At 36.3% G+C, this 72089-nt stretch overlaps 5 protein-coding genes and 1 long non-coding RNA gene across 7 annotated transcripts; 3 read left to right on the top strand and 3 right to left on the bottom strand.

The window, feature by feature from the left end:
- Window positions 1-9165: 9165 nt before the first annotated feature.
- LOC145556136 (uncharacterized) lies at window positions 9166-10223 on the top strand. Its single transcript, XM_081617792.1, has 2 exons — window positions 9166-9465; window positions 9739-10223. The coding sequence occupies exons 1-2, from the start codon at window positions 9446-9448 to the stop codon at window positions 10103-10105; spliced, it is 387 nt and encodes a 128-aa protein (XP_081473918.1). The 5' UTR covers window positions 9166-9445; the 3' UTR covers window positions 10106-10223.
- A 14841-nt stretch (window positions 10224-25064) lies between these two features.
- On the bottom strand, window positions 25065-27890 carry LOC145556135 (aquaporin TIP1-3-like). Its single transcript, XM_081617791.1, has 3 exons — window positions 27758-27890; window positions 26462-26712; window positions 25065-25592 (listed from the first exon to the last, which is right to left on the bottom strand). The coding sequence occupies exons 1-3, from the start codon at window positions 27888-27890 to the stop codon at window positions 25215-25217; spliced, it is 762 nt and encodes a 253-aa protein (XP_081473917.1). The 3' UTR covers window positions 25065-25214.
- Window positions 27891-40301: 12411 nt separating this feature from the next.
- On the top strand, window positions 40302-42690 carry LOC145641871 (photosynthetic NDH subunit of lumenal location 1, chloroplastic-like). Its single transcript, XM_081692884.1, has 8 exons — window positions 40302-40476; window positions 40634-40724; window positions 41328-41411; window positions 41517-41590; window positions 41699-41821; window positions 41918-41989; window positions 42068-42164; window positions 42393-42690. The coding sequence occupies exons 1-8, from the start codon at window positions 40423-40425 to the stop codon at window positions 42494-42496; spliced, it is 699 nt and encodes a 232-aa protein (XP_081549010.1). The 5' UTR covers window positions 40302-40422; the 3' UTR covers window positions 42497-42690.
- A 123-nt stretch (window positions 42691-42813) lies between these two features.
- LOC145641870 (ABC transporter B family member 20-like) lies at window positions 42814-58581 on the bottom strand. 2 transcript variants are annotated; one of them, XM_081692883.1, is made up of 12 exons: window positions 57782-57871; window positions 53142-53242; window positions 52951-53005; window positions 52676-52851; window positions 52385-52585; window positions 48504-48763; window positions 48105-48415; window positions 47768-47988; window positions 47279-47619; window positions 46279-47078; window positions 45923-46164; window positions 42814-44640 (listed from the first exon to the last, which is right to left on the bottom strand). In XM_081692883.1, the coding sequence occupies exons 2-12, from the start codon at window positions 53172-53174 to the stop codon at window positions 43411-43413; spliced, it is 3870 nt and encodes a 1289-aa protein (XP_081549009.1). In that variant the 5' UTR covers window positions 53175-53242; window positions 57782-57871; the 3' UTR covers window positions 42814-43410. The 2 variants fall into 2 exon arrangements, with proteins under 2 accessions (XP_081549009.1, XP_081549008.1); XM_081692882.1 differs by lacking the exon at window positions 53142-53242 and having other exon boundaries at window positions 57782-58581.
- A 5454-nt stretch (window positions 58582-64035) lies between these two features.
- On the bottom strand, window positions 64036-64863 carry LOC145643059 (uncharacterized). Its single transcript, XM_081694219.1, has one exon. It carries the CDS (start codon window positions 64861-64863, stop codon window positions 64036-64038), a length of 828 nt encoding a protein of 275 aa, XP_081550345.1.
- A 3553-nt stretch (window positions 64864-68416) lies between these two features.
- Window positions 68417-69648, top strand: LOC145556134 (uncharacterized). Its single transcript, XR_014091767.1, has 4 exons — window positions 68417-68492; window positions 68746-68817; window positions 69216-69369; window positions 69561-69648. It is a non-coding gene; the product is annotated as an uncharacterized LOC145556134 (long non-coding RNA).
- Window positions 69649-72089: the final 2441 nt, after the last annotated feature.

The following is a 72089-nucleotide window of genomic DNA, read 5'->3' as shown; positions in this document are numbered from 1 at the left end:
TGTTCAGAGACGCGTGGGCATCCTATTATCAAGCTCTTCGTTCAGAGACGCGTGGACACATCATTCAGAAGAACATATCAAAAAGAAGCTCTTTGTTCAGAGACGAGTGAACATCGAAACAGCAAGGTGGCGTTCCCTAGATTGTGGAGAGTTGTCACAAACAACTGAGGATTGTTTCAACAGAAGCAATCTTCGATGATATTCCCTTGGACGTGGAATATTATCATTGCGGAGGAGGATCGTTTCAGGCGAAGCAATCTTCTAATTTGGAAGCAGTTACAAGGCGTAGCGGTTTTCAAGCGGGATGTCGTTCTCTAGCTTGCAGGAGGTCATCAAAACAACAGTACGGCAGCAAATCGGTTACTTTCAGAGACGTGTGCTCGACGGTGCAAGATACGCGTTTCTTAACTCTCTTATCTGTTTAACTAACATTGGTTTGCAGGTATCGGCGTTACAAGAGTGATTTAGGATTGCAGAACGTTCTGAATCATTCTCCATCCCTATCGTTACTTTGACTTTCGTTTTCGAAACTTGCATTTCTCCAAACTCAGTCAAAATGGGGGCTTCTGTAGACACCCATTTGTGTCTCCCCAAAACCAAACCCGGTGATGAGTGCCTTTCACGTCAAATAATAATCGAATGAAACGAAGTGTGGAAAGGTCTAGTGTTGCGGAAAGTTTTATTTCTTTTCTCTTCTTCCTGTTTTTTAAAACTTTATTTTAAGAAAACAGCCAATCCAGTTTGGTTGGTCCATGATATGGGTCCAATAGTGGTGTAGTTGGATGGGGCTTCCAAAGACCTTTCCAACGATATATTATAAGCCCAATTCCGATGAATATTGAGGAAGTTATGGCCAATTTACTAAACTGGGCCCGGTTTGAGCTTTAAGTACGGCCTAATGATCTAGGGGAGGGCCTAATATAATTTATCATTCCTAATGTAATTAGGAATGATTTTAGTCTTCTAGGACATTCTAGAAGGTCTTTATCATTCCTGATTCAGTTAGGATTCTTCAGAGTTTTAATCAAGATCAAATAGCATTTTCGATTGGAATTATATTATTTTATCTTCCAGTACAGGAAATTTATCAGATTTTCAAAAACGCGTAGAAAATCAGTTTGGCGTCCAACCCCAAGCCTTGGCGCCAGGCGCTAGCCATTGGCGCCTGGCGCTAGCCACTGGTCCTGGCGCCAACTAGCCAGGGCTGGCGCCAAGGTGTTTTTTGGATCTTCAGACTCTGTTTTGTTAAATTATCTTTTTTGGATGATTTTCTCTATAAATATCGTATCTAAAACTCCGTTTTCATTCACCAAGAATCATCAATTCTCTTCTTCATTCATCAAATTCAATTCATTCATCTCATTCATCAATTTTCATTAACAGTCATTCTTTAGAATAAATATTCTTTCTTTGCTTTTTAATACAAAATTCCGCATTCACAAGATCTAGAAACACCTAGCCATATTCGAAGTTGCCTTTGCCCTAGACGTGAAAGGTTTTAATTTCTGAGGGTTTGGTCCCAAATCTCTCTTTCAATTATTTAATTTAATTGTTTGATTATTATTTTCCTTGAAGTTACTAACGTGTGTATTGTGTTATTAGAAAGAGGTACGAGGCATCCAAGTAAGTACTTTAATTGATTAATTGATATTATGATGTAGATATCATGTTTATATTGTTATTATGATATTCCTAGTATCATGTCTAGGATATTTTTTTAATATTAAATATGATTGCTATGATGCCTTTTATTCTCTTCCTAATATTTATTCATGTTAGTATCATGTTAGGGCTAAAGATTTGATTTTTATTCCTTAGTGACATGCTAGGGTTTGTTATTAATCTTGTTAGTATCATGCCTAGGATCTTGCTATTTTTATTATGCTTTAATATGAACATGATTATGATTATAATTGTTATTATTATTATTATTTTGATAATGATTATTTTATTTATGATTATTATTGTTTTGATTATGATTATAATTTTATGATGATTATTATTATTATCATGATTATTATTATGTTGCTTGATGCTTATTATTGTTATTGCTTGATCACACCTTTCATGCATGTTTAAAGGGAATTTGGTACTTGTAATCACGCTTAATAAGATAATTAATAATCTTGTTAGGTTAATTATGATTATAATTCAAGTGATCGCCAATAATAGATTTGTTTGTGCATTAATATTCAACCAACATAGATTAAACAGGTTTAGGGTTAATCCTATTGATTGTATGTTAATTAAAAAGCGCACATGAATACGAGCAGAATAAAGTAGAGGCCTATTATTAGGGCAGGTTCAATCTCTTTTAGGTTGGATTTGTACCATCATCCCCGAACCCTTATTTGGTTCATGACCTTATGGAGTTGACGGTCTCTTGGATCGTTAAGGGGTGTAACCTTCACCTCGTGAATGGTTTACAAGTTCCTTAAAAACTTGTTGGCGACTCTTTTGCTCTATCTTCTCCCCTTTTGGACGCCACCGTACTTTAGTGTATGATCACAGTGGGGTTCAAGCTAGTGGGATTTTAAAGGCTTGAAATTATTCCCTATAGTAGCCGATAGGGACGAAGAGTGATTTAAGACGTTCTACGATCCTAAATCACTCTGTATACGCCGATACCTGCAGAAAAATGAGTAAAAGGATAGAATACGTATCTGGCACAAGTGTATCGGTGACAAATGAGTTTGGCAGCTTCCTATGCTTGAAGGAATCCACCGGATAATGTTCGTTGAAACACTTTCCATACCTAAGGAAAGCCGACTAAGGAATTTGGTAGCTTTCTAAGCCTGAAGAAACCTACCGGATGATACTTTCCATGCTTGAGGAAAGTCGACGTATGAATTTGGTGTCATTCTATGCTTGAAGAAATCTACCGATAATGCTTTCCATGTTTGAGGAAAGCCAACTTGGCGGTTTTCTATACTTGAAGAAAAATCCACCGATAAAGCTTTCCATGCTTGAGGAAAGCCGACTTGGCGGTTTTCTATACTTGAAGAAAAATCCATCAATAACGCTTTCCATGCTTGAGGAAAGCCGACTGGCAGTTTTCTATACTTGAAGAAAAATCCACCGGTAACGCTTTCCATGCTTGAGGAAAGCCGACTTGGCGGTTTTCTATACTTGAAGAAAAATCCACTGATAACGCTTTCCATGCTTGAGGAAATCCGACTTGGCAGTTTTCTATACTTGAACAAAAATCCACCGATAACGCTTTCCATGCTTGAGGAAAGTCGACTTGGCAGTTTTCTATACTTGAAGAAAAATCCACCGATAACGCTTAATTTCCATGCTTGAGGAAAGCCGACAACTACTATAATCGCTGAAATTTGCAAGTGTATGATGGTTCGATTATCCCTGAACGTGGGCCGCAGATGATTCACACATTCAAGTCGACTATCCGACCATATTAGGTGTTTAAAATATCGACAAAATTAATTTTGACGCTTCCTAGGGGCAAAATAGTAATTTTGATACCCTTCAAACGTCAGTTAGAATTTTCCGCATTATTCTACTGAAAAATTAACTGTACAATTTGCGCGGAAAATCGTGCAATTTTGGTCAAAATACCAGGAATATTCGCTGCCAGCTTCGAAAAGTGTGCAGGACAGAAACCTGAACTCCGTGCCACGTGGATCAATCCCGCGACACGGTGCTCAATTGCCGTCACACGGGAGGAATTCTCGTGTCGCGGGATTCCTTTTGGCATAAAAATCCCATGCGCCCCGTACCACGCGCCTGAACACCGTTACTAAGTAACGGGAAACGTGGAACGGTAACAGGGTCGTGTAACAGTCATTTTTTGGCTTTAAATATCAGACATTGCTCCCATTTTTTTTCATTCACCATTTCTCTTTCTTCTTCTGCTCTCACTTCTCCTCTCGATTTTTTGCTCAGATTCCCGTGCCACGGCAAGGCTGCACCGGCGTACTGTCGTTTACACCGCGTCACGATTCCTCTCACCATGACACGGCGGCGCTGCTGGGTTTCTCTTTTTTTTTCGCTATTGCTCGTTGCTGCTGCTGCCGTTCAGAGTTCGTTGCTGCTGATCAGAGCTCCGTCAACTCCTAGAATCACCGTGACATGGAATCCGATCACCGTGACACGGGACCTGATCACCGTGTCGCGGTTTTTGTTGACCGTGTCGCGGCGGCCTGCTCTACTGTCTTCACGGATTTTTCGAGTTTTAGAGCTCAAATTTTCATCAATTTTGCTCTAAATTTTTGCTACTTTCTTCATTTTTGGTTCTCCCAAGGATCTATGTAAGTTTCCTTTGATTTTATCTTGAATTTGTTTTAAATGAGTAATTTCATGAAAAAACCCTTAAAAATCAATTTGGGGATTTTTTGATTTTGAGGTTTATGTTGAAATTCTTGCCATGAATTTACTTGTATATGTATGCATGTGTGTTTGTGAGCGATTTGAGACAAAAATTGCATGATTTGGTGAAAAATTGAGCAAATCACCATTCTTGGTACTACTTGTGGAAATGGTGTTCTTGTTGTTCATGTTGTTCTTTTGCACTTGAAATGATGACATATTGGTTGTATATCTTGTAAAATATGTCATGATGCGCCGATGTAGACACCCATTTGTGTCTCCCCAAAACCAAACCCGGCGATGAGTACCTTTCATGTCGAATCGTAATTGAATGAAGTGAAAGTATGGAAAGTCTAGTGTTGCGGATAGTTTTAATTTCTTTTCTTTTCTCTCTGTTTTTGAAAACCTATTTTAAGAAAACAGCCAATCCAGTTTGTTTGGTCCATGATATGGGTCTAATAGTAGTGTAGTTGGATAGGACTTGAAAAGAGCTTTCCAACATATATTATAAGCCCAATTCTTATGAATATTGAGGAAGTTATGGCGAAATTACTAAACTGGGCCCGGTTTGAGCCTTATATGCGGCCCAATGATCTAGGGGAGGGCCTAATATGGATTTATCATTCCTAATGCAATTAGGAATGGTTTTAGTCTTCTAGAAGATTCTTTTCATTCCTAATTCAATTAGCATTGATGAATTGACTTTTGTTGACTTTTTAGAGTTTTAATCAGAATAAAAGAATGTTTTTGAGGAAAATACGATTTTATCCTCCTGTACGGTTAATTTCTATCTGATTTCAGAAAACACGTCAGAAATTTAATCAGCGCCAAACGCCAGTCATTAGCGTCTGGCGCTAAGCCTGGTGCCTGGCGCTAATGTCAGCGTCTGGCGCTAACCTTGTTTTTGCGCGTCAGAACTCTGTTTCGATTTTCTATCTTTTTGGCTGATTTTCTCTATAAATAGCCTTCTAAAAACTCCGTTTTCATACACGAATTCTCACCAATTCTCATCAAGAATCTCTTTATTACACTCTCTCTCTCTCTCTCTCTTTTCTAAACTACTTTTTTCTTACAAAATTCCGCATTCACAAGGCCTAGAAACACCTAGCCAAATTCGAAGTTGCCTTCGTCCTAGACGTGAAAGGTTTTAATTTCTGAGGGTTTGGTCCCAAATCTTTATTTCAATTATTTAATTTAATTGTTGTTTTTATTTCTCTTGAAGTTACTAACGTGTGTATTTTGTTATTAGAAAGAGGTACGAGGCATCCAAGTAAGTGCTTTAATGGTTTTTATTGATGTTATTATGTAGAAATCATGCTTAGGTTGTCATTATGATTCCTAGTATCATGTTAGGATGTTTTCCTTAATTTGATGTTTAGGGTGACAACAATAAATTCCTAGTATCATGTCTAGGGTAACTTTAATATCAAGTATGATTAAAAGTATGATGCCTTCACTAGTGGAAAAATTGTCATTTGTAACACCCTATTGGTAACGGACATGATAAAATTCGTTACAAATAAAGTAATTGTAACGGGCAAAATATATGACTGTTACGGAAATAACTCATTTGTAACGGACAAGTAAATGCCCGTTACGAATAGTTAATAATTGTAACGGGCAAATAAATGTCCGTTACGAATAGTCAATATTTGTATTGGGCAAAAAGCGCTAGGGTTTAAATCTTTATTAACCTAATTTTTTCTCACAGACGCTATTCTCCTCTAGCGGTCTCTCTCTCTTCCTCTTATCTTCTTCCTCAAGCTGTCTCTCTCTCTTCTCTCTTCTCTCTTACTCTTATCTCCTCTCTCGTTTTCCTCTATCAAGTCGGTCGGTGCTAGCAACGACGACAGTGGCGCAAGGAGTTGATACAAACCCACCTCTCGTCTTCCTCTTTTCGAAATGATTTTCCCTAAAGGTTCGTGCATTTTTCATCTTTTCTCTTTAAATTATTTCATTATTTCATGTTTTTTGAGTTTTTGTTTTGCTCAAATTTACAATTTCATGTTTTCTAAACTAAGGGTTTTCTGATTTTCGATTTTAATTCAATTTTCTCCATAGAAATTGTGCCTTTCTCAACTACATACAGCACCACAAATTACTGAACTTTTACAACATTTAATTGTCGGTATTTCTTAAAATTTTATGGATCTGTGTTTCTGAGCTCTCAAATTACTAATGTTCGTTTGAAAAAGGTTTTTTTTTTCAAAAAAAAAAAATATTTTATTGTTTTCGTTGATGTTTGTCTTCGATTTTTCACAAGTTAGGTTATTGATTAATTGTATAGATAAATGAGATGATTTGTGAGTAATTTGGGTAAAAGTAATTAATTATTGATGTAAGGGTTTCAAATTTGTCCCTGAATTTCTTTAAATTTCGGTCTTCCCTTGCTGAAAAATCATAAACCTAGCTTAATAGTTGACACTAACCATTTTATTTTGGATTTTGCAGACCTTACTCCTCCTTCAATGGTGGACAGAGAATTTCGATGATGGGATGGATTTCCCTTACTTAGACACGCCATTGATATGCTGCTTTGGAGCAGTTCAAAAGGAATTTCTACCAAGTGTGAGAGTTTCAGAGCATCAAATGGACCCTTATATATACTCAGGGTGATAAATGATGTAGTGGAATCCGCCTGAATTCGGGCGGGCTCCCGGTGGATTGGTGTCCAATGTGGTGATTTTGCACATTAGGTTGGGCAGCAGGGCAGCGGTTATTGGTAAGGTTGGGGATGATGATTTCGGGCTAGAGTTGGTTTACATGATGAATAAAAAAAATATGCAAACAAGAGCTGTAAAATTTGATTCAAATGTGAAAACTGCTTGTTCTTTTATGAAAATTAAGTTTAGTGGTGATGGGAAAATGATGGTGGAGACAGTGAAAGAGGCTGCTGAGGATTTTTTGGCCTCCTCGGAATTGAATTTAGCTTATCTGAAATAGGTAATTCTATTATAATTAGAGCTAAGTTTGCTTCGTACTTTTATGCAATGTTTATTTTGCTTAGTGGGTAAATTATAATCATTTTGAATACATGGAAATGAAGTAGTACAAACTGAAATGAGCTTATTCTAACTGTTTATTATGGATCAATAGCATTAGTCCTAGGCTCCTAGCTATTGTGTGGGCATTGTCAATTCCTGAATCCTGAACCTAATGTAACCTTTATCAAATGAGCATTATTATTTATATACCATTCTTGGTTGGAGTAGTTACATATGTGAGAATCAGTTCGGATAATACTACTTATTATTTATAAATTTTCCGTGATTTCTTTATACAAACATAATAATCATCCTTATGAAAGTAATTTTTATGATGCAAGATGTGTTCTTATTTTGATTAAAGGTATGATACATCATGTAAACTTTTGACAGGAAAGTGAAGAGGTTATAATTTAAACGAAGGATTGCTGGAAGAACTAATCACAAAACTTATGTAATCAATTGCCATGGTTCATGTTCTGTGTAACAGTCAATGATGTGAAGGAAATACTATATTTTCTGCTTATAAATATTTTGTTAGTCTTGTCCCTTTTGTGAACTTAACATGAATGAAGGTATGACTCAAAGGAGGAGTATTAGATGTTGATAGTCGATGTCACTATATCAATTGGGATTATGCTGATTCTTGCTATATGATCTATGAACAGGCTAGAATCTTCCACTTCAATTCAGAAGTCTTAACATCACCTTCTATGCACTCCACCCTCTTTAGTGCTATTAACGAGGAGTTCCCCGCCTCTCTTCGGCTACTTCAATGGCGTCTTCATCGACTTTTTCTTTACAAAAATCAAGCTCTATTGTCTCATTCAATGTGAAGACATTGAGGCCAGCATGGATAGATAAGGTTGAGAATATCAATTTTGAGTGCTAATACCTTGTTAGTGTTGAACACTATCCTTTAATTATCTTGTTAGTTTTCAAATCCTCAGGAAGATTTGTTATACTTGTGCCGAAATGCAGCAAAAATGATTATGAATTGCTATAGAAATATATCATCCACATTGTATAAGAGTAAGAAGGAGAACTTGTTTTTTAGTTCGGTAGAATTGCAGGAAGAATACTTATTGCAGCAAATTCTTATTTTGTGTTCTACTATTATTTCGTCTTAAAATTAATCATTTGATTTTCCTTTGTAGTATGCCCTTTGTTCTTGGTTTTAATTTATTGTTGGTGTAGTTTATAAGTTCTTTTTTTTCCTAATATAGCTTATGTCACCTCCTTAATCTTCTTTGTCTTTGTTGATAAATCGAAATATTTAGGCAATATAGTACGAGATTTATTAAATATTACGTTTTAGCTAAGATCTTGAATCATAAATTTCATGAAAGTTTGAAGTTCAAAATGAAAATATGAGCTCAATAATCGGATCTTAGCATGAATTTTGGGTTTTCTGTTAGTTGAGTTTCAGATGCGGTTTTTGTGGATCTATTATAAAATTCATCCATGATTTTAGCAAGAAATGTTGATTAATTAATTGAATTATTGATTTAATTTGTTATATAGGACCATGCTGCTGCTGCTATTGCTAGGGACAGTGCTGCAGTATTCGCCTGGAAGGTGGTGAATTGCTCAAGAAGATTAGGGACAATTCTGCGATCCTAATTCTTCCATAGATTATTAGATTATCGCAAGACTGAAGTTGAAGCTCTTGCTGAGCTTTTTGGAGCTTTTGTAGAGGACAGCAATGGCAAAATCCACTCACTTGAGTGGAAACTACCAGATAACTTCCACCCTGATAACCCCTTCCATTTCTTCAATATCCCTTCTGAGGATATTGCTCACAACATCACCGAACAAAGTAAGCAGGAATTTTATTTTTATTTTTTTGGCGGGTTTTAGCTATTGATAATTTTCTGGTTTTGATTTCATTTATTGGGTACTTTAGCTTTTCAAGAATTAAATTTTGTTCATGGGTTTGTTTTGTAGAGATTGTTATGATTTGAATGCTATTCAGTGTTTTTTGGAATATTGGTGTCATTTTGTTCATTGGATAAAACTGGTTGTTAGATTATTGGCAATTGGGGAAAAACCCAAATGAATGTCTAGTTACATAACAACTTTCTTTTGTCCTTAGGATTTTGAACCTGATCAAGAAGAGCTCTACATATAGCATAATGTTGATAGATTTGATAAGGTATTGAACTTTATCTTTTAATGTATTCAAATTGCGGTAATTGGTTTGATTAGTATGTGATTGGGATGAAGATTATAGTATATACAACCAGTCACTCAGTCATTTTTTGTTTTCCCTGTAAAAGTAGATACACTCAAGTTACCATTATAAGAGGGATTGTGTGTTGATGGTCTGGTAGTACTGGTATGCATTGAGGATTTGTACAGAAATTTTAAAATTTCACATTAGGGTTCTTAATTTGCTAATCTATGTTTTTTTTTTTTGATGTTTTAGGAGGCAGGAAAGTTCTATTGATGCTGCTGTAAACAGAGATACTGGTGACGAAGAAATCAAGAATGGCAGTGTTAATCCTTTTAATGTTGAGAATAGAGATAGAGAAATGTCCGAGACATCATGTACCAGAAGATTTACTATGGCTCAAGAAACAGGATGTACAGAGGAAGCAGAAGATTTGAGCATATGTGGATTCCGAGAATTGCTATTCACGAAAAGCTTGATGAAGCTCTTGAACAAAAATTTTGCCAACAAAGTAATTGGCAGCATACTTTTTCTTGAACTTTTGACGTTTTTGTCTTCTTTTAAGAAGGCTCTAACTTATTTTCTGAAATTTTCCTTTAATCTATGTAGCTATGTCTCTTAGTTCAATCAAGAAGAATTTTATCAGAAATCCAATTTAGTGTATATGTTATGTTTGATAATATGTTTGTGGCATGAAATATTTGGATTTGTTATAAATTATTATAGTAATTTGGGTGGTATATAGAAAGAAGAATAGGGGTATTTGTAACTAGCACCTGAAATGGTAGTTACAAATGCCCCTAATTTTTTGTCTTATTCGAAGATTATTCGTAACGGGCATTTACAATGTCCATTACGAATAACTACTTATTCGTAACGGCCACTTACAATGTCCATTACGAATACATTACGAATAAGTAGCTATTCGTAACGGGCGTTTCAGGTGCCCGTTACGAATAATAGGTTATTTGTAACAGGCACTTATAATATCCGTTACGAATAACCCATTATTCGTAACGTGCACTTGTGACGCCCGTTACAAATAACTACTTATTCGTAACGGACACTTACAATGTCCGTTATGAATACGTACTTATTCGTAACGGACGATGCCCGTTACGAATAATAATGGCCATCCGTAACGGCCGCATACGTAACGGACGTTGCCCGTTACGGATGGACCCTTTTTGCTCGTTACGGATGACCTTTTTTCCACTAGTGCTTTTATGTTCTTCCTAATATTTATGATTGTTAGTATCATGTTAGGGCTAAAGCTTTGATTTTTATTATTAGTGACATGCTAGGGTTTGTTATTAATCTTGTTAGTATCATGCCTAGGATCTTACTATTCTTATGCTTTAACATGATTATTATAATTATTGTAATCATTATTATGATTGTTATTATGTTGCTTGATATATATTTTTATTGTTATTGCTTGATCACGCCTTTTATGCATGTTTAAAGGGAATTTTGTACTTGTAATCACGCTTAATAAGATAATTAATAATCTTGTTAGGGCTAATTTGATTATAATTCAAGTGATCGCCAATAATAGACTTATTTGTGTATTAATATTCAACCAGCATAGATAAACAGGTTTAGGGTTAATCCTATTGATTGCATGTTAGTCAGAAAACGCACATGAATACTATCAGAATAAAGTAGAGGCCTATTATTAGGGCAGGCTCAATCTCTTTTAGGTTGGATTTGTACCTTCATCCCCGAACTACCAGTCATGGTTCAAGACCTATTGGAGTTGACGATCTCCTGGATCGTTAAGGGGTGTAACCTTCACCTCGTGAACGATTTACAAGTTCCTAAAACTTGTTGGCGACTCTTTTGCTCTATCTTCTTTCCCTTTGGACGCCATCGTACTTTAGTGTATGATCATAGTGGGGTTCAAGCTAGGGGTAATGCTTGAAATATTCCCTACAGTCGATCTATTGTTTTCGTGCAATTTTGAAACATATTTTGTGTTGTGTATGTACTACATTGTCATGGAGAACATAGTATCATACAAATTAGGAGAGCATAGTATTAGTTCGTCATGGAGAAACTAAATACTATAAATGATTCCATTATTTTGCTAATTTTTAACCTTGAGGTAAAAATTTAGCGTATAATAGAAAATGCAATAAATAACTAAATAACTTAGAAAATGATGCTAAGCATTTAGGTTTTTTATTAAAACGCAACTCGATATAAATAACTAAATATCTTATGAAATGATGCTAAGCATTTAGATTTTTATTTTTATAATAGCATGCCTAGACGACGAGATCGCGATCTTTCCACTCATGGCCAGCGTCAGGCTTTTAAGGAGGACACTCCCACGATTCCCGAGGTTATGGATGATGACGTCTTAGAGTCTGAGCCTCAACCCTCTACGGGTAGAGGTAGGTGGGCTCCACCTCCGTGGACACCAGACCAGTTGGTTTTCTATCGTGAGAACCACGTTTCTCATCGTCCACTTGTCGGCATAGTTGACGGCACGCTTCGCCATCACGGTTCTAGAGCCGGAGATTTGATTCCTCGACTTCATCAGATTATCACGAGGGATCCTGCTACGAACGCCTTATGGGAATCAGCTGGTCTAGTAGACTTTTATTTGACGATCATAGGATTTCGCAGCCCCCGGGGTTGCAGTGCGACAGTCGTTCGCGCATTGTTGGAGTATTTTTGGGATACTACCAACACCTATCACTTTGCTTAGGGGGAAATGACAGTGACCCCTCTGGACTTTAGCATGATCAGTGGTCTTTGCTTCACTGACCGGGCCGTAGCACAGATGTCTGATCTTTCTTGGGGAGCGGCTGAGGCAGCCGATTTGTTAGGTCCGATCGTTCAGCATATCAGGACTCGTCCGGCGTCTCGAGGTGGTCCTAGGAGCGGACGATTAGAGTTGGCTTCGATTCTGGCCTGTGGTTTTTACATGGAGAAGACATCACCTGATCAGCGAGTGCGAATCTTCATTTTGATTCTCATTTCCATGACTCTTTCTCCTGATAGGAGTTCGCGTGCGCTCGTTTGCTATCTTCCTTCTTTAGTCAGGATCAGTGAGATAGGATTCTTTAGATGGGCCAGCCTCGGATATGCCGACCTTCTCTTGTCGTTACGTCATAGTTGTAGGCAGCTGAACGACGAGTCCCCTTTCACTATCTACGGTTTATGGAAAGTCGTAGAGGTGACAATCCTTTCCTCTTCTTGTTTTATTTTAATTTGTTCGACTCATGCATGTGCTCAAAGATTACTTTTCATTGCAACTATGGTTCTACGAGTACTTTCCAGGATTGGCCCCTCGACGGCGTCGTGGAGCGGTTCATGACTTCCCTGTCGGGGCCAGCTGGCGTGACCGAGGAGAGTCACGGGTGGAGTCTGTCTCTGCGCTGTGCGGGCTGCTACGCCGAGGCACCTCTTATGTTGGTGTAAGAATTACTTTTGTAGCCTGTTATTTTCTATTTTGATGTTATTTCCGGTGCTTCATTGCAACTTTTTATGGTTTTCAGGTTGCTATTGACGTCCAGTATCGTCCTTGGGCTGGGATGACTAATCTTCCCGAGGCCTTGCAGCTTTCAGCGTACCGCACTGTTTTTATTGGTACCGGGCGCTTTGTCTGGTATCTGGGGGAGCGTGTCGTTCGTCAGCACAGTGGTGATCGCTTTGTGGTGCCCTTGTCTCCACCGGAGTCGATGCTGGACTTGCGCTTGCTTAGGGAGTTGATAAACAGGGGAGAGCGCTACACTTTTCCTTGGCAGGAGCTTGTGCGCATGGAGGGTGATTATGCGCAGGACTTGCTTCCCTCTCTGGCTCCTCCACCCCGCCTTCCTGAGGTACGATTTCTTTTGAGGAGTTTGTCGCTAGTCTCTGTTTAAATAGTCGAATAACTTGATTATTCAATCGTATTTTCTGACGATTTTTCGCCATGTGGGGAGGATTGAGATTCCGCCTCAATCTGTCCGCTACCCAGGGCCGATTGGTATTACCGAGGATCATATTGCTGACGCGCCAGAGGGTTTTAGACAGGCACAGGAGTCTCTGCCTGATGTTTTTGAGCCGATAAGCTTTTGATGCATTATTCATCCCTTTTAGCACCGCTTGTTACTGATTTTTCTTTGTTTTGTTCTCAGCTACCCGCCCGGAGATGATGGGATTCATGTAGCTGGTTGACGCTCTGAAGTACTGCATCATCAAGCTTCGGCGTGGTGCGAGTTGTCAGAGCAGTTCTGGCGATGTTCTTGAGGTATGTTCACTTTTTCCCATTTCTACCATTTGTTTTATTTTGCATTGTTGACGTCTTTTGATTTTGTAGCCTTCAGGAGCAATAGAGGTCCCGCTCGCGCTCGAGGCATAAAGGCTCGGACGAGGGAGAGCCTACTCGTGGTAGACGATCTCCTGAGGTTCATCGGCATTCTCAGTCTCAGCGGGAGCCTCAGATTTCTCAGCCGTTTCAGGAGGCTCAGTGGCAACAGCCTCAGTCTTCCCAGCGCCTTCAGGGTCAGGGTCAGTGGCAGCGACAGTCGTTTTCACAGCCTTCACAGCCTGAGTTCAGGCCAGTTATCACTCTCGTGGATCCTGGCTTATATTCAGCTTCATTGTTTAGGGTTCCTCCACCGGTGTCGGGCTTGTTTTCAGTTCTAGTGTATGGGACAATGCCTCCACCGACGAATCCTGTTTCTTTGAGTCGGTCTACACCGTTTGCTAGTTGGACGGGTCCTTCTTTGAGTTTGACTGCTACTGGAGTTACAGGGACTAGTAGGGATACTACTCCTCGTACTCAGATGATGGCGGGACTCTTTAGCTCACCATTCCCATATTCACAGGCTGGAGATGACACTGATCCTAACTCTTCTAGTTCTGCAGATTTTTAACCGAGGGTCTTTATTTGTACATATTGTGATGACACTTGACGCTGCTTATTTATTATGACTCATTTTGTACATTATTCACAATTTATGTATTTATTAGTGTGTGTTAGTGTGTGCTTGAGACTCATTGTGTGTGATTGTGTATTTATTAATGACGCGACAAAAAAAAGTAAGTGGAGTAAGTGGAGGGTACCGACTTTCTCCCGAAAAAGAAATATGTGAAAACTGAACTTTTATTTTTGTACTTCCCTCGATGAGAAAATTTTGAAAAAGTTTTTTTTTAAATTTCCCCAAAAGAAAAGACGCGAAAAAAGGAAAGAAGTTTTGAACTTCCTCGTTGAGCAAGACAAAATGAATCGCATGGATTGAATTGCTTTTCTTGAAAGTAATGTATGCATGATGCATGTCCTTAGGCCAGGAGGCTAAGGACGATTACATCATGTGACACGATGAATGAACTTAGGTCATGGAGCTAAGCATCATATATGGTGTAAAGAAACGATCTTGAACGTCACTTAGGTCTGGAAGCTAAGCACGTATACAGATGAAGTGATTATTGCATAATGAACGTTACTTAGGTCAAGGATCTAAGCACGATATGCTTTGATGATTAAAAATCATTGATATATAAATGTTTCTCAGCACATTTTGCGATGCATGAAACAATGAATATTGCTCGGGTCAGGAAGCTCAGCAAGTATACAATGTTTCTTCTAATGAATGTTGTCTTGAAACATGCACAGTGTTGAAACAAGATTTCATGATAAAGGGAAAGGGAAGGATGATTGATATGGATATGGATGTGTGAGTGAAGTGTGTAAATGTGATACTAAGGCTGGCTGCAAAGGTTATGGTGATGGAAATATATGTAAGAAGAATCAAAGATGATGACTCTTTAGGCTGGGTAGGCTAAATGATGTGGGTTCAAACCCCCAAGTCTAGCTCTAAATGGGTAGGGGTAAGCATTGGATATTCTTTGACTCGATCATGCATGGATGTGAATATGAATGTGGCTGCACCTCGATGTGAGGTTACCTACGTATCCGTTAGGAATCAGGCCGAACGTAGCTCTAACCGAACTTTGCACAAGTGTATGTACACCTCAAAGAGGTCTTTCAAGGGTTGTAAAGTGGTTAAGCTGATGGTTTAAGGAAGAAAGGGGTAAAAGGCTCAAGACCTGAGAGAAGCCCCCAAGATGTGTAATTGTGTATTTGAAAATTTAGACTTTGCAAGTTTATTTTCAACTTTTTTTTCCGCTTTGATTATTGTTATTTTCATTCTTTTGAATCAATGTGGACAATCTCAGATCATGCGGTCCATCACTCGCTTAGCATTCATGTTTCTCAGGCACGGTACCAAGCACTCGATGAGAGACGCAATTTGAGACGTGTTCATATCAAAGACATTGGAACACTTGCCCTTAGATATTGTTTTATTGTTGCTTTACTGCTTTTTTTTTTACTTGCTTTTTGAATGTTACACAAATTACACATCTCCCAATCCCAGGGTTGAGTGAATGTGGGTTGAAAAAATGAATTCCAAACGTTAGACGAGGCTCAAAGTGGTTGATAAAGAAATGGATATGTGATTAAGTGGTTAATGGGGAATGACAGGGTTGCAAAGGTGCCTTAAGTCATTGGTGTACCTTGTGTTTAGTTCAGTAATTGATATTTTTTTTTTTTTTTGGCAAATGACATGATCGAATGCAAAGAAAAGAAATTCTCATTGATGGAACATGGCATATAGACATAAGGATAAGGAGAACCTATGCTAGACTTATTAGAGGAAAAGGGTTGAAACGAAAGAAAAAAAAATCATGAAATCTTATATGGGAACTTGTCTTGTGCTTCGTCTTCATGGTTTCTTATGAATTACTTCTTGCCGCCTGGTACTCGGATTGGAAAGGAAGAGTGTATGAAAGAATTTTGAAAACTGATGGGAAAAACTCCACTCATCCCTATTACGACGGAAAACGAAGCATGCATGGTCATAATATACGATCATAAACAATATAGTGCATTACTCGAAGACAACGTGTGTGCAATGACTCAACATGTGTGATTAGGTGATTTTATTAAGACTCGTGGTATGTTCGCATGGCTAGACATGAGGACGTTGTGAAAAACAAAGGACCCAATGACTAAATAGCACGGAAGACTAAAAGACAAACTAACCTGATTAATTTTGTCCAATTTTAATGTTTATGATATTTACTAGGTGAAAACGGTCCATTGGCAATCGTTAGTCATAAATAAGATCAACAACAATCAAATCAAAAAACACATGTTAAGGTTAGCACAAAAAATCACAAGAAACTAGGAAGAGGACTAGAATTCTAGAAGAGTTATGACTCATGGGTATAAAAAAATCTATAATCCTATGTTATACAAGTTGACATGGATTAAAGGACTTGGCTAAGAGTAGCTTGACAGAAAAAAAAAAAAAAAAAAAATTAAAAAAAAAGTTGACGCTAAAAAGACACCTAAACTGGACAGGTTGTAGTAAATCAGTTATAACTTTTTATCTGTGACTCTGATTGGGACAAAACCAACGCCAAATGAAAGATAAAACTCGAGGATACAGATCCCATAGGTGACACGACAAGTAACTCTTTCTAGAACTCCGGCTATGAACAAAACAAGTTGACTCTTATGCAGGATACGAGAATAAAAATCCTGGTTGACTCAAATTTTTTTAAAAAAATCTATGAATCGACTCTAAAAAAAATAAAAAGGGTTTGATAAGAGAAGAAAAAAAATTAATTAAAAAAAGTTAATAAAAAAATGCACATATAAGCACATCGTCAAGCATGATGCAATGAAGTTCACAACCTAAAGTCAAGTTCTATGTTCGACTATGGTCAAGCTTATTTGGGTGTCAAAGGGTACCATGGTTAAGAGTTTGGACGCGTTAGCAAGGCAGCCTCCCTTGAGGGTGTATGCCAACGGGCGGCTCCGCAAGTTCGTGATGAAATCGAACTCGACTCCATGGTTTGGGTGGATTTAAAAAAACTCGGATGAACCCTTATTGTCATGAACATTTTCGGGTTGATAGAGCATAAATCCCCCGGGCTAGCCACATACGTAGAACACGTACTATTGTGGCAAAATAGGTAACCTAAAAAGTATATGCATATGCAACAATGCCAATTAAATCGCAGGAATACAATTCAAGAATCTTTCAAGGCTCATCCACTCATCTAAATTAAATACCGATCACTCAAATCGATAAGTAACCAAGAATCCTCCCCAGTGGAGTCGCCACATTGTAGGCGTCGTTTAAAGTGCACCTACGTAAAGCATGCGATGAATATGCTTGGCACTCATAGGAAGTGGGAATTGACATATACGATTAGGAACAAGGAAAGTAGGGGGTCGCCAACAAGTTTTTTGAGGAACTTGTAAACCGTTCACGGATCATAAAAAGGCAACCACGATAAAGGGACAACGAAGGCAACAACGATTGACCCGTGAAGGTTACACCCCATTCATAATCCATGAGATTACTAACTCCATATGATTCGGAACCACGAAAGGAGGATCGGGGATGATGGTACGAAGTGAGTCATGGAGTCACATTCGCCCGTATTGGCCTCTACTTGATTCTTATAGTGAAAAATGATTCCTGCGATCTCAAAGGCATACAAACGAAATATTCAATTCGCTCCAAACTATTATTATGATAAATTGGTTTAATATTAATGCAACACATAATTCTAAAATATTTGTGATCACTTGATTTAACAACAAGATTAAAAATGAACCTAAACCAGTCGTCCAAATTATCTTATTCGGCGTGATTTTCAATTACATATTCCCTTTAAACATGCAATGTGGTGATCATAAAAATAATAGAATAACATCAATATTGGAAGAAATTTAACAATAATTCCAACAATATAAAATCGTTAGAAAAATAATAGAAATAAAAGGAACATAATTCTTACTTTGATTCTGTTTGCTTGAAACTACAAAATAATAAACAAGTTAGTAACTTCAAGGAAATAATAATTAAATTAAATTAAGTAAAGTAGAGTTGATTTGGGGCCAAACCCTCAAACAGTTCTACCTTTCACGCCTTGGCTTAAGGACAGAACCACGAGTAAAGTATGGACTCCTGGGAGTGCTTGAAGAAGGAATTTTGAAAGAATAAGGGTAGGCTAGTGTTTAGGCTAGAGCATAGAAGAGAGAAAAAACTAGAGAATTAATTGATACCCCTTACATCAGAAATGAGGGGGTATTTATAGAAAAATGTGCAGAGGGAACACACGGAACCCTAAAATGACAAAAACCCTAAAAAGTTTACCGCGACACAGCAAAGTGTGCCGTGACACGAGAAATACCACCGTCAGACGGGAAACATTCCCGTGTCACAGTGTAATTTTGTGTGACGCGGGAAATATATGATGAACGGAAGAGAAAACGCGTTAAGGGTTTATGCGGAAAGGACACGAAAACCCCCGTGTCACAGCAAGTGTCCCGTGTCACGGGGAACCCCACCGTTAGACGGGAAATTTTCCCGTGACACGGTGGACTGTTGCCGTGACGCGGGAATTTTCAGTCCGCTTTTCTTTCTAAATTCATTTTTAACCCTAATTTCGTTCAGCATTTTAAGTGCGATTGATAATTTAGGGCCATTTTATGATTTTATTATTATTTGGGCTAAAATAAATAAAATAAATAAAAAAGTTTGGGCCAAAATAAATAATAAAACAATAAAATAAAAAAGGTTGGGTCTAAAATTAAATAATAAGTTTGGGCTGAAATTAAAACTATGCTTTGACCAAACATTAAGACTGATCCATGGACTATTCAAAAATTGAATTTAATTAAATACGATATTTTAAGCACTCTCGGGATTAAATACTGAACCCGACCAATAGTGGCGGTGAAAGATCGTTCATCATCGGGTTTGGTTTTGGGGAGACATTTTTAGGTGTCTACACTCTTCGTAGTGAAATTCAGAGTGAAATGGAAGTTGAGATGCAAACCCGAATTCAAGCTGACGTGGCCGAAATGGAGAGGAGAACCGAGGAGGGGTGGAATGAGTTCATGAGTCGATTCGCCAACAACGACATATGTTCCATCTTTCAGCCTCAGCGTCGAGACCCCAAGGATGACCCGGGTAGTGGAGGAGCAAGCCAGGGTACCCCGACAATTGTATAGCATAGCTTTGGTTTATGTAGTATTGACATGTACTTAATTTGAATTTATGTAGCATTTGATTATGTTCCCTCTTTTGTAGAACTTACTTTATATTATGTAGCTTTTGGATATGTTCTACTTAAGCATAACTTTTGTGAAAATATATATATTAATATTTCCGTAATTCTATTATGATTTTAATTTTCACAATTATTAGGTGCAGGAATATAGGTTATTAATGATGCTTTTTTAAAAAAAAAATACCAGAATTTGTTGAAATGGATAGTTTTTCGCGACGGAAAAAATAAAGATAAAATCCGTCGGAACAAATTAAACTTTTGCGACAGAAAAAAGGGAGAATAATCTGTCGCAAAGCCATTAGGTTGCGACGGAATTAAATTCCATCGGTAGTTAGCGACAAAAATTTCCGTCGTAAACTAGCGACGGAATTAAATTCCGTCGCAACATATCAGCTTTGCGACGGAATAATTTCGGTCAGAAAATGATTTTACGACGCATTTTTCCGTCGTTGACGTCCCTTCAGCGACGGATTTTTCCGTCATAATGTTGCGACGAATAATACTAGAAAGTCAAAATAATTTACGACGGAACGGGATCGGTCGGAAAATTCGTCGTAATACATCTTTCCGACGGAATTTTCCTCGTAAAATCAACTTTTTCCTACGAAAGGTTTTCCGACGGAACGTTACGACGGAAATCCGTCGTAAAGGTGATTTGCGACGGAAATTCGACCTTCAGCGACAGAACTTTTCGGTCGAAAACGTTTGACCCAAAACATATATTTTACTTTTATTAAACCTTATAATTAAAATACTTTTACTCTTTAATATATTTAATTTAAATACTTGAGCCCTTAAAATATAATTTATAAATACCTAAATACTTTATAAAAATACATAAAAATACGGAGTATTACACCTCCCCTCCTTGCGGTCCCCACCTAACTCTTCTCCTAAATGTGCTACTTGTTGATTTATTAGTATCTTGATAATTAATTTTATTTTTGATTTAAAAATAAAAGAAATAATCAATTCTCCCACATTGATGGAAGAGCAAATCTCACTCATGCTTTTCCCTATAAATACCCAAGTTTGGGTATTGGGAAAATCACTTGAGTAAGGTGTTGAGAAAGGCATCTCCATTGAGAAAACCTTTGAACACATATAATTACTCAGGTTTAGGTCGGGCTTAGCTAACCTCTAAGCATTGGACCATTGTCGGGGTCGAGTTGCGGGTGAACTTCAGTTGGAGGTATTTGTGCGAGCGAGACTTAGAGCTTTCGAAGTAAGATCTCTTTTAGTGAGCGAAGCACGCGTCAAAGGTATTAATCTTTTTCTTAATTAATTTTGTTTAAGTTAATTATGCTTTGTGGTTATATGAATTGCGAGTGTGGTCTTGGCTCAGGTTTTCTTCCGCGGTGAGTCGGACTCATCGAAACCCAACATAATTTGATCTGAAAACCTTCATTTTAATTGTGCCGTTGATGACATGCTGATGTCTATGTTGTTATTCATACGGTTTTATGTTGGTGTTGTCGTATATGATGGTGGGTGTTGGCGGTGGTAGATAGAAAGAGGGGGAAAGAAGAAGAGAGAAAAAAATAGGCCAGAAAGAGAAGAGGAAAAGGAAAGAGAACGAGAAGAAGATGAGGAAAGAGAAGGAGAACATCGAGGAGTGACAAGGAGAACGAAGAGCCGAATGAAGAGGAGAGAGAAGAAGGGGAAAGAAAAGGAGAAGAGGGAAAGAGAAAAAAAGAGGCGGACAATATAGAGAGGTAACTTAGCATCTTAGGGTTTTTCTAAAAGTTTTTTTTTTACAAAAAAATAAAATATTCCATCGGAAAGTTCCGACGGATTCTTATTTCGTCAAAAATGTACTTTCCGAGGGAAAAATCCATTAGAAAGTACATAATTTCCGACGGATTTTTATTCCGTAGGAAATTTTCGACGGATTTTTATTCCGTCAGAAATTTTCGACGGAATTAATGATTCTGTCGGAAATATTCGATAGAATAAAACACAGTTGGAATTTTCGATTTTTTTTTGGAGGATTTACGTGTCCGTCGGAACCATTCCGCCTGTAATGGACTGTTGTCTAGTAGTGGCATATCCCACGAGAGTAGGATTTCTATTTCTTGGATAGAATATCCCTAAATCGATTGTTCTGCGTATGTATATAGCGGAGTAGTTGTTTCACTCCATTCTAGTGTCTGCTTGTAGGTTCAATTCAAAGTTGTACCTTGTAACAAGTTCATCGAGAATGCAATGCCTACTTAGTGTTAATGGCCAAGTACATCAAAGAACCTATTGCACTTAGGTATGACATCGGTTACCAAGTACATCTTCACCTTCTTCTTAGCGTCAAAATGAATCAGCTTTGATGTTTAGAGAATGAACAATCATTGGATGAATGTGCTTTGTCCATGAAGAACCTTTTTAATACTTTTTTATATAGCGTAATTAGATTGATGAATTTAAAAACTATAACACCCCCCATATCCCCTTCTACGGAAATATACGTATAAAATACCATATAAATAGAGTTGGACGTATTACCGCCACGTGAAAACGTAAGTCTTACTTAACTACTAAAAATGGTAACGAAAAATAACTGAGTTTTATTTATAGCTATAATAACCATATATAAGATATTGTTTGAAAATACTCCAAATAAAAACTTGTCTGACTCATGAATAAATAAAATTCTAGCTAGGTGATCCCAATCCCAACTTAAGTATGTGCACGATCAACCTCCACACCTGAAATCAAAACTGCTTACCAATAATGGAAAATAAGGAGAACAAAAACAAAAAGAAAACGGATTAGAAAAAACGGTAAGCACATATAAGTGCAAGGCATGTAAATACTTTATTAGAAAAGCATGCTTTCGAAATAACTACTTCAATTTAGTCCTGCCAAATATCACTTTCCAAAATTAGACTTTCCGAATTTAGAATTACCAAAATTAAACCTTCCAAACACAGTAATGTCCATCAATCGAAACTTTCTACGTTAATATGTTTCCAAATTTATTAACTTTCCAATTTTAGACAAATTTCCAAAATCAATTTTCCTCACCTAACCGTGCACACCCCCCCCCCCTCTCAAAGCAAGTCAAACTATACTCGAGAAAAGACCCGATCATACAAAGTTCATGGTCCTACTTAACCAGTCCTGGGTAGAAGAAGGATGATAAAATTAAATACTAAGGCCCACAAAGAGCTACAAATTTTAAATTAATTCCTCTAATTAATAACTTGTAATCAAGTGATTTATAAACAACTTTTATAAAATTAATTAACATTTTTAAAGATCAAGCCTTTAAATCGTAAAATTATATTCTAACTTTTCATCAAAATCATTATTTCAAATTTCTCACACGCAACATTTATTCAAACAATCATTAAAATGAAACATTCACCAAAACATGCATTCAAAACTTGATTCAAAGACCTATAGCCACCTATACATACCATGATCACGGAAAACAAAGGTACGACTACACTTGATCACGACAGAGAGAATCCTCTTTGCTGACAGCAAGTCATGACAACAATGAGGTGGCGAAAGACAACGGTGAGGTGGCTGACGTTAGGGCAGTAGTAGGGTGGCAATTAGCGGCAAAAATGGTGGTGCGGTCTTTTACTGGAAATTAATGACGGCGGAAAAACGAAAAGTTATTATAAAAAAGACAAAGGGTTATGATGAAACCAAATGGTGGAGAGGTCTATGGAGCAAGTTACCAAAGTAATAAAGAATGCAAGAGAGAAGAAGACTCGGAAGTTACCAAAAAATGTTAGTTGATTTATTTACTTTTTTTAAAAAAAAAAAATTATGGTAAATAATTTCTATTTTGAATCAAATAGTTGTAATATATTTTGGAATAATTATAATATTCACTCTTATTATTAGTTATGTGCTACGAAGTATATTATAAGAGGAAATCCAAGTTACTCAAAGGACACAATCATCATTTCACCTGCCTAAGTAAAGGGCAAAATAGAGGTCATGATTTAATTACTATCTTCATCTTCCCCATCCCAGATTTCCTCCATTTTTGCCTCCTTCATCCTCTATACATAGTCTGTCAACCTCTATCAATGCCTCCTCTATTTCCACCACCTAAGGTGGTTAAAATTGCTGCTCCAAACAAGACACTTCCCCTAAAGGATTTATATGACCTAATTGACACTTTTTATTACTAGGGTTTTGTTTTGTTCCGCCGCAAAGTGTCATTGTGGGCTTGAGAAAGGACGAAGAAGAAAAGGTCAACGGGGGAAGAAGAAGATCGGAGGTCGACGAACTTGAGAAAGGACGAAGGTCGATGGACTTAAGAAAGGACAAAGAAAAGGAGGTGGACAGGCTTGAGAAAGATCAAAGGTCGATGGACTTGACAAAGATCGGAGAAGAGGAGGTCGATGGTGGTTGTTGTAATGTGTTTAGCGAGAGAGATTGTGGATGTGATGATGGTGGTGGTTGTGGTGGTGGTGAATGCCGACAGAGATAGATGAAGAAGAAATGACTGTTAGCTATGGAGTAACCTGGGTGGAGAGAGATGAAGAAGAAATGATTGGCAACTATTTCAAGACCAATATTTACAAGATAGCCATTTGAGTAATAATATTTGTTATTTAAATTGGGTAACCTAGGTACCCTCCTATATTATATTGATCTAGTTGGGCTTTTTTTTTTAAATACCTTTCATTATATTATAAGGTAGGAAATAATAAAAGAAGAAAAAAAATGGTGGCACCAGTAATGACATCTAGTTGTCATCATTATATCACAATAGCATGGGGTCAAATCGTTTGACTGAAAATATAGGGATTTTAAAATAAAAAAAAAAAAAAAAAAAAAAAAAAAAAAAAAACAACGAGGTAATCATGTTTCTTTGAGTATAGAGTTTGTCATAATTTCTATGCTAGTTAGTTAATACTCGAGCTATGCTTAGGTTTTTCAATTAATACATGGTTGGATTATATTTATGCATAACATGAAATGATTTACTTTTAGCCGTCAGAATCTGAAATTATCAATACGTAACAGACCTTTTTTTTTTATTCAATCAAATTGAAAACAGGATTATGTATGTTATATCTTCTATCTTATCTTTAATCTTGATAAAATTATTATTTATTTTCTTATGAAAAAAATTACCAAAAAAAAAAAGTTTTTGGAGGGAAAATTTTTAATATGGTGTTGACACGTGTAATCAAATAATTATTTTGATAATTACTTTAGTATAGATATTGAAGGGGAAAATTCATTTCTTTCATATAAATGTTATCCTTTTAAACTAGTGCAACATGATTAAATTGCAACAACTTGATCCATATAGCTTGAACTAACAATAATTCTATTGAAATCACCATAATCCATAGTTATGGAATTACTTTGAATAATTAAGTACAAACATTAAAAGACTGTAGACACCAATGAAATTCACCAACTTCTGACTTGTTGATACCAATCATTACAAATTAAATCAATATAATTTCACACCTGACACACAAATCCAAAAAAAAAAAAAAAAAAAAAAAAAAAAAAAAAAAAAAAACAAATTTGTGCCTTCCCAGGGCCATTAGCTCGAGTTCATAATGACTTTTGGAACTTCAACGCTAAATTTATTCCCATTTAGAAACTAAGGGCATGCATGTTCGAGAACCTTACTGTGATTCCGAACGAGCCCTAAATTTCACTTAATAATCAGTTGGGAGTGGCTGGTGAGAGTACTCATCATCACCAATGAAAATGTGGTCATAGATAATAGCAGCAAGGGCTGCCCCAATAAATGGGCCGATCCAGTAAACCCAATGGTGAGTCCAAGTCCAGCTAACAACGGCGGGTCCGAATGTGACTGCTGGGTTCATTGATGCCCCATCAAAAGGTCCACCAGCCAAGATATTGGCCCCAACAATGAGCCCAATTGCAATTGGGGCGATTATGCCCAAATTGCCTTTCTTTGGGTCAACAGCTGTGGCATAGACTGTGTAGACCAGCCCAAATGTCATTACAATCTCGAACACTAATGCATTCCATGAAGAAACCCCTGATGATAGTGCAAATGCTGATACTGCCTGTAACACAAAAAATTACATGCTTTGATTATTAAAGAGGTCAAGTGTAATAATTAATAAATAATAAGATGCTAGTCATACTACCTAGACAGCCCAGGTATAGGAGGTTTGAACCGTTGATTAGCTTTCCAACTATCAAACGTAAAGTTAGTGGTCGAATCTCTCCAAACTCATTTTACGAATGATTTATTTAATATCCCGCTCTTATAAATTATAATTATATAATAATTGGTTATGTCCTTACAAAATTTGGATTGATTTATTTAAATTTTCCCCTCTGCCCCTCGGATCATGTCCTCATCCAAAAAAGTATACAGTACATTGTTTTTATGCCGATGGCATTTTATTCCGATCACATATTATATAAACTGCGGAGTATAAACTTTTATAAAAGACTTAAGAATCTAATTAATGAGATGTTTTCGCAATAACTTATCGTGATTTAATATGTTAAGACATTAAAAACTCTTTTAAACTATCTAACTCTTTAATGCTATGTTTGGATCACAAATTAGAAGGGAAATGGAAGGGAGGGAAATAGGAGGAAGAGGAAGGAAGGGAAAGTGGAGGAAATGATGAGCTTCATTATCCCTCCAAATCTCTCCAATTTTGAAGGGATGGTCTTTATTAAAGGAGGAGGGAAAATAGATCCCTCCCTCCCCCTTCCCTTCCCTTCCCTCCCCCAACATATTATCCAAACAAAGAAGGTTTGTCTCCCTCCCTTGCCCTTTCCTTTCTTTCCTTTCATTTTTTGTTATCCAAACATAGCCTAAAAGGACTACTTTAGTCTCTTAATATGTTATTATAAGATCATTTCACAAGTAAATTCATGGTATAAACACAAATCAAATGGTGATGGTAGGAATTACCATGCCGCCGGTGGCGTATTGGATAAGGAAGCAAGCAACAACGGAGCCAAGCAATTGACCAATCCAATACAAAATGGCGCGTAACAAAGTAATGTGACCAGCAATAAAGGCACCAAAGGTAACAGCAGGATTAACATGTCCTCCTGATATGTTTGCACCAACTGCGACTGCTACTATCAGTCCGAATGCATGCGCTAATGATGCTGCTATTACCCCTGTCGACGGCGTCGTCCCGTTGTCGTTCAGTTTGCCTGAAATCCCAATTCATTATTGTTGTTACAAACCGTAGAGAATATATGATTTTTTAATTTATTTATTTATTTATTTTTCAATCAATAAGAAAAGGAAAGGTTGATTATATTGGCCAAAGAGTAAATAGAAAGTCACATGAATGTAACGTTTATAAGCTTTAGTGATCAAAATTACTTCCTTCGTTTTCTGCCCTTTTTTTTTTTTTTTTTTTTTTTTTTTTTTTTTTTTTTTTTTTTTTTTTTTTTTGGGAAAACATATGACACGGCTAATATTAATAAATAGTCCATTAATACATATGGGAAACATCACAAAAACTATGAGTCCTTCATTTCCTTAATTACAATAGTTTGATTAATGATTGTGTACACCAACCTCTTAACTTTGATGATTAGTATTGTTGATTTTTAATGTGTAATAATTATATATTTTTATGTGTAATAATTATACTTAATATAATGCTCATATGTTTTACACTATTATTCTTTAAAAAAAAAAAAGGTACTCTAATGGATTTAAATGAGATAAGAGTGAGTTGCTTAGGTGGATAGAGTTTCCCTTCTGATTTCAGAGGATCCTGATATTGATTTTCATCACTTGCATTAATTTTGACTAAACGAGTGTAATATGGTGCATGTACAACCCATTTGTCACCGGTCACAAATGAAATGCGTGTTTCATCAATAAAGACTAGCTGAAGACCATCTACAGGTACAAATCATTAATGCTATGTTTGGATAACAAATTAGAAGGGAAATGGAAGGGAGGGAAATAGGAGGAAGGGGAAGGAAGGGAAAGTGGAGGAAATGATGAGCTCTATTTTCCCTCCAAATCTCTCCAATTTTGAAGGGATGGTCTTTATTAAAGGAGGAGGGAAAATGGATCCTTCCCTCCCCCTCCCCTTCCCTCCCCCAACATATTATCCAAACAAGGAACTTTGTCTCCCTCCCTTACCCTTCCCTTCCTTTCCTTTCATTTTTTGGTATCCAGACATAGCCTAATAGTACATGCATGGTCGAATTCTACATATTCTACATTATTACTTACTGAAGGCCATGCCGGAACCTTGTCCGGCAAAGACGAAAATAATCATAGAGAAGAATTCAGCAAGGGCTGCTCTAATTGCATCTGGATGGCTAGCCTCTCCTGGATTTCCTATTGCTATTCTGTATATCGGCATTTTTTTCCCTTTCTTCTTTCAATTAATTGCTAATATTGTAGTAATGTTTTTGTTTCTCTTCTTGTGTTATAACATTACAATAAAACACAAGTCTTTTTAACTAGTAACATTACATGAAGAATGCTAAAAATATGGCTTAAGACTAGGGCCCTATTTAATTGTCGTTCTACCATTTGTATGGATGTGATTAATTAGTTAAATCATGAGAATGGTAATTAATCCAAAAGATTAGGGATAACCACTGCTATTTGTGGCAATTTTCATATGGCTTAAAAAATTGATAAAATGTTCAATAATAATCAACAAGCCCTGAAAGAAAGCTTTTAGAATGCTATTAAGGGAAAGTTCTTCTACTTTAATTAAGCTGGTAGATAAAACTGAATAATCAGATAATTTATTTGTTTCATGCTGATAACTTTCACACATACTAAAGATTTAGCTCATTTTTTGTAACAATTATATATGTTTTTTTTTTTTTTTTTTTTTTTTTACAAAGGGGACAACAAAAGACTAAAACACAAAAGAAAGCAAATCTCTGCGTTTGATTATTGAGAATGTTGATTGACCCTCTGTAATAATTATGTTCGATTACTGAGAATGTTAATTGACCCCCTATTTCACAAATATTTAGGGAAAGTTCCTCTAATCCCATTTGTATTTATCATTGCAAATGTTTGATCACAAAAAATATATGTAGTATTTAAATTACATATTATCAAAAATTACTAAAATTAAAGTAGATAATGTACTCACCGAAATAAATCATACTAGACCTTTTAGGACTGACTTTTCTTATACAAAGTACTTTTTACCTTTAAACATTAGTAGCTAGATCTTCCACGGCAAGTAGCATTTTTTGTAAAAAAAAAAAAGTTCACGGGCAAGTAGCCTGATCTTCCAAAATCTTATACTTCCTTTTTTACTTGACTTATTCTTTTATCACGCTTGTCAATGCAAAATTTTAACGATCAATAACTTTAATTTTCTATAATTAAACAATATAAAAGTTATATTTTATGATAGTATTTATTGAAACAAATTCAAAAATATCCAACATGAATATGTTTTTCCTTACCTATTTTTCACAAAAGACGATCAAAGAAGATTTGATAAATAGTGTAAAAGTCAAAGCGAGTCAAGTAAAAAAGAACGGGGGAAGTAAGTATTATTTTATTCACCTTCCACAAACGTTTACAAAAGGTAAATAAGAAATTTATCATCTAGCTAGTTAGGAACAACTTGAGGAAATATTACCTTCTATAAATAAACTCGTCCCTAGCGAGTCTTGTACGTGGCTAGTCACAAGTTGTGGTCATATTGAGTTATTAGAGTAATCTTCATTTATATGTATGAGTAACCCCATTTATTCCTAAAAGTAACCATGTCCAAAAAAAAGTACCAAAATTCATTACACGACTAATATGAAGTAATTTATAAAAAAAATTAAACATGTTTGTTCATTCGAGTAACCCTTAATGTTTTGTTTTTAAAAATCCTGTTCTGATTGACTGAACTGAACTTATCGGAGATAAACTGAACTGAACTGAACAGAACATTTTATGAGACGAGGAAATTAAGAAATGAACTGAACTGAATTGAACTGAACGTATTAGAGCTGAACTGAACTGAACTGAACTGAAAATAATCTGAAGAGAACCGACCCTAAGAGAGTAACCCCTTTTCTCATTTAAGTAACTCACATACGGCAAGGTAAATTCATTTTTTCCATCACTATAACCCCTATTACTTAATTAATTGTCTTATATATGAAGTGGCCACACCATGTAGTCATGTAGCCAGTCACGTATAAGAATTTGAATCCCATATTACCTTTCTCATAACACTTCCATTGATCCAACCCTTGCAACCACGTGAACCACTTTTCCTCATTTTTTTTTCTTTTATATGACTTTTATTACCCCCATTGTATTAACCGAATACCATTACTCCCCATAATACTTTAAAGTCACTTTAACCTAATTGGGTTTTCAATATGTCGATTTATGCCAAGCCAACTTTGATGATTTGGCCTATGGTCCACATGCCTTGGTGAAAACGTGTCTACCTAATTAAAATTATCTTATAATTGAAAGTAAAATCCACATGTTCTCATTTGAATCTGAAAATAAAATGCCAGCTAACCTCTCAAATCAAGCTCAAATAAACCGTAATGCAGTTCAAAACCTTGTCTTAACAAATACAATCATCTTTTGAGTTATTAGTCCAATTACAAGCTCTACTACACATACAAAAATAATAAATGATCAATATTATATGATTAATAACTTGATTTGCCTCTCAATACATATAAAAGGTCGCATTTATCAAAATTCAAAGCAAATAATCAATCTTCAATTAAGTTGTTTATCGTCATCAATAAATAAGGAAATTCTTATACACCTAGGTGCAAGAATGTAATATTGGGATATATTTTAGGAAACAAGATAATTGTGAATATTGTGAGAATATATCCTAGAGAATATTGTGAGCTATTTTAGCTATTTTAGGTTATTTGGTCTTGCCCTCCAAGTATACCTAATTGATAAATATATTGTATGTGGCCATTGTGATTAATGAGAATTACACAGAGAATTATACGATCATAGTTTGTTATGATATCAGAGCCTGAGTGAGATCCAAAATTAAATGTTTTATTTTGTTCGTAACATTCATTGTTCACGTACAATTAGAGTGTGAGTGAGAGTTCACTGCTTTGAGATTTCCTTTATTTGTGAGGAATTGTGAGATTGATTCCTTTATTTGTGAGGAATTGGGAGATTAATTCTTTTAGTTGTGAGGACTTGTGAAATTAATTAATTGTGCCAATTACGTGACATTACATTGTGAGTGTGATGGCTGGATGTGGTGAGCAACGTTTTGTGGGCCTTTCTTCCGATCAATATCAGCAGCTTCTTAGTAATCTAAATGGTCTTAAATTCAAGACTAATGGTAACCATGACCCGGGTTGGATCATTGACACCGGGGCATCAAATCATGTCACTTACGAGTTATCTTTGTTGACGAATATTTCTAATGTTCAAAATTGTCCGGTGGGATTGCCGGATGGAATGCTAACAAAATTGGCTTAGTGACTTTGCAAGGGGACTTGACTATTGAGAATGTCCTTTACGTACCGCAATTGAATTGCAATTTAATTTCGGCGACTCAATTATGTGATGACTCAAATTGTGTCATGCAATTTACTAACAACCTTTGTGTTATACAGGACCTAATGACGAGGAAGGTGATTGGAGCAGGTGAACGAGTAGATGGACTTTATTATTTTCGGGGTGTTCCTACGGTGAAGTTGAAGATAGATGGGGATCATTTGACAGAGTTGTGGCATAAACGTTTGGGGCATCCTTCGGCAAAGGTACTACAACAACTTCCATTTGTGAGTCGTAGTAGAAATAAATTTAAATCATGTGATGTATGTCCTCGGGCAAAACAACATAGGAGTAGTTTTCCTTTGAGTCAAAATAAAGCTAGTCAGATTTTTGAACTAGTACATTTAGATTTGTGGGGTCCGTATAAGACTCCATCGTCTTGTGGTGCCCATTATTTTTTAACCATTGTCGATGATTATTCTAAGGGTGTGTGGACTTATTTAATAAGGAATAAAATGGAAGTTGAGTACATGTTTTATAATTTTGTGGCTATTGTGAAACGTCAATTTTCTCAAGAGATTAAAGTGGTTCGTAGTGATAATGGTACGGAATTTAATTCCTTGAAGAACTACTTCTTTGAAAATGGGATATATGTTGAGACTTCGTGTGTAGGCACGCCTCAACAAAATGGGCGTGTTGAGAGAAAACATCAACATATCTTGAATGTGGCTAGAGCTTTAAGGTTCCAAGCAAATTTACCTCTGAAATTTTGGGGGGAGTGTGTGCAAGCGGCATGTCATTTGTTAAATAGAACACCTTCTCGATTGCTTGACTATAAAACCCCAATTGACATGTTATTTGGAAAATCACCTTCATATGAGTATATTCGGGTGTTTGGGTGTTTATGTTATGCTTATAATCAAAGGAGTAAAGGTGACAAGTTTGCAAGTAGGAGTAGAAAATGTGTGTTCATCGGCTATCCTTTCGGGAAAAAGGGGTGGAAGGTGTATGATTTGGAGACCCGAGATATATTTGTTTCGAGGGATGTGATTTTTCATGAGGATGCATTTCCATTTATTACACCTAATGTGGATGAGAAGCGTGTGACATACTCCATTCCTTGCGTGGATGAGGGTGTAAGTGATGACGAGTGGAGCTTGGAGGATGAAGAGGAGAGTGGTAGAGACGTGAGAAGGGATGAAAATGAGGCAGGGGCAGCAGACCACACCGCAGGCAACTTGCGGCAGGAGGCCACAAGCCGCGACCAGGCTGCGGGAGAGTCTGTCAGGGACTCTGATTAGCCCGCTGGCTCTCCAGCGCCCACTGGTGCAGCTGGGCAGTGCGACAGCTCAGTGCACGAGCCTGAGCAGCAAACTTCCACCCCCCATTCAGAGCAACAAGCTGGGCAGCTAGTTCATAGCAGCGACATAGTTGATGTTGTGCAGCCAGTAAGTACTGAGGCCTTGGGTAAAGGCATGAGACCAAAAAATTCCTTCCGTGAAACTCCGTGACTATGTGACACTGTAACACCCCTAAATCTCCCTCTACGGAAATACCAGTATAATACGTATAATTATACCGTAGAGATAGACTTGGGCGTATTACCGCCGCGTGATTACGCAAGGCTACTCAAAATACTTAACTCAATACCAAAAACTTGCAGCGGAAACTCAACTTTCTTTTATTAATACTTATGAAAATAGTAACATTGTTATGAGTACTCTAAATAAAGACAAGACCAACATTTCTAAACTAGGTGAAGCAAATCCCGGGACTCTCATATGCTCATTCATGACTCCACCTGAAAATAGTCAACACTGCTTACCATTACGGTAAACAGGGCGAACCAAAACAAATAGAAAATACAGATTAGCAAAATATGCTAAGTACGATAAGTGCAAGATAATGTAAACTCAATTTATTTGCAAACATGCTTTTAAAATCGATTCCAATAAATAATCCACTTATTCCAAAACTCATGATTCAAAACCAATTCCAATGATTCAACATTCAAAATAATTGATAAACCAATTCCTTTAAAAATCCAATTCCTTTTTGAACCAATTTCTTTAAATCCAATTCCTCACCCAAGTGTGCACACCCCCCAAGCTAGTCTCCTTATATTACAAGGCTATTCTTGAGGAAAGACCCGGTCATACAAAGTCCAAGGCCTTATCAATAAACCAAATCCGCATAGTGGGATTACCAACCTGCTTATAAAGCATTAATAATAATAATAATAATTCAATGGTTCAATAAATCCTTTTAAGATCCAACAAATCCAATATAATTCAAACTCCTTTTTGATGAGTCCACATACTTTCAAAATCAAAACATTTTAAATAAATACTTTAGGATAAAATCTCATATTAATAGCTTTCCAAAATCAATAACTCTTCCTTGAAAAACCTTTTATTTAATTCAACAAACCTTTTAAAAATCAAATTATTTAAACACAATAAGTAATTCAAACCATTTAAAACATGATTTAAAAATCAAAATACTTTTATCAATACCTCCAAACATGATTTATTTCAAAATCATAATTCAAATCAATTTAATTCAATCACCAATCAAATCAAATAAAACATGTTATTCAAACCAATCACTTTCAAAGGTATCTAGCCACCTAACGTACCTTGATCCTTGCTTAGCTATACACACCAAAAGAACCTCAAGAATCTTGGTCGAACACACCCTACAAATAAATATAACCTTAATCAATATAAGGTTAACAAATAATTAAAAACCCCCAACTATATGTACATGAACCTTTTAATTAATTTCTCATAAACATCATAAAAATATGATTTTATATAATTAAAACTACTCATAATAATTTTTATAAATCCCCCATAATAAAAATAATAATAATTGAATAAGAGAAGGGAAGAAGAAAAGATAAGAGACCAAGGAAAAGAGAAGAATTGGATTTGCATAGGAAATAATAGACAGAACTTTCAGAGGCTATAACTCCTTTGATATAGCTCGGAATTGGGTGATTTTTGAGCCTAACCTCAAGGAATTTTTGATAGGAACAACTTTATGTGAAACGTTCATACCCCAAAAACTGAGCAGAAGTGCCCGAAAATTGGCTTCAAAGATAAACGGGATGATTTGTGTAAAATTGAGGAGAAGAAAAGAAGAGAATTGGTGTGAAGAATGTGAGAGGTATGAAGGGGTATTTATAGGCTAGGATGTAGAAAGGATAGAGTTTAAGGTGTGATATGATTACTAGAAAATGTGATAAGTTTTTGGGGTTGTTAAGGTACTTGAATCAAATTAAGTCTAGATTAACAGTTGGGTTAAAAGATAAGAAAATTTAAATGGATATACATATGGTTGGGAGAAGAAAGATAGGAACAAAATGAGATAATGAAGAAGAAAATTAGAGGATAATTTAAAATATAATAATTAACAAACTAAAGTGATAACAATCAATAATAATAAAATAATTGAATAAATAAATATTTTAGATAATATCAAAATTAGTTAAATACATAATGTATATTAAATATTTCTCTTGAAATAGTTAGTAAAATATGGACCGACCTTAAAAAGATAATTAAACCTATATTATTAATTTAGAAATCCAAAAATAATTAATTATTCAAATGATTAAATACTTATATTTGGCGCTAAAATTCAAATATTATTTTGGCCCCAAATAATGAAATTACTAAAATACCCTTTTTATAAAATAATTCTTAATTAATTAATTATAAAATACGTATGAAAATACGGGGTATTACAGACACACACTATCTGAAATAATAGTCCATCTACACCAACTTAGAGTTCACTTGTGACATCATCTCCCTCAGGTATTGTTTACCCTATAACACAATATGTTGATTCTCACCGATTTTCTATGAAACATAGAAAATATATTGTTGCTATTACAGGAGGAAATGAACCCAAAAGTTTCAGGGACGCCATGAAACATGAGGGTTGGAGAAAGGCAATGGCAGATGAGATACAGGCGCTTGAAGAACAGCGCACTTGGGTGCTAAAAAAATTACCACCTGGTAAAAAGGCTCTCGGGAGCAAGTGGGTGTACAAAGAGAAATACGATGAGCATGGGAATTTGCAGAGATTAAAGGCGAGGCTAGTTATCTTTGGCAATCATCAGGTTGAAGGTTTAGACTACAATGAGACGTTTGCTCCAGTGGCAAAAATGGTGACAGTTCGGACCTTTCTTGCAGTAGCGGCGGTGAAAAATTGGAAAGTCCATCAAATGGACATTCATAATGCATTTCTTCATGGTGATTTGGAAGAAGAGGTATATACACTACGTGAAAAAATGAAATTGGCACCGGTTCAAACCCGGCTTAAGGCACCGGTTGAACCGGTGCCAATGTGGGGGGTGCCAATAAGAGGTTTAAAAAGGCACCAGTTCAAACCGGTGCCAAAATTCGGAATTAGAACCGGTGCCAAAAACTCCCAAAAAAATTTTATTTCACTGTTTTTGGCACCGGTTAACCGGTGCCAAAATATTTTTTTTTACTTAAAAATTAACTCAGTATTAACCAAAAGTGCCAAAATATTAATATTAATATAACTAAAAGTGCCAAAATATATATATAATCAAAAAAAATTTACAGTATAGATCAAAAAAAATTACAACAGCTAAATCAAAATAAAAAAAATTACAACATATAAAAAAAAAAAATTACAATATAAATCAAAAAAAAAAAAAAGAAAATCAGTTGATTCTTCTATTTAAGATCAATATACTTGCATGTTGATTCTTCAATTTAAGATCTAAATCCATATACCTGCACTAATTAAAACAACCAAAATGAATCGATTAACATGAATCAGTTCAAAAACCCATAAAATCGGAAAAAAAGAAAATCGAAAAAAAGAAAAGAAAAACCCAGAAAATGAAAATGAAAATGAAAATCAGTTCAAAAAAAAAATGAAAACGAAAATCAGTTCAAAAAAGAAAATGAATCGAAAAAAAAACCCAGAAAATCGAAAAAAAAAAAAATCAGTTCAAAAACCCAGAACATCAATTAAAACCCAGAAAATCAATTAAAACCCAGAACATCAATTAAAACCCAGAAAATAAAAAAAAAATCGACAAAAAAACCCCAAAAATTAAAAAAAAATTCGAATTAAAATAAGTTTAAAAATTGATTAACCAAACTAGAAAATCGAAAATCACTTAAAAAACAAATTTAAATCGATTAAAATAAAAAATAAATCGATTAAAATAAAAGAAAATTCGAAAATCAGTTAACAACCCAGAAAATAAAAATAAAAAAATAAAAAATCGAATTAAAATCAAGAAATTATACCCTAACCTTGCTCATGCATGTGTTCGTGGTGGATTAAACCAAATTTTTTTTGAAGAAACCCATAAAAAATTAAAGAGAAGAGATGATGGCGGCGGCTTTGCGGTGGTGTTGTTGCTGTTGCGGCGGTGTTGTTGCTGTTGCGGCGGTGTTGTTGTTGTTGCGGCGGTGTTGTTGTTGTTGTTGTGGAGATGCTTGAAGAGAAAGAGAAGAGATTGGGAATGAAGGAGAGCTAGAGGAGAGAGAAGGAAGAGCAGAGGAGACAAAAGGGAGAAGAGAGAGTAAAGAGGCGGAGTGAGAGGAGAGATAAGGATAAGTTTTTTAGGATTATAAAATGGCCGGTTTTTTTAAAAATAATTAAAGCCCCGGTTCACAAAGGCACCGGTTCAAACCGGTGGCCTTTATGATTTTGGCACCGGTTAGAAGTGAACCGATGCCTTTTACTCTGGTTCAGCTTCCCACCAATTTTGTAGGCCATTTTTGGCACCGGTTTGGACTGAACCGGTGCCAATTAGGGGGTGCCTTTTTGATATTTTCTACTAGTGATATGAAAATTCCTCTTGGTTTTGCGAAAGATAATTCTGACAAAGTTTGCAGGATGAAGAAATCGTTGTACGGGCTTAAACAAGCTCCAAGATGCTGGTTTGCAAAGCTTGCTACAGCTTTGAAAAAGTATGGCTTTAAACAGTCATATTATGATTATTCTTTATTTACTCTGACAAAGGGTAAAATACAGCTCAATGTGTTAGTATATGTCGATGATTTAATTGTTGCAGGCAACGATCAAAATTCTATGCTCAGTTTTAAATCATATCTTGGAAATTGTTTCAAGATGAAAGATCTCGGAGTGTTGAAATATTTTTTGGGGCTACAGGTAGCCCGGAATAAACAGGGAATTTTTATTTGCCAGAGGAAGTATGCGTTGGATATCATTACTGAGGTAGGTTTACTAGATGCTAAACCTGCAGAGTTCCCTATGGAGCAAAATCACAGGTTGGCTTTGGCTCAGGGAGAGTTTTTTCATGATGTAGAGAAATATCATCGTCTCATAGGCCGACTGATTTATTTGTCTGTTACGAGACCGTATTTATCATATTCTGTTCATATTTTATCGCAGTTTATGCAAAATCCCAGGATTGATCATTGGGAAGCAACTCTGCGAGTTGTTAGACATTTGAAAAAGAGTTCAGGACAGGGAATTTTATTGAGATTTGATAGTGCTTTACAGTTGGAAGGTTGGTGTGATTCAGATTGGGCAGGTTGTCCTCTCTCCAGACGTTCCTTGAGTGGTTGTGTAGGGAATAATTTCAAGCCTTTAAAATCCCACTAGCTTGAACCCCACTGTGATCATACACTAAAGTACGGTGGCGTCCAAAAGGGAAGAAGATAGAGCAAAAGAGTCGCCAACAAGTTTTTAAGGAACTTGTAAACCGTTCACGAGGTGAAGGTTACACCCCTTAACGATCCAAGAGATCGTCAACTCCATAAGGTCATGAACCAAATAAGGGTTCGGGGATGATGGTACAAATCCAACCTAAAAGAGATTGAACCTGCCTTAATAATAGGCCTCTACTTTATTCTGCTCGTATTCATGTGCGCTTTCTGATTAACATGCAATCAATAGGATTAACCCTAAACCTATTTAATCTATGTTGGTTGAATTTAATGCACAAATAAACTATTATTGGCGATCACTTGAATTATAATCACAATTAACCTAACAAGATTATTAATTATCTTATTAAGCGTGATTGCAAGTACAAATTCCCTTTAACATACAATAAAGGTGATCAAGCAATAAATAAATAAATCATCGAGCAACATAATAAATAATAATTATGATAATAATAATAATCATCATAAAATTATAATCATAATCAAAACAATAATAATCATAAAATAAAATAATCATTATCAAAATAATAATAATAATAATAATAATATTCACAATCATTATAACAATTATAATCATAATCATGTTCATGTTAATATTAAAGCATAATAATAATAGCAAGATCCTAGGCATGATACTAACAAGATTAATAACAAACCCTAGCATGTCACTAAACAATAAAAATCAAAGCTTTATCCCTAACATGATACTAACAATCATAAATATTAGGAAGAATATAGGAAGCATCGTAGCAATCATACTTGATATTAAAATTACCCTAGACATGATACTAGGAATCAAAATAACAATATAAGCATGATATCTACATCATAAAATCAATTAAACCATTAAAGTACTTACGTGGATGCCTCGTACCTCTTTCTAATAACAAAATACACACGTTAGTAACTTCAAGGAAAATAATAATCAAAGCAATTAAATTAAATAATGTAAAGAGAGATTTGGGACCAAACCCTCAGAAATTAAAACCTTTCACGTCTAGGGCGAAGGCAACTTCGAATATGGCTAGGTGTATCAAGATCTTGCGAATGCGGAATTTTGTATTCGAGAAAACAAAGTTTTAGAAAAGAAAGAATGAATGATTTTTAGAAGAGAATTGAAGATTCTTGGTGAATGAATATTGATAATCCGTCCATGAAAACGGAGTTTTTGATACGATATTTATAGAGAAAATCATCCAAAAAAGATAATTTATCAAAACAGAGTCTGAAGACCACAAAAACACCTTGGCGCCAGCCCTGGCTCATTGGCGCCAGGACCAGTGGCTAGCGCCAGGCGCCAATGCTGGCGTCTGGCGCCAATGCTGGCGTCTGGCGCCAATCCTGGTTCCAGGCGCCAAGGCCTGGGGTTGGACGCCAAATCGGCTTTCAACGCGTTTTTGAAAATCTGATAAATTTCCCGTACTGGAAGATAAAATAATATAATTTCAGTCGAAAATGCTATTTGATCTAATTAAAACTCTGAAGAATCCTAATTGAATTAAGAATGATAAGAACCTTCTAGAATGTTCTAGAAGACTAAAACCATTCCTAATTGCATTAGGAATGATAAATCATATTAGGCCCTCCCCTAGATCATTGGGCCGTACATAAAGCTCAAACCAGGCCCAGTTTAGTAAATTGGCCATAACTTCCTCAATATTCATCGGAATTGGGCTTATAATATATCGTTGGAAAGGTCTTTACAAACCCCATCCAACTACACCACTATTGGACCCATATTATGGACCAACCAAACTGGATTGGCTGTTTTCTTAAAAATAAAGTTTTCAAAAACAGGGAGAAGAGAAAAGAAAAGAAATAAAACTTTCCGCAACACTAGACCTTTCCACACTTTCGTTTCATTCGATTATGATTCGACGTGAAAGGTACTCATCACTGAGTTTGGTTTTGGGGAGACACAAATGGGTGTCTACAGGTTGGTTTGTGCTTCTTGGTTTGTCCCCAGTGTCATGGAAAACCAAGAAGCAACCTATTGTTGTTCTTTCTTCATCGGAAGCAGAATATCGTTGTATGAATGCAACGACTTGTGAATTAAAGTGGTTGAAACGACTTCTTGGTGACTTAGGTGTTAAACATGAGAATGGGATGCACCTTTACTGTGATAGTCAGTCAGTCTTGCCCTCCAAGTATACCTAATTGATAAATATATTGTATGTGGCCATTGTGATTAATGAGAATTACACAGAGAATTATACGATCATAGTTTGTCATGTAATAACCAAGACTAATAGGCTAAATTTGAAATCTGAAAATGAGGAAAACAAAAATCAAATGAGCAAAAAATCTACTTATAGATGCACCGTGCACCTCACCTGTATCTGCACCCGAATATATATTAAAAGTGATGACCAACAAATACAGCAAACATTTCTACACTAGTGGAAAAAGCTGTTACCAAGCAAAAAGTTAAAATAATAAATAAATTCAATAAAAAAAATTAAAATAAAAAATTGAGCTTTTAATCAACAAAAACCTTGGGCACGTGAGTCTCACATGTTACAGACTCTTGTTTATCCACCTTATCTTTTGTTGTTGGACAGTCTTCAGTCTTAAATCAGGACATATTATCCAAATTTTAACACAAAACAAAAGAAAAATATGAGAAGGAAAAATGCCCCTCACAAGAAAATTTGTAATTATTGCAAAAATATGAACACTCTTACATGAGAAAAAATACTGCTTCTAATACCTTAAAGATTAGGCAAAGCTATGGCAGCATCATCAATCTCAATGAGCTTGGCTCCTTCTATTCGCCCTAAGCAGGTATCCAATATATTACTCGTCTTATTATGATTAGTAGTTACCCTCGTACCATTTAACTTAAACAGACAATAATGTGACAACTAAATGCGGACTAAAGAACATTAATCTTTTTGTAAATAATGTTTCTTATGTTCAGTTGCTTTTTGATGTGCCTCAGATTATGAGCATTTCTACAAATTCCGCTACTTCATTACCATCATACAGCAACATAAGATCAAGTTTACAGGATTTCTCCTCTTTAGACAAAAGTAAGTGCCCCAATTCAAATTTCTTACACAATTTTATCTGGTGAAGAATTGCTTTGGATGTTCATTTATCTACATAATTGTGAGCCTGTCCAGAATTATTTGTCATGTTTCTAGTTCCTATTACACTATCAATATGATTTATCATTCTTGACGAAAATAATATAATAGTGTATAATTTTTTCTGTGAATATCTCTACTCATTACCCAACTCATTACAAGCCTAGAATTTAGCCATTACATTACTAAATAACTGAAGTAATGTAACCAACTTAATGATGAATAACTTAATTATGAATTGCTGAAGTAATGTAAACAACTTAATTATGAATAACTGAAGTCAAGCATACAAGTAAGCTGCTTCTTGCCATAAGAAAGATTTATATATAAAAAAAAATTTACGGAGTTAGATTGATTTTTCTAACCTACCCAACAAACACTAAGACTCCATTTGTTTTAACGGAAAACATTTTCTAGGAAAAGGAATTTTTTTTTATTATTGTTTTTGGCTTGTAACGAGTGGAAAATAGTTCTCCTTTTTAATGGAATGTGAGCAACATTATATTATCAAGAACAAGTCATAACCTTTGGTTCTGAACATATCAGGCTGCTATGAGAGAAGATCGCTACTGATGGCAACTGGCATGCTAGCTCTAAGTTTTATCCCTCCAAGTTCTGCTCTTAGTAAAGGTATCACTATGAATTATATTTTCCGCTGAAAAGTTGTTTGCTTCACCATTAATCGATAAGGAGTCCATAAACTACTCTTCTGATTCAAACTTTTTAGTCTCACAGAAACCTCAGAAGATTACACACCATTTGTTGACAAAGAAGACGGCTATTCTTATGTTTACCCATCTGACTGGAGGGTATCTACCACTTATTGACGCGCTTTGCTAAATTCCTTCAACAGAATCACCATATTTCTAACTGAAGTAAACAAGGATCTTTTGATGAACTTTGTTTTTGTTCTTCAGGAATTTGACTTCAGGGCGCATGATTCAGCATTCAAGGACCGGTACTTACAGCTTCAGAATGTGAGGTTGAGCTTCATACCTACTGACAAGAATGATGTCCATGATTTGGGTCCTATGCAAGATGTAAACTCTATCATTAATTCATATACGCCTTCTATTATAAGTTAATCAATATTTCTGGAGTTTAAAATTCTTTCTTCTTGCTCCTTTGGCTAACAGGTTGTTCAAAATTTGGTGACAAATATACTTGCAGCTCCAAACCAATTGACTTTCATAAAAGAAATTCAGGAGGTAAAGTAACACCAGCATATGAACCTCAAATATCAGTAAAACTTTTGATTGCTGAATGGTTTTGATTGCTGAATGCAGCGTTCAGTGGATGGAAAGAACTACTGGACTTTCGAGTACCAGCTAACATCTCCAAATTTCTCCGTGACCCATTTCACAACTATTGCCATTGCAAACGGTAAGCTATGTTAATAATCAGCAATTCAACTTTTACTCGAACTAATTATGCCAACAATTAGTTTACCAGTAGCAGCTAACAACTTCTAACTTTTGGCAAAAGGACTGCAAATCTTATTTATTCAGACAATAATAGAACGGCATGCAATGCATGTTTCTAGTCACATCATGATTTTAAAAGCCTAATATACCTTCACTGTAATTTACTTAAATTTTGCTTTGTACTCAGGGAGGTACTACACATTAACAGTTAGTGCTAACGAGCGAAGATGGAGAAGAGTCCGAAACAAGCTTAAAGTCGTGGCTGACTCCTTCAAGGTGTTTGAAATCTAGTAGTATATTCATATCATACTACTGTAGAGACTATAATTCAGAAACCCTTGTTCTCTCGTCAAGAACAGATTATAGATTTTAAATCAGTTGTACATGCATAACCGGCAGCAAAAGCAGTTGCCTATACAGCCATACTATGCCATTTGCTGTTACGGTACTTCTGTACCACTGGTATATATAGTATTGAAAATGAACATGAAATTTTGATTCAAAAACAATGCTGCATCAAACAATCAGAAATGATATGATCAACGCAAAAATACACAAGGATGATAGAATGAAAGGTTACGCAGATAAAAGTAGAATTGAGACATAAATGACACTCCAAAGCTCAACCTTCAAAAATGATTCAAAACGCAGTATCCTGTATATACTTCATATATTTACAGAAAATTACAACTAATTCTTCACTCCTCAGTCCTCACTACTCAAGGGTTCTATGTTAAAAATTTTACACCAGTAAATAAATTCTTTAAATCAATACAATAGGTGAAAAGAAACCTAGCACAGCAACAAAAAATTAAGAAAAAAATTGATAAGAAAAAAACCACCCAAAAATAATACACTTTCCCCCAATAGAATTGATAAATATTAATAAATGATTCATCCGGACGAAGCAACCCAAGGGCTACTTACAAGCTGCCTCCCAAAAAATGCACTGACCTCCGACAGCCCGTTCCAGAGGCTAATAGAACTCCACACAGCCTAATTAGATCCTATATTCACCAAGTGTAAAGACCTATTACCGTTACCATAGGCAAACCATGAAGCCTCCAACTCTTTCCACTCCCAATCTTGTGAGATTGTGACTAAATTAAGAATGAACATTTCCTTAAAGAGTCAACAATATATACTAGGGCTGACTGAGATCACCTCGACTGATCCAAAAACAAAGATCAATACCGTAGTCCAATCTAAACTAGTCGATTGTGGCGACGTCCTTTTACAAAATGAGGCTGCATTAAACGAACATACAACCCATTCTTTGCCACCAAAGCATCATGTGCCCCTTCCTCAACTATCCGACCACCATTAAGTACAACAATATTGTCCACATGTCTCATCATTGCAGCTCTATGGGCGATGAGAATGGTTGTTTTATTTCCCATAATTAGCGTATCCAGGGCTTCCTGCACTACTCTACTAGATTCTGACTCAATAGCAGAACTTGCCTCGTCTAACAGCAAGATGGGTGCATTTTTCAATACCACCCTAGCAATAGCTATTCGCTGTTTCTGCCCAGGAGTCAAATCTACACCCCTCATACCGACATGGGTGTCATAGCCATGAGGCAAACTACTAATGAAATGATGAGCATTTGCAATCCTAGCTGCTTCTTTAACTTCAGCTTCACTAGCATTATGCCTTGCATAGATTATATTTTCCCTTACTGTAGTCGAGAAAATTACTGGTTCCTGCTGAACTACACCTAGATGGCTCCTCAACCATCTCAAGTTGAACTGCTTCAGATCTCTCCCATCTAGGAAAACCTGACCAGCAACAGGATCATAAAATCTCTCTATCAGAGAGATTATAGTGCTCTTCCCAGAACCTGATACTCCAACTACAGCAACAGTTTGACCACCCCCAACTTTAAGATTGAAATTGCTGAGCACTAGGACTTCTGGACGTGTTGGATAACAAAAATCAACATTCTTAAATTCTATGCTTCCATAAACATTAGGCGGTTTGAGGGCAGAGGCATCATCTGGTTCAATCTTGGGCACACGATCAATGATTTCAAATACAGAGATGAGAGATTTCCGACGTTTAAGAATGTAGGGAGCTAAACCAAATGGCTCTACCAGAGCAAAGGTGGCGAAGGAGAACACCATGTATTCTTTGAGAGCTGTAGAAAGATCCATGTACTTGTTCTTGACAGATATCCCCGTGTACCACAGAAGAAGAGCATTACAGGCAAATAGAAGAAACTGAGAAAAGCCAAAACCAAAACCAATTGCCATCCCATGAAGAAAGCTCTTCCTGAGTATTTTCTTCAACTGCATTCTGTAGAGCTCCATCACCTTGTTTCCCGCACAAAAAGACACAACAGTATAGATATTTCTGACTGCATCTTCAAGGACTAAAGATGCTTTTCTGTGCATTTCTTGAATTCCCCTAGAAAATCCAGCAAGCCATAATTTCTGCAGAACAAATTTAGGTACTGATCAGACTCTGAAACACCAAACACATCAATAAAAAAACTGATGTCTGCTAAATTAATACTGCAGGATAAGTAAAATCTGTAAAATCTTCAAACTTTGATGTGGAAATCAAGTGGAAACAACCTTTCTGTTATCACATGTAGGGTTCTTCAAATTTTAGAGGCACTGGGATATATGTTGCTATTGTTGTAATTTTAAACTTACCAGAATTGAGAACAAAAATGTTATTGTGCAACATAAACCCGCAAATAAAGAATTTCCTTGATATACAGTCACACTATTTGCACAAAACTGTGTTCATGGAACAGGCAAACAACTACACACAATTCTTCTCAATCAATCCCTTTGTCCCAAAATACTTGAGCTTGATACATATTAACCACTACATAGTTTTAGGTGGTGATTCAATTATATTATTTGACATGGTATTTAATTGTGTGCAAGTTGTTAGTATGTTGGTAGTTCTTTTTAATTTTATTTTATTTTTAATTTATTGAAGTTAATGACCTTACTGTGTTTGTGGGATTTTTTTTCTTTTATTATAATTAGTAGGTAGCAAGGAAAAACAAAAGGCAGTAAGGGACCTCCCTTTCTCTTTAGTATAGTTTGAAACAAACTCCTACGGCAGTGATTATATGACTAAGACAGCAAGTATCCTTGATTAAAAAAAAAAAAATTAAAAAAAAAAGGATAATTTAGGAATTTCATATGAATAAAAGTTATTAACAATGCAAAAATTGTGGGAACTGGGAAATGACCAGATATATAAATGATCTGCTGATTGCCATTATGAACTATCAGCCTCTTTAAGATGAAAACTGTTTTATGAGACTAAATGACCTTAATAATAACCAACACAATAAAGGAAAACAACATTCTTGACGTGTTATCAAGGGCCTGTTAAAAGAGAAAGCCATTCAGTGCACTTATAGTAGGCTTTAGTAGTTCTACAAACTTCCAATAGTCGGATATCCGCTGTAAGCTATTAGCACTGTGTAAACTTATTAATAAGAAAATTGCAGTAAAACCAAAGGTTCACATGGCTACAGCGCCACACATAGAAATTTGAGAAACAAGAACGTGAATAATTTGCTTATGACAAAATATTGGAAATTAGGATGAGTAATAATACTATGGAACTCTAAATCTAACCACCAAAAAGCCAAACTTGTCTTTCTAAATTCTAACAAAACCACTCCAAAACCTAGATACGAACATGTACTAATTAATTAGATACCAACTCAAAGGGAGCAAGTCAAACCTGCGCAACAGCAGAGATGGTGAGGACTGGAAGTGTTGCTAGAGCCACCAGGGCTAATCGCCATTGTAACAACATTCCAATGAGAACAGCCACTATTACCGCAGCACTATCTTGTATAAAGATAGAAAGACGATTACTAAAGGCAGCACGAACAAATGTTGCATCATTTGCCAATCGCATGGATAAAGTGTCGGCACTATTTTCCTCATCATCAAACCATCCAACTTCATTTCTTAGCATAGCTGTAAAGCCAGTGGACCAAAAGTATTACATAAACAAGATACATGTGGTTTGCTTAATAAGTACCATTTAAAATTAAGATATTGGAAACATAGCTCAAATGTAGAATCAGGTACCTGAAAACATCATCCTCCTGACTCTTTCAGTCATTTTCTCTCCCATAATACCAAAGTAAAAATGCTGCAAGAAGTTGGCAACCACTGTCACAATACCCATGCATGCAATGATCAAGCACCATTTGTCAACCTCGTGCCGTAGATGGTGACCTTCACTAAATCTGTAGTAAGTGGTTACTATCAACGCAATAACATAAGCAAGAAGAGGATTAAAGGAACCAAATATAGCTGCACCGATGCTTCCTAAAACTGCATACAGCCATTCCGCAAGGCTAAGCTCAACTAGCCTCCAAAATGAAGGTGGCTTACGATTTTGTGAATCCTTCTTTTCTTTTACTGTTATTGGCATGTCATCAATTTCACTATTAGGGCGACTAAAGGTTTGTGAATGGGAACGTTCATTTTTGGGATCAGATGTTAAAAGTGGTGAAACAGGGGATTCGGGATCTGATGCATTAGAGGTTTGTCGTCGTGCAGCTTGAACATCAATTTTTGGTAACTCAGGCAGTCTCATTTCAAAACTGTCCTGCCTGGTCATAGATGGTTCCTTCTCTGCTTCATCTAATAAATTGCCATTACCATTTTCCCTTAACTGCTCAGAAGGCGGACTTCGAACATTTGGCGACTCTAGAGAGCTAAAAGCAGCATCTGACATCCGAAAAGCATGGCCACCAGAAACTCTCTGGAGAGATGGTGATTTTGCCATTTTAGGAGATGATGATTCTTGAAAGTTGTGGCTTGCAGACAAGTCACCGTCAATCTGGAAAGTTGCTCCCTCCTTGTATTTCCTTACTGGCATCCTGTAAAAGGAAATTTTGGAAGTAAATAATGAAGAATTTTACAATATCCTTAAGTTCCTAGAAGCAAGCAACATAACTTTAATAGTGGTCTATGAACAAGACTTAGGAATGCACATAGCTTAAAATTACTAACAAGACCACCATTAGCAAAAGATTCACCACATGAAAGAATGTGGAAACAGTTCAAGGGCATGCCATACCTCCTAGGTAGTTTGGCTGCCTCTTCACATTTAAGAAGTTCAGCATAAAGACCATCCAAGTTCAGTAATTCATCATGTGTGCCCATTTCAACAAGTTGGCCCTCTTCCATGACAGCTATGTAATCAGCATTTTTAATTAAACTAAGCCGCCTGGCAATTATTATTGTGGAACGCCCTAGCATAAGAAGATCCAATGCTTCTTGAACAGCTTTTTCAGCTTCAAAATCAAGTCCTCCAGTGACCTCATCAAGGAGAAGAATAGACGGATTAGAGAGCACTGCCCTTGCGATTGAGAGCTTGATCTTCTGCTCTTCTGTCAATGCCAAACCAGCTCGGCCCACCTGGAATAAACAATTAATTGTGAATTGTGATGGAAATGCGCGTGGAGCATGGTTAACACCAAACACAAGGGATCCAAAAATTAACATGTATTACAGAGGCAAACCACATGCTCCAAATCAATACAAATATGTATATCAGAAGTTCTACCTGTGTATCATATCCTTTCTCAAGTGAGCTAATAAATGTATGAGCATGTGCTATTTTAGCAGCTTCTTCAATTTGGTCTGAAGAAACAGATCGCCCATAAGCAATATTGTCTTTGATACTTAAGCTTAGTAAAGCCGGTTCCTGCGTAACTAGACCGATTTGACTTCTTAGCCATTCCAGTTGGAGATTTTTTATATTCTCTCCATCAAGGAGGACTTCCCCTGCATCAATAGAAGGAAAAATATCGTAAATATTGTACTGCATAAAATCACAGCTGGCTACAGTCAGATAGCAAGAACAATATTTTTGACACACTGAAGAAAAGAAGTCATGTTACCTAATGTAGGATCATAAAAACGCTCCATGAGAGGAATGATACTGCTCTTTCCAGAGCCATTTCTCCCAACAAGCGCAACAGCCTTTTTAGCAGGAACAGTGAGGTAAAACCCACTTAGGATAGGTATCTCAGGACGAGACAGATAGCTGAAATACACATTTCGAAACTCAATGTTACCCTGAACAGAAGCTAAAGTGTTGCCATCATGATTTGTAGTAGAGGATGAACGGCTTATCATTTCAAATAGTCTATAAGCAGCAATCCGTCCTTGCTCAAAAGAATAGAAGTTTGTTGCTGCTTGATTCAACCCGCTGAAACAAGGAAAAAAGGTAAATAACTCAATAATAACAAGTTTATGATCAGCTAGATCAAGGATATCAATAAAACAAAGATTCTTACAGGCCACTCAGAATCACAGCAAAGAGTGCTGCAATTATTTCCCCGCCATGAGCTTTTCCATGAGTCACCAAAAATCTTCCTACCCAAAGCTGCAGTGCACAAGAACAAATGGCCAGTCCATATGTAAAGCCAAGCCCCAGCCCTTGCACAAGACTAATTAATATACCATATCTGAGGGTTGCTTGAAGCGATGTTGCATAAGAATACTTAGCCAACGTCTCATTTGTGAATGCATATAGTGTTCTAATGTAAGACACAGCCTGCAAAAGCATTGAGATCATCACAAACACATTTTAAAAAAAAAAAAAATTAGCATCAAAAGAAAACTTGGCCAACATCTCATTTGCGAAAGCATAAAATGTTCTAATGTAAGACAGCATGCAAAGTTATCACCACTACATTTAAGAAAAACAAACATCTTAAGAAAATGTCACATAAAAAGAGCCAAGCTGAGTTGTTTTCAACAGACCACAATAATATACCAGACTTAAAGAGCACTGCTCAACTTTATATCACACGTGCATGCATCAGCCTTCACATTCAAAGTCTTATGATAAGTGATATTTATTACATTGAAAAGCAGATCATAATGTAAGCAGATCATAATGTAAGCAGATTTCCATCAGAGTTGTGGCGTGTAAATATCAAGATAAATCCACACAGATTTGTAGTGCAATTTAAGTATATTTGATCAGACATGTCTATTTCATGAGTAAATGTATGCCAAGTAATAATGGCATATTTTACCTGAGTAAGTTCATAATTCGGCCCATACTAGAAAAAGGATCATCTTTGGAAATAAAAATTACAGAGTACACACAAGATTCAAATATAGCTATATTTTTACGAAAAAAAAAAAAAAAAAAAAAACAGAAAAGAACTTTCTATAGTGCAAATAGAATCTCGTCCATGTAATATCTTCTTTATACCAAAATCATTCCTGTCAGCCCAAAGTAGAGGCAAAGTTCATTGGTTGGTCATTTCAAAGACCACCAGTCACTGGAAAGCAATAGTTACCCTACTCTCCAAGCCTTTTCTAATGACAAAAATAGTCCTTTGGAACTTAATTCCAATTGCAAACGATTAGACTGGATCTAGGGTGTTGTAATGCCTTTGACAACATTGGAACTCTAGTGGCAACTCCAATTGAACAATAAGATAGTGATGCCAAAGAATGGGGTCAAGCATATACACCAAAAAACAAAAGCTAATTTGCATCTATCTACACTAACTTCAGCAATCTCCTATTTTTAAGTGATAAATTTCTTTACAGTTGGTTACTTGTGTCCAGAGGTGGTTGTAATTTCACAAGTTTTATCTATGCTATATCCGTTTCTTGAACTGGTTGCACTCACTTTTTCAAAACCTACAATGCATACCTTTGACCATTTTTATCACTAATTACGTATAAGTAAAAATTATAAATAACAAGACCAACATGGTAATATTTTGATAATTGTATGAATGGCAATATTTGGTCAAAAATTTCAAACTGACGCCAAAAAGGAAAGTGTAAAAATTTTATGACAATACAAATCCTAGCATAATCATGGGTAGTTATGCAGAGCTCAAGGGGGGAACTTGTGCTTCTCTCATTTGAAGTAATCTCTCAAATGAAGTAAACGATTTTCTTATTCAAATTTATTTTCAATTGGAAATTTATTAAGGTATAAGTGGGTTTGTTATAGGTTTGAAAGAATACAGTAATAACCTCTACAAGCAAGATTCATTCAATTTAGTTATTCACATGCATAGTTTTTACTACCAAGGTGTTATCTTTTGTCTAGGTTAGTACTAGTCGTCACGCGGAAAAAGCAAAAAGTATACTGGATCCAGCTATATCCATCAACTCAAATTCAACAGCAAATTTTCTCAAGAAAGGGAACTTCTTAAACGAGGATAAGTTAAGGCTTTTTTTTAGATGAGCAATGGAAGCATTGAGACTCAAACAAGGAATTAGCCTTTGTCAACCTTACCTAAGCTCTTCAACTGTTAGAGAATTCCAGCAATCAATTAATCAATTGAAGCCTTAATCCCATAAGTGGGGTCAGCTACATGAACCAAAAGTGAATATTCAGCATAGTCATCCACAAAAATCAACCCCCTCAATCCCTTACGATCAAATAACTCATTCTCAAGATAGAATTCCTGCAAATAAAGTAAAACTGAGTCTAGAATGGACTTAAGGAATTTGTTGTTGCCACTATTGAGGTAATAGAAAAAGAAGAGGAACTTGTGAACTACTTGCAATTAACTGAATTTTAGGAGAAAATAGGAGGTTCAATGAAAGAAAGGAAAAGATGGCTCCTGACGTTGAAATCTTATGAAGGTTATGAGGAATTTGAAGAAAAAAAAGGATCAGCAAATGGCAAGAAGAGGCTCCCAAAGTCATAAATAATAAATTTGGTGCAAGAACAACACACCACACCACACCAACAAAAGTGAAGGAGAAAGTTGTAGGCAACCCTCTTATTCAGATCAAAGACAAAGCTTTATGGACATTATTGTGGTTTTAAGTCAGAATCATCCAGGAGTGGAATCCAAACATAATTAGAATGCGATTGTTAGGTCCACTAAAAGATTGTAGTGAAGGTAAGCATAACCATACTCATGGCCAGGATGCAGTTTGTAGCCATGAGTATGGCTTATTCTTGTGATAATTATTTTGCAACTCCTTCAAGGCTTCAAGTGATCCCTCCAATCCTCCAGTTCACCCCAACCATTATTCAATCAACAGAGGTTCGGCCTGCAACTTCCTTCCCATGATAACAATTTCTTCTCCAAGATAAGGATAAAGTCGGTGCTTTAGAGATTCCTATATTACTAACAGCTATTTGTTTTGCAGGAATACCATTGGCTCCAATTAAAGATCAACATGCAATGCTAGAGACAGTTGGTACCCTTGCCACAAGAGTTTAGATGCCCCTACCCCCATGTTTCATTATTTGGCAATATGAATGAAAAATAGTTTGTAGCTCTCCTACCTCTATTAATTTTCTTTTATTCATTTACCAACATTATGTTACCAGAACACGGGTACAAGTATTCGACATATTCGAATATCTGGTACATCATTTATTCATTTACCAACATTCTATCACTTAAACCTTAGATCTCAAAATTTTCGACTAAATCTCCCTCCCTTTATGTTGGGTTACTTCAATGACTTCTGGTTAGAGTAAGTAGCCATAAACTCGCGTATCCAGACTGTATTTCAAACCTGAACAGCGTACGGTAGCATTTTTGCGTGACCGCAGTATAGCTTCTAGTTTATAATTATGTTGTTTTACCAGGTATCTCAGAAAATGAAAAATCCCAACACAGAAGTGAAGGTAATAGGTGAGTATCCATACAGCTTTGTATACTTATGGTTTTCATTTTGAGTACCACTTACTACCTCTACCTCCATTTCTAAAAGTTATTAATACTTTCCACTCACTCTCTCTTACTATATTCACATATTTCTTACACTCACCCACCTCATTGTACTCTTTCTTCCTTATCTAGTGCATTGTAAGGCCACGCAAAATTTTCCACTCACAATCTTGTATTTTAACTTTTTTCATTACCCTCTTTGGTGTAGATACTTATGACCATGCAAAAAGCAATTCTTACCTTGATTCGCACTCACAAGGTGTACACCTCCTTTTTCTTCAACAGAACCACCTTCTAAAGATGAATGACTTCCAAATAAACACATGTTGTAGCATACAAGGAGATCAATCAAATTGCGGGGAGAAAAGAAATAACATATTCATGTTGTCTACAGCAAAAGTACAAACCACAACATGAAGAAAAGTTTATTTTCACATAACTATTTAACTAAAGAACTTCTAGTTTTGCTATTTAAGAGTTGGCTCTAAAAGATGACAAATGTAAACCTGTTCAGCAATGCTCGCTGCTTCAGCATACGCATCCTGGATATTCTCTGCAAGCCTGTGAAGAAATATATTCGAGATTCCTCCCGCAGCAACAATGAATGGCCCAGTTGCTAAAGTTATCAGGGCAATCTGCCAACAGTTGATAAATCCAACAACAAGACCGCTGAAAAATGTTGCCATATTGTGGATATAATTACCAACCTGATGCACAAAAACACATTATTTAGAAAATAAATGAAGATAAATCAAACCACTTAAATCCATTATGATCACGTAAGCAATGAACGGTACCTTTTCACTTAACGCTGATTGAATAAGCAGCACATCGCTCAAGACTTGGCTAACTATGTCTCCATTGTTTCCATATGTATCAAAGAAACTCATATCTTGATTCAATAACACTTGTACATACTTGGACCTGATTACAGCTGTTTGTCGCTCGCCGGTAAGAATCCAACAGGTGACCTCTATAAATGGAATATGTTAGCTTTGATGACTTGAGCACATTAGAATGATCTGGCCTGATGTATAAGATTCACAATAAAATGATCCAGGCTTTAACTTACCAATCCACCCAGCAGCAAACACACCAGCAGCTATATAGACAATTCTTAGAGTGAGCTGCAGCATGAAACAGAAGGATTAATTAGTATGTTCTCCAATTAATATAATTGAACTATCTTCTATAATCAATCTGAACCCAAATTTATCTATGAATTGGCTTACATTGAGAACTTGCTTAAAACCAATCACTTACTTTAATACTTTGTTCATCCTTCTTGTAGGCCATAAGCAAGGTAGGGAAAACTAACACATACCAACTAGCTGGCCAATTAATTGTCCAGCATCACAAGTAAACTGTCACCATACATAATATTAGGTCATGCTCATTTGGTTTCTTATAAAGCTAAAATTCAAATTATGAAACCACAATAAGTAGGTTTCCGGTTGTTTGCTGACAGCTTTCAAAATTAACATGATTATTATAGATAGGACTAACTTTAAGTTCATTGTTTAATCTATATCATGACTTTCAAAATCATAAAACCAAAAACTGAAAACTGGCAGTGATATCAAGCGGTCCATTACATACTAATATTGTTTTACTAAGAAAATGGAAGGAAAAGAAAGAACAAACTCTGCCAAAAAACACACTACAAAATAAATCTAAGGGCAAAATACCTTAGAGACCATGCTTGGAATAAGGAAAGTTTGGAAGAGGTAATAGAACATTGAAGGTTGTGGTGAATTGGTGATTAAAGGAAAAGGCTATATTGGGAGCTGTTATCCTTCATGTTAAGCCCTACAGGAGTAGATAACTAGTATCTGGATTAAGAGGTAATCCATTCGTCGTCTTCTTTCCACCATATACCAACAACCACAAATCATTCACCATCTCTTTGTTTTTATCCTGATATCCCCTTAATTGTATACCTCATTCCAAATTGCCAATCTAACCAAACGGAAATATACTCACTGAATGCCATTCACCTATATTTAATCACTTACGTATGGTTTGGGATAAATTTCAAAATTCAACCCAAAACATCAAGTTAAAAACCTAAAACCATCCTTTTTTTCTTTTTGTTTTTTTTTTTTTTTTTTTGGGGGGGGGGGGGGGGGGGGGGGGGGGGAATCTAACCAAACGGAAATATACTCACTGAATGCCATTCACCTATATTTAATCACTTACGTATGGTTTGGGATAAATTTCAAAATTCAACCCAAAACATCAAGTTAAAAACCTAAAACCATCCTTTTTTTCTTTTTGTTTTTTTTTTTTTTTTTGGGGGGGGGAATCTAACCAAACGGAAATATACTCACTGAATGCCATTCACCTATATTTAATCACTTACGTATGGTTTGGGATAAATTTCAAAATTCAACCCAAAACATCAAGTTAAAAACCTAAAACCATCCTTTTTTTCTTTTTTTTTTTTTTTTTTTTTTTTTTGGGGGGGGGGGGGGGGGGGCGCTTAAAAACATCCTTAACCATAAGAGTATATAACACCCTACAGGAAATCAGTTCTCCACCTATGGAATCCATCACCTCAATACACTTATATGTCAGCCATGTGTTTATAAAGATGAAGGAAACTTCAACATAACTTCGTAAGAACTAAGAATCAGCCAAAAAAAACACAGGAGAGACAAGGTGGAACAGCACCATGATTTAAGAGATGTAGCACACTCATATTAAGTGTCTAATTGAACTCTCTATACTGATGCCACTCTTTTTGGCAACCCAGATTTAAGTGCTTTTTAATGTGATGATTGTATACTCCATTCACATGGGCAGTTAGCTGGTTCTAATATAAATAGAACTGGCCCGACAAGAATAAACCTGAATTTACATGTAGACATAGTTCTAATATGGCATATATTCCAAGTAAACACAAAAATATGCGCATAGAATTGGAAGGCTTTAGCAAAAATTGTAATAAAGGATTTTTTTGATATAGTATTCTAATTTTAGGCTGACTATTTTGTATTTTATTTATCTGTTTAATAAGCTGCAATTTTGTTATCCTCCCAACAAGGGGTGCATTTTTATTTGAGGTGGTTGAGATTAGGAGCAGTTTTTTTATACACTGAGGCGCTAGCGCCTTTTTTTGCTCTAGGCAAGGAGCATTCAAAGAGGCGCACTTGAGGGGCATGAGGCACATCATAGGCACACTTGAGGTAAATATGAGGAGCATAAGTAAAATTTTTTCAAATGTTTTATATTGTGTGCCTCACTTCAAAGAAGTGCACGCCTCACTTCAAACGGTTCAAAGAGGCACACTGAAGCATGCCCAAGGTGTGCCTAGGCGCAATAGGACCTTTATCACCTCATTGTGCCTTTTTTATACATTGATTAAGAGTAAGTGTTTTAACAGTGTTAGAGTCCATGCTTGTGTGTTTTGGACTAAAATAATGCTACACCTATACATTAGACCCCTCGTATATGAATCATTTAGATTTGTGAATTAATGAAACATTTAAAATTTCTTTGTGCATTGTTATACTCTTTGAATTCATGAGTTGAAATGAATTTCTTTGTTGTGTTAGAGTGGGAAACCATGCAAGTACTTGTATTCAGTGAGTGAAACCTGATCAAACAAACTATATCCCAAAATCCTTAACTACAAAACCTATCAGAAACTTAGACTTTCATGTTCATATCCTAACTTTACTGGTAACTTCATAGCCTGGTTTGGCACCATCACTGTACTGCATTTACCTATCACAGTGAATCAGTGCTACTATCCTTTCCTAACTTTAAGACCTAACCAACCCCCTCCCCTGGATCCTTCCTTCCTCAAGAATCAATGAGGCTTAGTCTACTATACTAAAAAAAAGTATCATGACAATGGCCTTCAGTGGTTTCTCCTATAGATTGTCACTGAATGTGACCATGAACTGGTTTTTCTAGTACATGAATGGCATCATGTAGAGTAGAGAGGTCAAGAGAAGGGAGTAAGAGAACAAAGAGCAAGTTGTGGATCAATTAAAGGGAAGGCAAGGGAAGAGAGGAAATACACAATGGGGACAGCATTAATAAAGAATCATAACCATTATCCACACATAAGTGGCCCTCCCAAGCTGTTGACAGATAACACCACAAAAGGATTCTTCACTAACTTGGCAGCATGAAAAGAAGCCCACAAAACACTTTAGAAAGTTGCAATGTAAAAGTGCATGGAAGAGGAATTTAATTAAAATCTGAAGCAAAATAGAGAGCATTAATTAACTCATAAAATTCCCAGATAAGATAAGCACTTCTTTTTGAGAGCTACTCTGTTGCTCTGTGAACAAAAATTCTACCAATTGAAAATTATGCTAACACAAGTCACCTACTCTTTTATATATAGGAACAAGCAGAGTATCCATTTTATATATCTTTCCAGAAATATGTCAAGATAACATGGTCTTCAAGGAACAAATTGTTAAAAGCATCCAAGACGCTTAGTAATCAATAAAATCAGATTTTCATGATATATGAAACCCCCATCCTCCCTTATCTTCTCCCACCTAACAAGTCACAAGCCAACAACCCTCTCTTCCCTCCTCCATCATAATTGCAGTGTCAATAACCATGGATAGGCTGGTTTCTACACATAATTGACCTAGTGATGCTAAATTGAACTTTTTCTTGGTCAATAGGGTTCATATATTGTGAATTTTGGACAATCTCTATCCTCTCCTGATTATGCGTGAAAAAAGTGGAGAGGAAAGAAAAAAGATTAGAGGAAGATGAGAAGTGGTGCAATGTTAAGCCGGATTATAATTAGTGATCATGCTGATGCCATGGTGGTATAGGTGCCTCTAATCGGGAGGTGGTTGAACTGGTGAAGATACTGGCTTGGACTTGCATCAATTGTACGTAATGGAACTTGATACCTTGGGGGGGGAGAGGGGGGGGGGGGGGGGGTATTCTTATATTGTCTTGGTTATGCACTACATGGAATTTGACATATTAAGGGGAGGTAGGGATAAAAATTATTCCTTGAGGAAGGGAAAGTATGCACAGAGATGGAAACCCACAAAAAAAAAATGCACCACACACTTGGATAGAGAGTGAGCAATTTCATTTCTGCACTTCACAAAATGGTGGAACCAATAGGCTTAGTCTTGTTATTATAGCTTTCTGTAAATGTACAAACAGATTATTCAAAGCTACGGCCACACTTCTCTTCTTCACAAAACTGTACAATTTTGATTTCTTGTAAAGGGTGATCATTCTCCTATGGCTATTTTATATCCAAAAATCCATCTTTAGTATCTAATAGAAGAAAAAGGTGAGCAGCATAGGCAAATCATAACCCGATCAAGCCACAATTCCACTAAGGAAAAGTATATAATGGGCAACTAAATAATAACCAATGTGAGGTAACGAAACAGTATAGAAGAACATAAAATGATAAATCAGATCATCATGTAGGCTGGTATAAATCGAGGACAGCTTTTCCTTGTGCTTAACAAAAACAAAAAAAACTATGCTTGCACATTCATCTTTGTGAATCGAGAGACAAATCCATCGTCTCTCCCCATGTAACTCCAGCCCAAATAACAGACTAACAAACCAATGTCATCTACCTCACGTCAGACGTTTAAGGCTCATTCCGTCAATTGGCAATTGATACTTTCCTCAATAAACATCATCATAACCTAAAATTAAGGTAAGTAAGCTCTCTACCCACACTCTAGCTAAAAAAATAATTCGAATTCAGAACACAAATGTGATTTTTTTCACACCTCCAAAACAACTCTACAGTTACAATCTCATACATCAATTGTACACCCCAAAACATACCTAAACAAATTTTCATAAAATATAATCAGAAAAAGTAAATAAAAAAATAAAAATAAAAAAAACTTAGGGTTTGAGCAAAAGAAGAAGCAAAGCAAACACACCTCAATAAACCTACTATGCAAATCCTCCTCACTAACAGACTTCAACGAAAGAAGCTGAATAATCTGAGCAAAATAATGCAAATAAACAACCAACGCCGTCCCATGAGCAGCAGCAGCAAGCGATCCAACCGCCATAAGAAACCAATCAAGTCGGTCAGCACAAGCAAACAGCCTCGAAAACGGAACCGCAGCTGGTGGCGGCTCGATCTCATCCTCATTTTCATCCTCCATTTCATCCTCCATCTCCGCCGCCGTCCCCGTACCTTCCGGGTTCATATCCATGTACGGAGACGGCGACTCCGGTGGCTCCGATACTTCCGATACCGGCGTTAACGGTTGTATGTGTGGTGGGGACCACCCAAATAACCCCCGTGATATATTCATTATTTTATCTGTCTTCAAAATTCACCTAGATTCTCGCGCTTTTCAAGATATGCTTTGATCGGAAATCACTCCTACTCAACTTTTTTTTTCTTCAAATTATTTCCGATTTCAGCTTGATTTTTTGAAAATGGTTCAGAAGTTGAAACTGAGAAAATTAGTGAGGAAATTGAGCAGATCTTTGTTGTTGAAGTTGGATGTTTGAAGTTTGAAGTTTTTCTCTCTCCTGCTGTTACAGTAGTAAAACTCGGGCGAGTTGAGGTGAGTTGAGTAGGTGAGTGAGTCAAAGTAGGCGGGAGTGGGTTTGACTCGTCGTCGTTGAACCTTCTTTCTCTCTCTAAAACTAATAAAAAAGAAAAAAGAAAAGAGAAAAAAAAGAAGGAAATGTTTTTAGAGAGAGAATAAAAGAAGAGAGAGGAGAGAGAAAAGGGGGGAGAAAGGAAGAGGTAGGTTAACGGCGACGACGACGTTTTTCAAAATTTGTTTGGAGATTTGTGAAAAAGAAGGCGCTTTCTTCAACGGATGTTTACCAAGGGTATTTTTGGAATTTCACTAATGCGTCAAATTTTTTTTTAATAAATTGTATTTTATTTTTATTTATTTATTTATTATTTGACTGGCATAATTTGTTTTTGTTTTTTTTTTTTAATGTTAATTTACTTTATGGTTTGGAAATGAAAAAGGTAATGGGAGAGGGGTGACATGATTATAAATGGTGGTGGGTACTTTTTGTAGTGATGCCAATGAATTTCGTCTGTTTTTATTTTATTTTATTTATTTATTTTAGATAGTTTTAAGATTAGAAAATGTAATGGCTCAAGAAATTATCTTTCTCTTTGATGAGCTTAAGAATCGTAATGAAGGAGGTGGTTTGACTTGTTTTTGAGTTGGATTTTGAAGATTTTTTTTTTCTTTTTTCTTTTGTTAAGCATTGGGCTATTAACTTAAAAGAGAGTTATGATTTAAACCAAAAACTTAATGGTTTTAGCTTACTAATAACAAAAATCTTATTACTTTTACATTAAAATAATTCGTACTATAAAATTAAAATAAAAATATTTGTATAAATAATAAATAAATACTCCCTCCGCAAATAGTTATCTGCAACATTTGCCATAAATGGGTGCTTCTATTATGTGCAACAAATTTTTTTATTTCCTTATGTAGTAATAGTTTAAGTGGTAAAAGACAGATTTACCCTTACTTTTTAATTTTAATGTTGTTTAACTAGGTTTAATTACACACAATTAAAACCTAATGATCTATCACTCTAATGATTCCCACCAAAATTTAACACCCTCACACTCTCTCACATCAACAACCTCTCATCTCCCAACTGCCTCATTCAATGTTCTTCATTGAATTTCTCTCAATTACGATGCCTCCTTCATCAATTCTGGAGAAATCTCCATAATTTCAACAAAACCCCTCCTTTCACACTAGTGGAAAAAAGGCCATCCGTAACGGGCAAAAAGGGCCCATCCGTAACGGGCAACGTCCGTTACGTGTACGGCCGTTACGGATGGCCATTATTATTCGTAACGGGCACCGTCCGTTACGAATAACTACAAGTGCCCGTTACGAATAACGGGTTATTCGTAACGGGCATTATATCTGCCCGTTACGAATAGTGTTTGATGCAATTAAAAAAAATCCAGCACGTGCTAGCACATGCTGGATCATTTTATCAAATAATGAGATAATTTTATTTTTTTTACACAAGTATAATACACAGATTATTTTTTTATTACACACGTATAATACACAAATAATTTTTTTATTACACAAGTATAATACACATTTAATATACTATAAGCAAAAATATATTCATTATCACTGCAAAATACATCAACTTGCTCATATAATGTCGCAAGTTTCTTAAGACTAAGACTAATAAAAGAGCAAAAACAAATCATAATTGTAATAATAAAAACAAGTTTTATCCCGACATTTGTGGTCTGAGACGTTGAGTCTTAAGCTCCCTTGTGTAGATATTATATGCTCCACCTACATTCAATAATTTCAACAAACCAAAATTAACATAATTGAAAAAAAAATAATATCAAAATCCACAAGATCATTGAATCATAATTGAATCAGCCCGTCAAAAAAAATCAAAATTTAAAAAATAATTGAATTACATAAAATAAGCTGATTTATAAAAAAAAATCAAAATTTTAAAAAAATAAGTTGATTTCACCATAAAATTACATAATTCAAGCATAATTAAGCTTCGGAACTACGAACATTTGCGCATTACTTAAAGATCTCAGAAATCAGAAAGTTTTTCACCAATTTAAAGTCATAACTACCAAATCGCATCTCTTTTCTAAGCTAAATTCAAATTCGCAAACAACAAAACTAAATAGCCATTTTCAAAATTCAAATAAATTTACAGATCTACAAGATTTACACCACAAAATCCTCATATCATTGAAATAAACAATATAAAATCACAAATCTTAAAATCAACACTAAGAATCAAACACCTAGATGAACATTCAGAAATCACTCAAATTAGAGAGTTAAGAATTATTGAGGAGATTAAAATACAAAATGAAGATAGAATTGGAATAAAATCAGAAACTTTAGATCTAAAAAAAGACAATAATCATTCCTAAATTTGCAAAAATTCAGCACAAAATATCCCAAAAATCTAGTACCAAGAAACTTAAATCAATTAAAAACAACGTAAATTTCAAAAAATAAAGTTGAATCAACTCAGACAATCATCATTTACCACATTCAAACTGATAAATCTTCCAACTTTATATTCGATGATTACAAAGAGAAAAATCTTACCTAGCATCGATTCGTTCAACGACTTAGATCTAAAGAGGAAGAGTTCCGTCACCGCCGGTTACACCTCCGCCCAAAAACGACGCCGCTTGGAGGCTCTTGTATGAAGTAGCCGGTCAAGTTGCTCGTCTCAAGATGAACGCAATCGCTGCTCAAGTAAACCACCAAAACAACAACCAACAGAATGACAGAGAAAGAGGAGAGGAGAGAGGAGAGAGAGAGGTGAATGACGGAGAGAGAGAAAGGAGAGGAGAGAGAGAGAAGATGAGAGAAAGAGGAGATGAGAGGAGAGAGAGAGGTGAATGACGGAGAGGAGGGAGTGAGGGACTGATGAGAGAGAGAGGGAGTGAAACCCTAAAAAGCCAAGTATTGGGCTCTCCTCTCATAAGTTGGGCTAAGTTTGGTCATTTACGTGTAATATAGTATTCGTAACGGGCAAAATAGTGTCCGTTACGAATACTTACTTATTCGTAACGGGCAATGTAGTGTCCGTTACGAATACTTACTTATTCGTAACGGACACTATTTTGCCCGTTACGAATATCTTAATTGTAACGGGCAAAGCTTTGCCCGTTACAAATAGCCTGTTACGAATGAGAAATTTTCCACTAGTGTCACTTTCATTTTCTCACTCTCTCTCCTAATCTCTCCCCTGTTCTCTCTTCTGCGAAACCCTAACACCAATTTTTCTCTGCTTCCTCTTCGAAAATGGACCCAGATCCAAATGAGTCCCCTAAAAACGACACCCCACCTCGTAGATCTGAGGGATCTACGCTCTACAAGCTTCAGCGCGGCACTGGTGAACTCAAACCAGTTCGCCGCTGCACGTCGTACTTCCGGAGATACACTCGAGGCAAAATCGGAGCAAAACTAACAGAGTACGTGTCCAGCGACGAAGAGGAGCAGGAAAATGAGGCTTCTACGGAGGGAGAGGGGCCAGATCTAGCCTTGGGTGATGGTTCTAGTGGAGAGATGGGTCTCCAGAATGTTGAGGAGGTTGATGGTGGACCTTCCAACGTTGTAGCTGTGCCTGAGAAATCTGCTGAGGACTCTGACTGTGTGGAGGTTCACGTTGAGCAGCCCCCAGTGGAGGTTGTGGTGCTCCCTAACTCTCCTGTATTTGGGGGAGGGTCTTGCCTGAGTCCCTGAAGTCGACAGTGTCTTCCTCCAACTCTGTGGGGAAGAAAAGAGTCAGATCTGTCTTCAACCCGGACTACAGCGACTGGGACCCTGCATATTTGGCATTCCTAAGGGACAAGTACCCTAATGATTTCCCTCCCAACAACTGATCTGCGTAGCGTAACTATTTCTTAACCCTAATTTTGGTTTTTAATGTTGTTGCATAAGCTGGTTGATTATGAAATTGTTTTGATATGCATATTGAGTCCCTTATGTTGGTTTATGGTTTGTGACACTCTGTAGTACTCATTGTTGGTAATTGAGTTGTTATTGTCATATATTCTGCTTATATAATACTGGGTAAACCTTGTGTGTGTGTTGACTGCCCTCACATATGTTGCTTAGATGTTGCTGCTTCCGTAATGATGGTTTAAGCTTGCTGGTTACATGTGGTTTGCTGTGCTATAGTTATGGTACTGGTTTGTGGTGGCATTTGTTCAATGTGATGGTGGTTTTGGGTTTGTGAAGTCTTTATGGTTTCTGCTTGCTCAATGAGTCCCATTATGGCCAAGGGAATGGAAGTTTGATGCATGATGAGGCATGTTTTGGTGCCTACCCTGTCCCCTTGCTTATTGATGCATGTAGTTCTTGCAAGTCTGTGCCTAGCCCTGTGTGTCTGAGTCCCTTTTGATGTGGCCTAAATATTTGAGTCCCTCTTTGATTCATGTGTTAATGTACAAATTCCAAATGATGAAGGGACTCACTTTGACTTGAATGTGTAAGGGGGCTTTGCTCCAACAAGTGTGGTTCACATTTGTTGTTGAGGTATCCCCCTTACATAATTCCAATGACAACAAAGTAACCTATCTGATGGAATGTAAACAACCTATGCCAATCCATACTTCATTCATTTCATGACAACAGCTTACAACTCAAAAAGTTTCTCACCATACCTATTCATTACATGACTGCCCTAAAATTTAAAAGGTAATCTACCAAAATACACATAACCAAACCAGACTAAGCATAAACAAAATACAGTTGCTTACATTGTCAAAAAAACATGTTTTGAGCACTTGTTTGGTTATGTGTGGAAGTCATGCCTTGCTTGTTTAACTCAAGATCTGAAGTTAAACCCAAAATTATGAAAATTATGACATTTAGAACGAAGAATGCAATGAAATATAACAAAAACGAATTTTAAAATGAAATGCCCTAACCTTGAAACCATGGTCGATTATATGCTGAAATTCGTATCCTAGGTTCAATTTCATGATCGAATTTTAACTTAAAATCACCAAAATAGGAAAAAAAAAAAAGAGAAGGGAAAAGCTTACAGCTTCCATGGAAGTGTGGAAGCAGATAAAGGAAAGATTGAGGAAGAGAGAAAGTGAAATGATAGATGAGAAAAGAGGAAAAAAGAGCCAAAAGAAAAGATGAAACGAGTGAAAACGGCGGCTAGATAAAGGAATGAAAGGCTCTAATTTTAGGGTTTGAGGGAAGAGAGGAAATGAGAGGGCTCTAGTTTTGGTATTTCTACACGTTGGCAATCCGTGTAGTATCAGTAATCAATTTTATTTTTATTTTTTTTAAATGAGAGACCATTTATTTAAGATAAGTGGTCTCTCCTTCATTTTAAATAAAAATAAAAAAAATAAGAGAGACCATTATGTAAGAGAAATGGTCTCTCATTTTTTCTTTTATTAATCAAATAAAAAAAGAGAGACCATTCATATAAGAGAAGTGGTCTCTCCTTTTAAAATTTAAATAAATAAAAAAAGGGAGACCATTTATTTAAGAAAGTGGTCTCTCCTACATTTTCATCTCCATAAGATTGTACCTAAGAGACTATTTATTTGAAATATATGGTCTCTTGAAACATAGAGACCATGTATTTAATTAATTGGTCTCTTATCTATGGTCTCTTTGACCATTTTTGTAGTAGGGCCCTGTCCCTAATCTGCATCCACCTCCAGTTGAGTATTGTCTGGAATGTGTTGATTAACTTCAATGAAAAGTGTGTTGAGGTGGTCCACTGCTTGTTGTATGAGTCCCCTATCACATTCCAACAGTTCTGGTAGCAAACCTAGGCTGTCCAACCTCTTCTTACCCATATGTGGTGGATTGAAGTTGTTGCCCCCTTCATTTTCTGGAATCATCTGCATCACCCCTTGCAATGTGATCCATGTGTACTTGTTGAGTATGGGATCAATCCATTCATAAGCCTCATAGACTTTCTCAATTAATTCCTCAATTTTGGTGGGAAAAGACTGATATTGTAAAGACTGTATGACCTTAAAGAGTCCCAAATCAAGCACATTTAGGTCAGGTGACTGTGCTGGTTGAAATTTCATTTGAATATTGAACCCATCAGATGTGCAGGCAGCTTTGAATTCCTCATCCATAGGAACCTGATGAGGCCTTGCATTGTCCCATTGTATGTTTATATCTTTAGGAAGACTTGGGTGCCATTGTCTTTTGATTGCTGGTATAACATTATTGAGCAGCATCTTCCTGATTTCTTCCTTGTTCACACTCTCTGTTGCCTTAGTTTCCAATACTCCCGCATCTCTGTTCTTGCTTTTCTTCTTAGCCCTCTGTTGGTAGATGAATGGGAAAATACCAAACTTCCCATCATGTAGCATGTTCCCATTGCTGTCATACAATGGTTTCCCAATGACCCCCATGAACATTGCTTTGATTTTATACCTCTTTGACTGCTGACATCTGTATGGGTTTTCTTCCTTTGGTAAAAGGTAGAACCTCCTTGTTTCAGGGTTCATGTAGAACTATTTTTCATTAATGTGAATATCCTGTTGCATGTCAATAAAAGTTGGATTTCCAACTGCTGGAATTGGATTAATGTGCTTTAGTGCCCACTTCATCCTTGCAATTTTGTGATTAGATGTGAGAGCTGGATGGTTTGCTGCTGTATGTGTTCTTAATCTGCCCTTTTTCTTGAGCTTGTGGAGAAATCCATGTGAGATTTTTAGAGCAGCTGCATAGCTCCTCTCTGTTGTCCTTTTGTACAAAGGGACAGACTGCAAGAACTCATCTGATATGTCCCTAGGTTTTGGACCTGTTTTGCCCAACTTTCTGCTTCTGACATCAATTACATTCCCTTGAGCTATGCTGTCTTTAACAAATTTCCAGACCCTTTGAGATGTGCTTCTGTGAATTCCATACTTTCTTGCAATGTGTGACAAAAATCCCCTTGTGAGTTCCCCCTCATGCATGTTGAGTAGAAAATCATCTACCATTTGCCTTTTGGTTTGGACAGTAAGCTGCTTTCTGCTTGTTGGTTGTGCTTGTGTCAGATGTTGCTCTTCATTGTTGTCCCCTTCTTGTTCACTGTTATCCCCTTCACTGAAGTCTTCTTCCATGCTTGAATCACCACTCGTGTACTGATATGGTCCCTCGTTGAGTAGTTGTTCAATATTAAAAAATTCCTGATCAAAATATTCTTCCATGTGTGTGGTCCCCTCTGAATTTTTTTTGCAGATGGTGAATGAAGGTGATGGAGTTTTTTGTGGCTGAAGTTTTTTGTGAAGACCTCAACGAAGCGGAACCCTAATGCCGCCCGTAGTTTAGGACTAATCTTAGTTTAGGCAGTGTATATCTTGGACTAATGATGTTAGGATTTTATGGGGTATGTTTTTGAAGAAACAGAATTCTTAATTTTATAAGCCATGAGGCTTTTGGTTTGTAATTAATGCAAACTGTAGGAGTGGTGCCCTTTTATATGGCACTTGAATTGGTTTAAACTTGCTGAAAATGTGAATGAATGTGGCAAAAGTTGCTAAAATTTGAAAATTTTAAAAAATTTGGTGGAAATCTGAAAATTTCAAAATTTCACACCAAAAAAATAGAGGGAAAAGTACATTCCCTCTACATTTTGGTGACTGATTTCCAGCCAAAACACTTGAGTGGACCACTTTCTCTCTCCATTTTCCTACTCAAAAGTACCCACTTGCATAAACATAATCATGTGCTTCCACTTTCTCTCTCTTATTTCCCTCCAACAATAAACTTAATTAATCCCACCAAAATGTAATTAAACTTCTGTAGGCGTCGCTCGAAGTGCGCCTACATTAAAGCATGTTGTGAATATGCTTGGCACTCATAGAAAGTGGGAATTGACATTACAATTAGGGACAAGGAAAGTAGGGAGCCGCCAACAAGTTTTTAAGGAACTTGTAAACCGTTCACGGATCATAAAAGGCAACCACGATAAGGGACAACGAAGGCAACAACGATTGACCCGTGAAGGTTACACCCCATTCATAATCCATGAGATTACTAACTCCATATGGTTCGGAACCACAAAAGGAGGATCGGGGATGATGGTACGAAGTGAGTTATGGAGTCACATTCGCCCGTATTGGCCTCTACTTGATTCTTATAGTGAAAAGCATTCATGTGATCTCAAAGGCATACAAACAATAATTCAATTCGCTCCAAACTATTATTTAACTAAATTGGTTCAAGATTAATGCACACATAATTCTAAAAATTTGGTGATCACTTCAATTAATAATAAGATTAAAAGGATCCTAAACCGGTTGTCCAAATTATCTTATTAGGCGTGATTTTCAATTACATATTCCTTTTAACATGCAATATGGTGATCATAACAATTATAGAACAACATTAATATTAAAACCAATTTAATCACAATTCCAACAACATAAAATCGTTAGAAAAATAATAAAAACAAAAGGAGCATGATCCTTACTTTGATTCCGTTTGTTTGCAACTACAAAATAATAAACGAGTTAGTAACTTCAAGGAAATAATAAAACAATAACTAAATTAAATTAAATGAAATAAAGTTGATTTTGGGGCCAAACCCTCAAACAGTTCTACCTTTCACGCCTTGGCTTAAGGACAGAACCTCGAGTAAAATATGGACTCCTTTGAGTGCTTGAAGAAGGAATTTTGAAGTGAAAAGGGTAGGCTAGTGTTTAGGTTAATAGCATAGAAGAGAGAAAATAAAAATCATAAAATTCTCGGTGCCCCGTACATCAGAAATGAGGGGGTATTTATAGGGAAAATGTGCTGAGGGAGCACACGGAACCCTAAAATGATAAAAAAAAAACCCTAAAAAAGTATCCCGTGACACGGTCAGACTGTACCGTGACACGGTCAGACTGTACTGTCAGACGGTACACTTTCCCGTGAAACGGTACAATTTTGGAGTGACGCGGGAAATTTTCAGAAAACGGGATGAAAAACACGTTAAGGGTTTACGCGGAAAGGACACGGAACGTCTCGTGTCACGGCAGACCTCCCGTGTCACGGGAAGTCCCACCGTCAGACGGGAAGCATTCCTGTGACACGGTGGCAGTCTGCCGTGGCGCGGGAATTTTTCAGTCCATTTTCCGTCTAAATTCATTTTTAACCCTAATTTCTTTCGGCTTTTTAAGTGCCGATTGATAATTTCGGGCTTTTTCTGACTTTTATTATTCGGGCTAAAATAAGAAAATAATTAAATAAAAATAAATAAAGAATTTGGGCCAAAAATAAAATAATAAAAAAAGGTTTGGACTTAAAATAAGTTGGGCTGAAATTAAAACTATGCTTTTACCAAACATTAAGACTAATCCATGGACCGTTCGAAAATATGAATTTAATAAAATACGACTTTTTAAGCAATCTCGGGATTAAATACTAAACCCGACCAATAGTAGCGGTGAAAGGTTATTTATCATCGGGTTTGGTTTTGGGGAGACATTTTTAGGGTCTACAGAAGCCCCCACTTTGACTGAGTTTGTAGAAACGTCAGTTTTGAAAACGATAGTCAAAGTAGCCGATAGGGACGGAGAATGATTTAAGACGTTCTGCGATCCTAAATCACTCTGCATACGCCGATACCTGCAGAAAAATGTTAATTCCACAGATAAAAGAGTAACGGGATAAAATACATATCTGGTACTAGTGTATCGGTGACAAACGAATTTGGCAGCTTCCTAAAAGTAGAAAAATGTAAAAGGGCACCGACAAATGCGCACCGGTTATTGAAAACCCGTGCCAAAAATACAAGCCTAGACCACAAAAATAAAACAGGATTAATAGGCCACCGGTTAACCGGTGGCCTTTTCCCAATATTCCCTAAAATTATAACACGCTCTCTCTCCTCACTCTTCCCTCTCTATCTCTAACTCACACGCTCTCTCTCCTCTCCTCTCGAACTCTCCGTCTCCTCTATCTTATTTCTCCACCGCAGCCACCACCAGCGCAACCCTCCTCTCTCTATCCTAGCTTCCCACCGCAGTCACCACCAACGCAACCCTCCTCTCTCTTCCTCCTAGCTTTCCGCCGCCACCACCGCAGTCATCACTAATGGCATAAGCCCTTAAAAAACTAGGAGAACGATGCCTAGATCTCTAATGGCGACGCTGCTCCTCACAAGGTTTAACCCTCCTTTGTTTTGTTAATTTTGTATAATTTAGGTTAGGGTTTCGATTTTGTTGAGTTTTTGGGTTTTGATTTTTGATTTTATGATTTGGTCGTTGTTTTTGAGTTTAAATTTGTATGTGATGTTTGATTTTGAATTTGATTTTGTCCTTCTTGTTCTGATAATTATTGTAATTTGTATGTATGGGAATTGAATTCGAATGAATGGGAAGTGAAAGAAGTTAAGAACTCTTGATTCGAATTTTCAGCTATGAATTTGACGAATCATCAATCGGAATGTACAAACCCTAATATTAGAAATGATGATGATGACGATTCAGGTAAACATTTTGTTATGCATTATTCATGTTTCTCATAAGAATCATTTTTTCCTATTTTGTGAATTTTTCCTGTAATTTAATTAATCTCCATTGATAAAACTAGTGGTTTATTGATAATTACAATTTGTAGAGTAATTTAGACAAATATTATGGAAATTTGACCTCAAAAATGAGTAAATTAGATAAATTTCTAGCAATGTGTAGAGTAATTTAGATGAATGTTCATAAAACTGAGTACTATATATTAGATAAATTCTGGTGATTCCTGGAGTAATTTTAATGAATTTTCTTGTAATTTGACCACAAAACACAGTTAAGATTAAATTGTTGGTAATTTGTGGAGTAGTTTAGATGAATTTTGTGATTATTTGATCACAATCTGATTGATATTATTATAGATGAAGTGAAAGTAAGATGTTGAGATCAAAGAGAAGCAGAACCGAGGGAACCTCGTTGTGTGATTTGTGGTAGGTGTATGGGGAGTACATTTGTGATGAGACAGATGATGATGTTTGCAGCTTGGAATGTGGTGTTGCTTGAGTGAAGTTGCAGGTGTTGAATGCTTCTTTTGTTCTGAATATAGAGAGATTGTACTGGTTCTTGTGCTTGAAAACTGCAGAGAAATAAAGCTCTTAAGGAACATGTGAATCGGGTTATAGTATGCTGGTGTACTTGTTGAATATTTGCATATGGGGGGAGTGAAATTTGGTATTAAAATTGTGGTGTTTGTTTGAATTTGTTAGGCAAGACAAGTCCAAGGCGGTTGAGATACTTGTGTGGTTATTTGAAAGTATTTTCAACATTTAACGAAGAGGGAGCTTTACAAGGAAATCACACAGCTTTTAACTCTAACTAACTTCAGGTATACTTTACAAACCCCACAATCGTTCGTTTTTAATGCTTTATAGGATATAGCACATGTGGACAACTGATAGACTGTTTTGTGCCCTTGACTTGTGTCTTTTGGCTTTTGGAAAATTAGTTAGTGAATATTGGGGTATTCTCCGGTAGTTTATCGAGCTATTGCTCCCTGGTGATGGTAATAATTTAAGGATGAATCCTTGTATCCTTTTAATTTGTACGGTTGTACCATGCCAGTTGGGAATAGAAAATATTGCATGCACCCGGGGAGATCTATCGTGCAAGACCTCAACTCCCAAAGTCACAAGAGCTATAGTAATAATTTGGCAAATTAGTGTTTCTAGCTTATGTGGTAATAATTTAGTTCTTGTCATGTTAGTTGGGAGCAGGAAATCTTGTTTGCTCCTAATTTTAAATGTTTTATCAAAGGTAAAAGACCCTGCTGTCAGTTTGTTTGTTGGTTGAATGGTTTTATGTTCATGATATGTTCATAAATTCTGTTATACACGGCAAGAGTGACTTATTATGTTTCCTAAAAAAAAAAGAGTGACTTATTATGTCTCAGTCTCTTCAAACTTCAGATAAGTCCAATGTCTAATAAATGGTGATAGTGTTATCTAAGTTGCTCTCACTCACCCAGTCACCCCCCCCTAAACTGTGAACTGGAAAAGCATATTATACTAATAAACAATGTTACTTTGATTTTTAATTTAGTCTTCCTTACATGACACGTCTATTATTGAGATTTTTTTTTCTCTATTTAGATAAGACCCAATTTTTATTAAAATTCTTTTCAGATAAGACCCAATTATGTTGTTAGATGAGGCCTAAATTTTTATTTAAAGTTTGGCATCTATATCGATTTATAATTTTATATGGACACTTGCTTAATTTATACTCCCCTTTCATTCTCATAAGGAGGGTTTCTAATGTAATGATGTACATGATAGTTTTCCCTAACTTTGAGCTGGTTTATAATATTTTTTCATACAATAATTAAATTTAAATTATTACATTTAGTTCATGCTTGAACATTGAGTATTAAAACTATCATTTGATTTATTATTGTGCTGATTTTAGGTACCATCACAAGGAGAGAATGTAACTGATACTTCTCCTCAAGCCGGGGCACCAGACCTTCAGACGTCACAGTCCCGGAATCAGGTAGTTGTGAGACTCTTGTGTATTTGTGTACTATGTAAGGCTGTCCCATTGTTCCCTTATTCCCTTATTAATTATAATAATTTCACATTTGATATAGTGTTGATACATATTGAATTGGCTCGTAAATGCGGAGTACATAATTGATGATTGTATAATATTGTATAATTTTCTTTTAAATGACAATGCTACATTGATGTATTGTTCATGTGATCTATGGTTTGTTTCGTTTGTAAGAGTTTGTATAATATTGTATAATATTAAGTTGGAAGTCCGCCGCCCCTTCTGACGTGACTCTGTAATAAGGCATAATTCACTTGAATTATTTCACAGGATTTTGAATTCACATCTAAGGGAACTTTCAAGGACAGTGTGGCTTGATACAGAGAGCTTTGCATCAGTGAGGCAGAAGCTGCAGCTGCTGCTGCTACATGCTTCTATGCTGATGCTGCTGCTGCCTCGCATCACAAGGCTACTGCTGCATGCTTCTACGCTACTGCTTCTATGCTCCTGATGCTGCTGCTATGCTCTACGCCACTGCTGTTCGACTCTTGCTGCTGCTTATCTGCTCTATGCTAATCTGCTTCTGTGTTGCTGTGCTGCTACTGTGCAGCCACTTTGTTTGTAACCTTATTTTATTTTATTTTTTTGGACAAAAATTGTAATATTACATCATTTTTTTTATAAAAAAATGTAAGTTTATGTATATGTTAGTGTTTATATATCAATTTAAGTGAAAAAAATGCAAAAAAAAAAAATTTTTTTTTTGCCATTATTGGCACCGGTTTTGAACAGGAACCGGTGCCAAAAAACCTGACCAAAAAAAGCGCCAAGGGTTATTGCCACCGGTTAACCGGTGGCAATACTAGTTTTTGCCACCGGTTTTGAACCGGTGGCCTTGCTTCAGTTTATTGCCACCCCCCAAATGACCACCGGTTCAAAACCGGTGGCATAGAGGGGGTTTTGAACCGGTGGCCAAATGATATTTTTGCCTATAAGCTTGAAGGAATCCACCGAGTGACATTTGTTGAAACGCTTTCCATGCTTGAGGAAAGCCGACTGAAGAGTTTGGTAGTTTTCTAAGCTTGAAGAAAGCTACCGGATGATACTTTCCATGCCTGAGGAAAGTCGACAAACGAACTTGGTGTCTTTCTATGCCTGAAGAAATCCACCGATAATGCCTTCCATGCCTGAGGAAAGCCGACAAAGGAATTTTGCGGTTTTCTATACTTGAAGAAAATCCACCGATA

This window comes from Chenopodium album, chromosome 8 (assembly GCF_948465745.1).
Source record: "Chenopodium album chromosome 8, dcCheAlbu1.1, whole genome shotgun sequence".
NCBI classification, from domain to species: Eukaryota; Viridiplantae; Streptophyta; class Magnoliopsida; order Caryophyllales; family Amaranthaceae; genus Chenopodium; species Chenopodium album.
Note: the sequence above shows the minus strand (reverse complement) of the source record. Positions and strands in the feature narration are given on the sequence as shown.

Excerpts from the sequence above, each read along its gene's own strand:
- LOC145556136 (XM_081617792.1), top strand. The coding sequence starts at position 9,446 with ATGTTGATAGATTTGATAAG. Across the intron at positions 9,466-9,738 it reads ATGTTGATAGATTTGATAAG|GAGGCAGGAAAGTTCTATTG; the intron begins GTATTGAACTTT and ends TTGATGTTTTAG.
- LOC145641871 (XM_081692884.1), top strand. The coding sequence starts at position 40,423 with ATGGCAGCATCATCAATCTCAATGAGCTTGGCTCCTTCTATTCGCCCT. Across the intron at positions 41,591-41,698 it reads TTTACCCATCTGACTGGAGG|GAATTTGACTTCAGGGCGCA; the intron begins GTATCTACCACT and ends TTTGTTCTTCAG. Across the intron at positions 42,165-42,392 it reads AACTATTGCCATTGCAAACG|GGAGGTACTACACATTAACA; the intron begins GTAAGCTATGTT and ends CTTTGTACTCAG.
- LOC145556135 (XM_081617791.1), bottom strand. The coding sequence starts at position 27,890 with ATGCCGATATACAGAATAGCAATAGGAAATCCAGGAGAGGCTAGCCAT. Across the intron at positions 26,713-27,757 it reads AGGTTCCGGCATGGCCTTCA|GCAAACTGAACGACAACGGG; the intron begins GTAAGTAATAAT and ends TTGGGATTTCAG. Across the intron at positions 25,593-26,461 it reads AATACGCCACCGGCGGCATG|GCAGTATCAGCATTTGCACT; the intron begins GTAATTCCTACC and ends TTTGTGTTACAG.
- LOC145641870 (XM_081692882.1), bottom strand. The coding sequence starts at position 58,165 with ATGAATATATCACGGGGGTTATTTGGGTGGTCCCCACCACACATACAA. Across the intron at positions 53,006-57,781 it reads TGCATAGTAGGTTTATTGAG|CTCACTCTAAGAATTGTCTA; the intron begins GTGTGTTTGCTT and ends TTCATGCTGCAG. Across the intron at positions 47,620-47,767 it reads AGAAAGGATATGATACACAG|GTGGGCCGAGCTGGTTTGGC; the intron begins GTAGAACTTCTG and ends TGTTTATTCCAG.
- LOC145643059 (XM_081694219.1), bottom strand. The coding sequence starts at position 64,863 with ATGAACCCTGAAACAAGGAGGTTCTACCTTTTACCAAAGGAAGAAAAC.